Source organism: Urocampus carinirostris, chromosome 3, assembly GCF_059441175.1.
Source record: "Urocampus carinirostris isolate Australia breed hairy pipefish chromosome 3, RoL_Ucar_1.0, whole genome shotgun sequence".
Lineage (NCBI taxonomy): Eukaryota > Metazoa > Chordata > Actinopteri > Syngnathiformes > Syngnathidae > Urocampus > Urocampus carinirostris.
This window is the reverse complement of record NC_142351.1, coordinates 56279889-56351977: the sequence shown is the minus strand read 5'-3', so window position 1 is coordinate 56351977 and position 72089 is coordinate 56279889. Positions and strand designations below refer to the sequence as shown.

At 38.6% G+C, this 72089-nt stretch overlaps 1 protein-coding gene and 1 long non-coding RNA gene across 2 annotated transcripts; one reads left to right on the top strand and one right to left on the bottom strand.

Annotated features, from left to right (window-relative positions):
* Positions 1-25311: 25311 nt before the first annotated feature.
* Positions 25312-46678, bottom strand: LOC148370201 (uncharacterized). The gene is made up of 2 exons (XR_015850096.1): positions 46543-46678; positions 25312-27847 (listed from the first exon to the last, which is right to left on the bottom strand). It is a non-coding gene; the product is annotated as an uncharacterized LOC148370201 (long non-coding RNA).
* Positions 46679-50494: 3816 nt separating this feature from the next.
* On the top strand, positions 50495-53460 carry pou3f3b (POU class 3 homeobox 3b). Its single transcript, XM_088332602.1, has 2 exons — positions 50495-52221; positions 52526-53460. Exons 1-2 carry the CDS (start codon positions 51034-51036, stop codon positions 52622-52624), a joined length of 1287 nt encoding a protein of 428 aa, XP_088188728.1. The 5' UTR covers positions 50495-51033; the 3' UTR covers positions 52625-53460.
* Positions 53461-72089: the final 18629 nt, after the last annotated feature.

The following is a 72089-nucleotide window of genomic DNA, read 5'->3' as shown; positions in this document are numbered from 1 at the left end:
ACCCAATCGGTCATTCTAGTTACATATTAAGTGTACTGTTTTCTTACTGTCAAATCAAAACTCCAAAGCTGAGTCTTGACCCTCAAAAACTGGTCTAGAGTATTGAGGACAGGCAAAAACGTCCTCAAATATCCTAATTCTCTTCACAAAACCAACAAGAACAAACTTAATCTCAAAGCTCCGGAGATGTTGCAAAGCTCCGATAGATAAGACCCTATCAACTGATATCCGACTATCTCCTGTCAAATTAGCCCAGCGCGAGCAGCAGTGTGTCAAGCGATTTGTTTCCGTGCTAAAATAGGCGAGATAACGCGTGTTTTTGTGGTACAGTATCGCAGGGGCCAGTGATTGAATTAGCCGAAGTCCCTCAGTGGCTAAGAGGCAGTAATTATGGCGGGATTCTCGATTACATTATTAGCCAGCTGACTTCATTACAATGTAACGTCACCTCTGCCGTCAGTTACAAGCTTATCGGGAGGAGAGAGATGATTAAAGGAACTTGGAAATGGATGAAAATTGCGCTTCGGTAAAAAGCCGCTTGTCTGCCTCATTAGTGAAGCAGTGCGGAGATTCCTGCTCTCGATTCGTGTAAAAGCTGTCCTAGTGATTTGAAAGATTGTATGTGGTCAGAGTGGACTCTCTGTTTTTTTGCCTCGTTTTGCTTTATTTAATCTACCCTTATTCGTCTTTCCTTGATTGTTCAGATGCTTTTCTTCATTTAGGTTTTTGTTTTTATTTTTCCTTATTGTTCCTTGGGTTTGTTTGTTTTTTATTTGGTTTATTTTGCCTTTTGGGGTTTTTTTTTGTTTTTACTTGTTGTTTTGTTTTTCTTTTTGTTGTTTTGTTTTGAATAAATAGACACAAGAGTTAGTTTAACAGTTATTTAATGTTGGGCTTGCATTATAACAAAAGGTGAACCATAGCACGCATGAAAATTAGCTTTATGACAATATATTGGGATGCAACATTCTACATAAAATGTGACATATTGAAGTTTTTTTTTTTTAATGTTCCAGACTGTTTTCTGTTTTTTTTTATTTCGGCTGTACAATTCTCCAAACTACATTAGGGACCATAGCTCTCAATTTGTTCATTTTCCTCAGGCTGCCACGTACCTGAACCAAGCAATTATTACAACACAATCAAGGGTCTCACACAGGACACTAAATTCATATTGGAGACAACTGAGGTTAGCGTGGCATTGCCCTGAACAACCGTTGCGGTTTCTCACATAGCCCCTTTGAAAAATTAATTGTCTACCCCTGACCCTGCTGACAAAACAACGGCAACCGGATCACATACACGTGTGAGGCGCACTTGTAGAAAGCTTTGTTGGGTAGATTTGGTGGAAGGAGGGACGGAGGGCATTGGTTCACCGTGGTTGAAGCTCAACCCGGCATTAACTATTACTTTGAATAGCACTGTGTATTGCCTGTTGATTACCTTGCAACATCTATTGCAGCCTGGTCATCCTGGAGGGGTTTTGCATCATATACGGCCCCTTCTCAAAAGTTTCTTAATTGTCCTTATGCTGAACACCCTATTATGTGCCTGATCCTTGCAATATAGTGGCTTTGGTAGGTTGTCGAAATGACAATACCCCGAACCAGCACCAAACCCATACATTAAGTGAGGAAACTGGGCTCAGCTATTAAATACTTTTAATTCCTGATTATCCATAAGAAATAGTTTCTGAAAGTTGAACCATTTTATACCAAAAATATTATTTTTTTGTCTGCTAGGTATCAGAGATCTTGGATTAGTTTGGGCTGTTGACTGACCAGTTTTGGACAAAAGGAATGCATTACATGATACAGAGAGAGCAAGCCATACACAATTCACACATTTTAGATGTTTTATTGCTCTTATCCCGAAGAGCCTGTAATTATTCCATATTTGTCCATTAAAACAAAAGCTTTTCAAATTTGGGTGCAACATTTAGATGTAAAATCTCAAAAGCATGACTTATCCGTTCAGAATCGCCTAGTCAATAAAACACTTTACTAATACCTGTGTGATTTCTGTGAGAGTCAGTTAAAATGACCCAAACCATTGCAGGCTCCAGTCACCCCCATTCTGTGGGAACTGAAGCCCACTCCTCTGGCTGGGACAAAAGACCACTCGGCCCCAACCCCAGCCACAAATGCCTCAGCCCACCTCACAACAAAAGGGGCCACGACGCCTTAATTCCCAGGCAACGATATAAATGGCGGCCCCGATTCCCGAAGACAAGCTAGGAACGAATGAGCCTGAAAACCCAGTAACGTGGGGGGGTGGCATAGAAGTCATAAAAGAGGTACCCCCCACAACACCTCACCATTGCCCCTCCCTTACCCAAAAGGTTCTTTTGTTGGTGGGTCAGAAGGGACAGGGTCTGTGGGTTTGGGGGCGGTCCTGGGTGAGGAATGACAAAGGGTAGGTCGGAAAGAGTGACAGGGGTCACCCCCCCTAACGCTCTATATGTCCACCTCACGTCATCCCGATCAAACGAAGATGCAACAAACACATTTGCATATTTTCAGACATCTTCATATTATTTGTGATCCTTCTGACAGACATGGGGACTTGAGACTTAGTGACTTGGACTCGAGTCGACTCGAGTCGCTGTTTTTATGACTTGTGACTTGACTTGGACTTGGCAATCTAAGACTCGGGACTTGACTTGTGACTTGACTTGCCCAAGAAAAAAATACTTGGGACTTACTTGGGACTTGAAGGTGAAGACTTGAGACTTACTTGAGACTTGCACATGTGTGACTTGGTCCCATGTCTGCGGCTTCTGAGCTTTTACTCTTGAAATTTTAGGAAACATTGTTGGCCTTTTTCTGCAAAGCATTCTCCATCAAAACCTTTTCTGTATTTATCCTTTTCTAAATCTTGATTCTGTGTCTCTAGGATTTACTTTTTTGGCCACACCTGAACTTTCCACAAGATCAGTGGCTCAACAGTTATCAATAATTTCAAACCCCATCTTGTAGAAGCAAGATCCATCAAAGGTCTAAAGACAACGGCAGTTTTTTGAACTGTCGATTGTGTGTGTTTATGTGTCCATGTAAAGCCTTACTTTACACGCCCTGGAAAATTATATAAGATTTTTTTTTTTCTTCAAAAAGATCACTATTTTATCCCACAAACAAACCACAAAACAAAACTAAAAAACAAAAAACCCAGAATAAACCCAAAAAGCAAAACAAAACAAACGAAAATGTAAAGCAAAACAAGCACACCCATAAAGCATGAAAAAAATGAAAAAATACAAAGTAAAGCATAGCAAAAAAAGAAAGACAAACAACCCCACTCCCATAAAAAAATGACAAACCCATTATAAAACCAAATGTCCCGGAGGGCAAACAAAACCAAACAAAACTAAACAAAGACTAAAAGCAAAACAAACCAAAACCTAAAATAATAATAATAATAAAAATACCAAAAAGCAAACAAAACCAAAAAACGCAAAACAAAAACAAGGCTAAAAAAAATATCTTAAACTGCAACTTAAGTCATAAAGCAAACAACTCCTCAACAAAAACTCAAAATAATCCCAGATAGGAAATAAACCAATAACAAACAAAACAAAAACAAACCAACTCAGAAAGCCAAACAAAAACAACAAGCAAAATAAACCCAAAAAGCAAAGCAAATCAGGCAAAATACAAAACCACAAACGCAAACCTAAAGATAAAAAGATATCAAAAAGTAAAACAAACCAAAAGAGACCAGAAGTGCAAAATAAAAGAAAGGTCAAACAAACAAACAATAAAAAAACAAATACACCCATAGAGCAAATCAACCCCCTAAAACAACAAAAACAAACCCAAGTAGCAAAAGAAAACATAAAGGTAAAAAAAGTGAACCTGACCAAAAAGCAAAAATAAGCAAGAAAAAAAAACAGTTACCAATCATTTCAGACCCCATCTAATGGAGGCAAGCTCCCTCAAAGGTCCAAAGCCAGCAGCACTTCAGAAGGACAGTCGATTGTGTGTGTATATCCAGGGAGGGAATCACTTTTTACACTTTTTACACTGTAAAATGATTATTTTTTTTCAAGAAAAAATTAAATATCTTATCACACTTTTCCAATACTTTCATGCTATTCTCCTCAAAATCTAAGGATTTACTGAGGAGTTAGCCCCAACCTGCACCAAAAACTGCCCCCCTCCCTTAAAACACCCAAACTTCCTCTCTTTGCAATACAATGTGGCTACAGATTGTGAAAAAATGCAATTAGAGTGACTAAATGAAGTAGTATTGGATGAGCAGGACTCCGTAACAGTGTTGCCGTGGCAACAAAAACTCACAACACCGCCTCTAGTAGTTTTGGTACTTTATCTGCAAAATGCACAATTGAGCTTTAAACCAACCGTATGTCTGCAGGAACCAATGGGTTGGGTGGAGGGCGGGAGGGAGGGGCAAAATGGAGGGAAGCAGTAATTGGGGAGGGGGGTATCGTTGGGGGCGGTTGGGTTCTTGAACAGCTGCTTGCTCTGAGGTTCCTCTGTGTCTTGTGATATTGCCGTCCGTCAAATATTTATCCTGCAAACGGCTTAATGCGGCACGATGCGCTTCTATGCACGAATAAGGGGTAGGGGGGGATTTCAAAGACCCCTCAAAGGATGACGCACATTCGGCGTGCTTTGATTGCAAGCTACCCTCCAGTCGTAGCGCGCCGTGACAGAAAGGGGGCAGTGGGGAGGGATGGCTTCGGTAAACAGCCCTCAGTCGTGCGGCCTTGTTGACTAAAATGATAAAAGCTTTGCACGTTGAAGACATGAGGTGAATTTACATCAGGGAAAGCAGATATTCCAGGAAACGGAATTACCATTACACCTGAAGACTTTGGTTAGGATTTTACAGGGAATGTTGACTTTGTGTTTAGATGTTTGGCTACCCTACATTCGAAACTACAAAGCAAAACAGATTAAAAGTCTCATGCAGAAATTCAAGAACGAAACTCAATTTTGTCTTCGTACAAGCCGCCCTGGATCTTAAGCTACACATTTACACAGCCATAAAAATGGACTAATTCATGTCCATGGTGCCAACCACGTGGGAAATTTTGTCGTTTTCTGTTCTGCTCCAAGTTGTTTGCGTCTCAGCGCCTGGGTGATTAGCGCACAGCCCCACGGTGCAGAGGTTCAGGGTTCAAATCCAGCTACTGCAGCCTCCCCATGTGGAGTTGGCATGTTCTCCCGTGCCTGCGTGTATGTGTGTATTTTCCTGGATAGTTTTGCTTTGTAATTTTGTTAAAAAACAACTTGTGTGACAAGTACGTCACGTGAATTGTTTTTGTGACCTGTTATAGACTCTACTGTGTTATAAAACAGGAGGAAATTGATAGAATGTTAAAACACTTGTATATTTTATAGTATGCACTGCGGTATTTGTGATGACATCCCCACAAAAGTATTGAGTGAAAAGAAGCGGGCTACGTGAAAATGCAGGATGTCCCACGTCTTTCCATTGCGACCCATCGGCAAAAAAAACTGTTCCTTTGCATTTTTGCACCCCAGCTGTTCTCATTTCAAGATGACCAGGTGTCCACGTCTTTCGAATTTGGATTCTCACTCTCAAGCCTGCAGGTGTTGAGTAAACGACTGGTTGACTGTAGCAGTGCCAAACAGACAAGCCTATGGCCCACACATGTTGCTTGTGCGGAAACCAAATTGATTGGAAATAAATCAGTGTGTGCATGAGACGGAAACTACGTCTTTCTTTTTTAGTGAGAGTATATTGCTTTATGAGACTAGTTGAAACGAAGATTACCCTGCTACTCGACAACAGACAGGTCTCAAATTGTGGTTGGCTAACATCAGCATTTGCAACATTTATTTAAGGTGAGCAGAAAAGATGTCCCGGGCCAGACATGCTGCAGTGGCATGAATGAACTGACGAAAGGATACAACAGAGAGTACAGTAAGACAATAGCTACTTGGGCCAAATCCCATTACTTACCTTTTTACCTACCAAGTTTCTGTAGTCAGCAGGGATTTAGGTATGTGGATAACTGGCCTGCTTTCTGGAGGCCGACCTGACCTGCTGAGGAGGGACGGCCTTCACCCTAACTGGGAAGGCGCTGTCACTCTTTCTAAAAATATAGATTTTTAGACCTTATTGGCCTTTGTGAGACCTGGTTAAAACCAAATGAGTTTGTAGTGTTAAATGAGACTTCTCCCCCTAACTTTGTGAGTTCGCACTGAACCAAACACAAAATAAGTGGAAGTGGTTACAACAACAAACAGTTTAACTTGCAAAACAAACAGCTATGCCCCCAGAAAAGTTTTGCACTTCACTGTTGTTCATTCTTCTCTGCAACCACCTCTCACTCCTGCTACTATGTGTCTCCTGCCCTTGCAGCACACCTTTTGGGAATTTAAGGTCCATAATCCAACACAACATAACCATGTATTATTGGCTCACTTCCTCGGCTTGTAGCTTCCAGCTTGATATTAATGCCACCGGGGCAAGACTAGGGATAAGCTAGGACGGCCCCAATGTATCTTTGTGAAAGGAAGGTTGTTCCCCCTATTCTTCCCACTCCACCTAATCTTTGCAGAAAAATGGGACCGTCTTTGTCTCCTTTTAGCGCGCCTTGCTAAAGTAAAGAGCAAGGTTGAGAAGAAGGGGAAGAAATGCGACTGCCTCTTGTTGTGATTGTTCTGCTAAAAATATGCTCCTTGATTAGAAAAAAAAGGAAAATCTTGAGGTTTGGCTGCTCTAAGCTCCGCAAACAGGAAAGGTGCTTTGGTCTACTAGTGTATAAATCGCACCTGTATATTGGTGTCAGCATCACCCTGAAAGACCGTGCGAAAAAAAGTTGCCCTTGCCAAGACATTTGGCTAGCCAAGTCCTAATCAAGTGAGTAAGTGTTACTGATTAGGTGAGAGACCCAAGTTTCTCTAAATAGTGCATTTGGATTCTTCCTGATTCATGGCAGAGCATTCCACCATCTTGCATTGGAATGAAAAGCAACCTCTTCTCACACATGACATCGTGAATAAAAGAAGTTTTAACTTGAGAAGCGTATTTTTTAGAAATTGTTGATCTCGTTCCAAACTGCGGAGTTAATGTTCTCGATGAGGCCAAAATTTTCAAGCAGTTGCTCAGGATAATTGCTTATTAAATGGTGATCTCTGTGCACTTTCATAAATCTCCACAGCCTACGCAGGTCCAGCACAGGCTGGTAAAGGAAGAGGTAGTTCATTCTGTGGCTTGATAGAGCTACCTTCAAAGAAATTGTGTGTTCAAGTTTTTGAAGGGATTTATGAATAACTTTAAAAAGTGTTGAATTTGAGGGCACAATTTATGGTAAACGGTGGTCATCGTCATTATTTCATAATGATTAGGGAGACAATAACTACATATATAATATGCACTATACATCCATAAAACAATGACCCCCACACAAATGTTCCCTCTGAGCTTCCTCCATGGGTTTAAGCATTCTTGTACAGTTTTTGAGGGTTTCTTGAAACCATGAAGAGCAAGATTATGCATGAGCGAGACAACCAAACCATTGTCACACATGACTGAAACCTGAGATCTGATCAAGATACATCATCTATTTTTTTCCTGTTTTGATGAATTGGCTATTGCACAGTTGGCAAGCATAAGCTGTTTTTCAACACTTTTTACATAACATTTCCAAGGTTACTTGGCGGCATTTTCTATTTTGGTGTAAGTACAGCAGAGACATATCATACATTTCCATCCAAAAAAGGATTCACTTAACATATATTTGCAAAACAAATGTGAACGATCATTTTACAGTGGTTTAAAAGCAGATGCTGCCAAACTGGTCAGTTTTTTTAAAAACAGTCATGTTTATTTGTGACCAAAAAATCAAGCAGAAAGAAACCTGTTTAACACTTTACTCAAAGGCATAAACTCACTGAAAGTTACATGCGAAGTGACTTCCCTTACGGAGGTAGAACACTTCTCACACTTGCTGCGTGAATTTTCACTTCTTCAGTTTCTTGTGCTATAGCTTGATCATGTTTTTTTAACAGCATCCAATAACCACAGAAAATGTCCAAAGTATATAGAGCAAACAACACGTACCGAAACAACCAGCTTTGGAAAGATTCAACTATGGCTTGAAAGAAGTCATTAAAGAATTGAGAGCATTCCAAATGATGGAGGACAGAATGGAGAAATTGCGCAGTGGATGTGAAACATATGCCAACATATGCTTTTGCTACGAGATTCAAACCCATTGGAGAAGCTTGCCGTTTTGAAACAAGGCCCTAAATTAAAGGGGCAAAAAGTCAACATAATCAAAACTCTCCGAAAATGAATGCTAAAATCACCCAAAAGGTTAAATGGATGTGAATAAAATGATAGACAGCATCAGAATGGCAAAGACTGAGATTTGCATTCAGTTATTTACAAATTTGTCCGGGTCCTAAATCCTGTCGATCTACCTTGTTTTCATTTGATCTGGGAAACTTCTGTTAGTTTTAACAAAAGCTTTACAATTTGTTATCCAGGGGCTGTCTACCAGTCCGGCTTTTTATTGTTGTTGTTGTTTTTTTCATTTGAAGTTTCTTCCGGGAGATATCAGTATTCATTTTGGTGAGATTTTCGTTGATGTAGACCATTGGGCCCTTTAATTTAGGACTTTGCTTTAAAATAACACTCTTCTCCAATGAGTTGAAAACCCTGAACAAAAAAAGGGTTTATTTCCTCCTGATGTGTTGAATTATTTTAATCTTCTCTTCTATTTCTTTGTGTAATTGTTAATTTATTTGATACTCCGTCAATAAGGCTCGATTTGATTTTCTCATGTTCGCTCTCAATTTTCACCATGTCGTTCTCGAGTCCCTAAAATTATTTTTTATTTCTGTCATTTATTTCCTCACAACCTTCTTCCAGCATTTTTTCAGCATTTTCCTCAGTTTTGTAATGCATCATATCAAAGGGATCTTGGCTCTTTTCAAATCCGTCTTTTATAGCTGATTTTATCGAGTCTGTTTTGTTTTCTGTTAAATGGATGTTTGTAAGAAAGAAGGAAAAAACAGCAGCAGTAGAGACAGCAAAAAAATAGAAAGCGATAAATTTACTGATGAGTAGAAATAAATTCCGGGGAAGAATTAAAAAGCGACCGTCCTCACGAGACTCCGGAAAAAGAAAATAGGGAAAATAGAATGAAGAAGAAAATGTTTTTTTTCATTCTTGAAAAGAAAAAAAGTGAGAACTACAAAAAAAACTCAAAAACTTTGAAATTGTGTCTGGGGGAATTCCTGCCTACTCATCACAGAACCTTTGTAAAGCCTGACAAGAGACTTGACTCACAGTTATCAATTAAAATGAGCTGTTAAATGAGCAGTTCATAGTGTCATTATTTGCAGGTCTATATCAAACTCAATACTAGTAGGTCATGTGCTGTAGAAGGGAATTTTCTGTTGTTGAAGAGTAAGGGGAGGTTTTAAAATGGAGTTTGGTAACTAAAGTTGCAGTTAGATGTGTGCTACCTGGCAAGGCTGTGCCAGCCCTCGCTTCTTTGGCCAGAGGCTGCTAAATAATGGATGCGTTGGAGGGAGCACAGGCAGTTTGAAATGTAAATGTGATGGATGGAGAGTAGAGTATGTGTGAGAATGTTGGAGGCCGTCACTCGTGGATGGAGCTGGTTATGTGTCTAGAATCTGTGAGTGGACATAGGCAGGGAGGGAATGCAATTAAGGTTTACCGTTATTATTTCAAGTGTTGTGTTATTGGTCAGAGGCTTCACCCGACTTTGAATGGGCTTTCCTCAGCTAATTTGATTTATACTAATTGTCTACAGATTACATTGACTAATAACTGATTTTAACTAATGTAATTTATTTAAATTTTTTTGTACTGATTTAAAGTAGACTGTGTCATTAAGTCATTGTAATTGGAGTTTTTAGCCTTAAATGAATGCTTTTCTGTTTGTTTGAAGTGTCATTACGTTATGATTTTCACCTAATTATGTCATTTAAACTTTTTGGGGAATGGTTACTCAACCTGAGTTATTCACGTTAATCCAGTTGTCCCTAACTATTAAAAGTAATTCACGATGTAAGTGCATGTGGTTATCCTTGCCATTTCAGTTCAGTGCTTGTGACTGTTATTCTGTTCCATTATATAGAATTGTTCTTTGTCAAGAGTTATTGAATGGCACTTTAGGAGATTTATTCTGCTCATGTTTAGTTGGCAACTAAAAATGTATTAGTCAAGTACTTTGTGTCATCGTTTTTCTTTTTGTACACAGTTCTTTCTGCATTTGTGTTCAAATTCCACATCTTGCGTGACGGACTGACTGTTATGTGCAAATATAATCATTACAGTGATCCTTCAATTATCAAGGCCTGAACATAACTCTTGACATGGGAAATCTGTAAAGTAGCAACCTATTTTTCTGCAATTACTCCACAATACACTCAAATTAAAAATACAAAATATTTGTATAGGCCAGGGCATTTGTTTTACAGAAAGTATTGTATACTGTACCTGTGAAAATATATGTATTTATTGATGAATAATACGTATTATTTTCAAATCTTTGATGCAGGGAGAGCTTGAAAGGTGACCCACCTTATAGCAATGGATAACTATGTACCCAAATGAAGTTCATGTATGTACGCAGGTAGCATCAATAAGCTACATAACTTTCATGCATCCTGCCGGTTATGAGTTTGAACTTGAAAAACAGTTAATGTATGGAGGGAATGATGCCAGCATGGAGGAACAATGGAATATTGAATAGCGATGATGGAGGAACAGGCATCTGTTGCCTTCCCAACTCGTTTCAACAACCATCCTTTGATGCCTTCACTGTGCATGTGTTTGTATGCGAGTGTGAGCCATGAAAGCAGCAGAGGGCCAGGCCGACAGCCACTTTTCACTCTCCCCCCTGACCATCTGGACCTCTGCCTTATACCCCAATGGCCACACTCACACAGGCTGCTCTTGGACCTCAACCTCCTGCAGGACAAATTGTATCCGTTTGCAAAGTACTCCACTGAGGAAAACAATACAGATATAGAAATTTTACTACAAGTGTTTTTATTTTATAAAAAAAAAATAAGATCATCACAGGCCAATTTTCAAATACTTTTATTTAGCTTTATTTTCACTCAAGACATTTTCTGAAGCACCTCTTTATAATGTTATACAAAATGTATTTTTTTACATAGATAACAAACAGTGAGTGTTACATTGCATATGTATTCATTCTAAAAGACTTTGTGCAATGAAGCACAACACCAAATATAAAATACTAAGTAAGAATGCCAAAGACAACACACAGCAGTTGTCTGTATTGAGCCTTGCAATCTTCAGCATTTGCTACAGTCGGGTCTAGATTTGTCGTACTTAGACACAGCTTTCTGTGTCAAATGTTCATCTTAAGCATGCTTGAGCCCCACTTATGGCATCCCAACTCTCCAATCAGAATATTTGACCAACGGTCCTGTCACCATTTAAAAAAAAAAAAAAAGCAGAACTGACTTAAGATCTCCCTTGGTTGTACAACTAGCGTCTGGCCCACTTTAGTGTTTTAACAGCTCATGTGAGTGAATGTACTCGGGAATCATGGTGGGATTGTGACAGCCAGTGCAAATGTGTAGAATCTGTCATGTACTGAACATGAGACTCTTTTTGAGTCCACGTTCTGTTTTGTATCACTATTCCAAAAATGTAAATGTGCATTAACTCCTACCTTATTTATTAAATTTTGGATGGATAAGCGGTCGCCGTAAATGTTCTTGATCCTGTAGTTCTTGGCTTTCTCTACATGTGAATTTACACTCCTTCTGGTATAGGATAGAACTTTCCGGAGAGTGAGGCCGTGGCCCATGTGGTCTCGCAGCAGGGTTGGCTGTGATTTAGCCACGCCATTGGACGTGGGAACAACATTGTTGAAGCCTTTCAGAGAAGGATGGCATGAATGTGTCTGCATTTGTAGAGAGAAAAGAGCAAAAATTGGCCTTTTTTGAAAGCGCAGAAGGGGAGAGAGAGTCTGTCATCTAGGGAAAAGAGCAAGTGTATGCAGCATGAGCGAGGGACAGTTCGTCCTTCAGGCTCACCTCGGCCCCCCTCAGGGATTGACTTCTCGACACAAGCTGCAGCCTTTCACTGGTCCCGGGTGACTGCCATGAAATGGAAAGAAATTTACTGCTTTGGAGCTCATGGACTTGGCTGCCATCCCTCATTTAGCCCGGTCCACATTCTCCTTATACAGATTATTTACTCAACAACATACATTCTTCCTGTGGTTTCGCTCAACTTTCATCTTCCATCTTTTGAGTAAGTTATGACTTAAAGGTGCAGTCTGAGACATTTTTAATGTTCTAATTACAAGTTGATGGAAAACTGAATCATTATTTATTTTTTATTTTTTATTTTTTTATTTTTGGGGGGTGAGACAGCCCCAAATGCAAACACACGAGCTGATTGATGACAGTTTATTTAGGGTCAAACGGATTAATAAACGTGCTTCACACATGGTTAGGGGTAGAGAACAAGTAACAAAAAACACTATATGGAAAACCCTCCCAGCTGGTAAACTTCAGGAAGTCTAGGATGGATCAACTGCAGGTATAATCAGGCAGGAGATCAAGAACATTAAGACAAACAACGATCCAGCAGTGTCAGCTGCCGGATAGTTGCTCAGCCCCGTCCTTAAATAAAGGAATCTCGATAAGAGTAAGGTGCCCGTCACGAGGAAGAGGTGTGAGGTCCTCTGGAACGTCTACCAGTGACTGGTACATCTTTTGGGGACATGTGGTCGTCCAGTTGCCATTGTTATCACTTCTGGTTTGCTTGGCTAGCTCAATGACACCTGCTTTGAATGCTAAAAAACAAATGTTCATTAGTCAGGTACCATGAATGTGAAATAAATTTGCCTGAGCCATGTAAACATTCAGGTTTTTCTGAAGAGGATTAAAAAATGAATAATGCAGTTGTTAATGTGAAATCAGCCATTACCGCCTGACAAGCGTTTTGTTTTTGTATCCATCCCACCTTGGCTACTCCAACTGCATTCTTCAGCTGTGCTACTAGCATATTTTGGTATTGGTAACAGAGACGCAGTGAACGTCAGCAGTGACAACACTAATTGGTCTATTGCAGGGTTGGGCAACATTGTTCTTTAATGGCTGCATGTTTTGGGAGCTTCTTCTCTCCCAGACTGACTAGGATCTTTATCGAGGTTCTGCAGAGCACCAATGAGCTAATTGATATCATCTTTGTGGTGAAAGAATAACCTACAAAACATGCAGGACATGCAGCCCTCAAGGACCAAGTTTGCCTAACATTGGATCAAATATAAACCGCCATTCTTATCCATACAACAACAAAAAAGTTCAAGCTTTTAACAGTGCCAAAAACTTAATTAGTTGTGGTCTCGAGATCTTACAATCAGAAAAGCTTGTTGTTTCCTTCCCTGCTTGTTTTATTTCCTGATTTTAAGAGCATAACAACGCAACATAATATTGTGGTCCCAAACCTGCAAAAGTTACACCCTGCTTGAATATTTTTTCAACTGTAAGATCCTAAGACCGTAACAATGTAACATTGTGACACTGCAAGACTATTAGAACCTTAAACCTTCGACCGATTTGTTATGTAACGTTAAGTTGTTACGATCTTAAGATCTTACAGTCAGAAAAGTATTCAAGCAGTGCATGGAGCAGCAATACTTTATAGTCTGCAAAGTATCTGACTATTATGAATGCCGTAATTTCTATCCATGCAACAAGAAAAAAGTTCAGGCTTTTAATGGTCTTTTAGTTTCATAGTCTTACATTGTTATGATTTTAGGATCTTACAGTCAGGAAACAATACAAGCAGGCTGAAGAGCATAAGCCTGTAACAATGTATGACCGTGACACCTTAAGACCATTATAATTTAGAAGGTTTTGGAACCACTTCTTGAAAGGACTACATTCTAATTTTGATTCCAGCAAGTTTGATTACAATGTTCAAACACAACAGCCTATGCCTTTGATGTCATTGCTGGCTGTTGGAAGGAAGGTAAAGCTAGGAAAGTAAGTTGCCATAACTCACATATTAAAAGGCGAAAAAGTGCTTCAATATAGTGTCATTGCTGATCTGCAGCCAGTCGGTTATTGATAGCAGTATGAGAGGTGAGGTGCTAAAGGGTTGCAGTCTTCATGCACCCGGCAAGGCTCCGCCATGCATGTTGAACTTCAGCTGTTATTCCATCGTTCCAGCTGACCTTCTGCCTCCCCTTTTGTTTCTTCCATCCACCGTAGTGGATCCCGTAGCAGGGATAAGGATGAGGATGAGGTGGGTGGGTCGGTGGGGCTGGCGTCGTCCTGTCAGGCAAGAAGTAAAAAGTGTGTTTGTGTGTACAGCTGAGGGAGGCGTCGATATGATGAGGCTTCAGTGTTGTCGGGATGGATTAGCCGCATGACTTTGAGGGGTTTGTTCTCTTGTCTTTGAGTGCACTGCCAACTCGCTTTCCTCTCCCTCCTCAACCCAATGGAAAATCCCCACCGTATCTTTCTCAAAATCTCGTGTTGATCTGCTGTCATTGGTTTGCGCGAATCTCCTCTACTTCAAACCCTTCATCCTCGAGACATGCACTGAAGCATCTTGACCAAGTAGTGTGACATTTTTGTCTTGTATTCTCGCCTAAAATGAACTGCAGTCCAGTATTGCTGTGGGCAGGGACCGCCAGTAAACACTTTTGGTGGGAAGCCTGCCGTTTGGCTACTTATAACGAAATACACGATCCATTATCACTAATTGACTATTGCTGACGGCTGAGCATTATTTATTATTATATTTAATCATTTATTTATTAGAATTCTAATAACTGTTTTTTTTATAACCAAAATTGTTCAGTTTCAAATCATTGGCAATAAAAATTCAGATCAATTTCGTATTGCACACACCCCAGACTGTTGATAAACAAAGTTACGCCTTCACGATGTTCCTAGTCACTGAAATACATCAGGCCACATATAATTTAAAAGATTAACCCTTGGAATACAGGATATGATGACCATTTTGAAATATTCTTATGGATAGATAGAGATAGAGATAGAGAGATAGAGAGATAGAGAGATAGAGAGATAGAGAGATAGATAGATAGATAGATAGATAGATAGATAGATAGATAGATAGATAGATAGATAGATAGATAGATAGATAGATAGATAGATAGATAGATAGATAGATAGATAGATAGATAGATAGATAGATAGATAGATAGATAGATAGATAGATAGATAGATAGATAGATAGATAGATAGATAGATAGATAGATAGATAGATAGATAGATAGATACTTTATTCATCTCTGTAGGGAAATTCAGAAACTTCATGATTAGTCTGACACCCAAACCGGCAGTGATTATTTTAGTTTGGGACAGAACTTCAATGTGTTGCTTCTCAAAATCGTGCACATTCTCCAAACGATTCAAGAACAGCATTCAATTTATTTGGATTTTCTGCAAATTTTACTGGAATGTTAAGCGGTTAACAATTGATGACATAAGTGTCACTTAAACATTTCAAAATGTATTTTTCAAGACACGTGGCCCACTTTCATTTAAGTGTACATCTGAAATTGCAAGAATGCACCTTCCTTGTTCCGTTACCAGCACCTTATTTCTTTGCAGAGTAGCCAAATTAGCTGATTTAAGCAAAACTGAGAGTGAGCTAGCGTGTTTTGTTTGGTTTTTTTTCTTGATATTTGTAGTGTACATTTGCATGCAACCAAACAATGCCAGTCTGGCCCCATAGGAATCGGGCATCACTGGAGCCGGCTGTATCTGCAGGCAAAAACAACAAGGCTTTTAAATGCATGCTGTCAAAGAAGAAACACCCTCAGTCTCTCGCCGTGCCTTGAAATCGTGCGCTTCCCGTCTTTGCTGCCTTTTGTGTACGTGCGTGATTCCTTCACCGCCGGTGCGGTGCAATGCTGCCAGGGAACTTTCTGCCTCTGCTCATCGGGAATCAAGAGCACGGGGATGCTTGGACGAAGGAATTAGCAGTTATCGCACATCTGCAAGTGCACTTAAAATAAATCTGGCACAAACGTGTTCAGATGCGTTTCCAGGTGATAGTGGCAAATATGTAACATTTTGTGTGCTTCAGTCTTTCCAGTAGAAGAGCTTTCAAAAGGTTTCAGATTTATTTACAGGCCCTCACAACGGAATGGTTCTAACTACAAAGCGCTGCACATCTGTGAACACACAAACACGCTCACTCAAACACTTTGACTAGCTATCAATAATCTGATGCTTCTTTGAAAATAGAAAAACTCCTGTCCCGCAAATTTACTCAACATAAAATAGAAAAGTTTGATCCTCATGAAGTCTTGGTAGTGTTTTTTTTTTTAAATATGACAACACAGAGCAATACTTAACCAAGTGTGTCTTCTAAAATGGGCTTGGTGATTATGAAAGTTAAATGTGCACTCACTGATTAGCACTTGAATTGCAAGTGAGACATGTAATATTGGTATAGCCAATATTGAGTCTTCAATTAAATGGGCAGTAAAGATGTCGCTCTACTGTGTCAAACAACTTTAAACATGTGCTAAAAAGCATAATAAAGAATATAAACTATGGAGACTCAAAGTGACTAATCTGCACCATGTTCCTCTATTTTTTTTGCCAAGCCTTTCACAAGGTTTTGGGATTCTGGGGGTACTCTGAGCAGCAAAATAATGGACTATTATATCAGCTACCTCCATGTGAGCCTGATTTTTTCTCAAATATCATTTACATCTCTTGACCTACAACAAGTACTTTTAGAATTGCATGTTGCTGTGATAGGTCATGTTACTCACATCAATACTGTTATTTTTTTACCACTAAGAATGTTAAGCTATGCCCGGACCGAGATCCATGTCCTCCTTTTCATTCCTGGGCCAGCCTCCAGCCTCGACCAACACAGGGGGGAGAACTCCATCATTTGGGGGGTTTTGGTTGGCATTTGGATTGCATTTGAAACAATCATTTTCTTACTTTGACAATTTTCGTCCGACAATAAAAATAAAAAAACTCAAACACACGTGTGAAATCACTATCCTCCCTCCAATGCCCCTGACTCCATTCCTCCAGCTCAATGCAGTTCGTGGCTGTAACAACTAATCAAAATAAGGAAAAAGAAGCTCGGACAAAAGACATAAAAGCTCTTTGAACACAGTTGGGCATTGTCAACACATGCTAAATAGGGAAAATACTTTATTTTAAACTTTAAAGGACACCTCACACTATGTAGCCCACCCTTTAAGTTCTCAAAAATCAAGATGAAGCCAGGGCACCCGCAGAAAGATCAGGTAGAAAAGAGCGTAGGGACTGTTAATCCAATCCGAATACAGACCATAATGCACGATAAAAATTTGCAAAATAGCGAAACCATTAAAAGTCAACCATAATAGAACGAGGAATTATTGTACAGAAAAAGAAAAAAAAAACGTTTAAATTCACACTCACTTTTTAAATGTTGTCTCTTTCGACCTTTTGCCTCGAAGGCAGACAAAGAATCTCCAATTCCGAGGCTTTGTATGTCCACACTCCCTGCCAAGCGACAGCAGTCCATCTCACAGCACAGATTGGCCCCGACAGCAGCGTTATTTCAAGTTGGGACTTTGAGCTAAATTGGACCGAGCATTACCACCTGTGCTCGACAGAGAAGCGTACCAACCCGAGAGTAGGTTGCGGTATTAACCTCCGCAGGGCGGAGCTCAAAGCTTTTCCCCTGCCGCATCTTCACTTCTCTTCTCCGCTGGTGCATTTTCTCCCATCATACATCTGTCCTCAATAAATAAAGCTTTGAAGAGAGGAATACTTTCAAATAGGTGTGGGCGATACCAGGATTTTTGGTACCGTTATAAGTAAATACAGATAAATGTAATGATCATTAAAATTAAAATAACTGAACATTTCCCTACTTATATTAGTTCATATTCACGATAAAAGCATCATAAAGATTTTAACCAATAAAATTATTCTGTTTCTAATAAATTACTACAACACAACTTTAACAATGTAAATACAATGAATACAAATATTTATATTACAATTTTCACAGTCCTGCATTCGTGTTTAGCTTCCTCCAATTAGCCCTCCCACCCCTAAACCCACCCCCTGCTTGCCCTAACATTTTTTAATCATTCACTTCCTGGCTGCAATTTCACCCCCAAACTGGGTGTCACTTGTCCTGATTATCCTCCAATCACACCTATCCCTCATCACCATTCAACACCCTGTTTCCTTGGCTCGTTGCTAGATCATTGCATATCTTCTACTAAATTCTCTCTTTATAGCTATGTTGTTCTCAGTGTACCAAAACTTTGCCTCCCCTTCCAGATTACGAGTACCACCTGCGGGGATGAATAAAGTATCTATCTATCTATCTATCTATCTGAACCCTTGGACTGCCGCCGTTGTTAAGTAAGTTAACCGGACCACCAAATCCTTGCCTGCACTTTGGACCATGATTGTTGCGTCGTCCAGTGACTTCCTGAATACCAAACGTAGTCTAAATTAAAACATCCATTACTGTACTAATTTCTGTATCTCAGCTCTGCTTCCGCACCAACAACAGTAGGTCCCTGACAACATCTGTTTCAGAACAAAAGTCCAGTGGGTCAAAAGGAACCAAAATAAAGAAGCAATGTTACGAAAATACAAATATAAAGTCAACATAAGTCAAGTCAAGTCAAGTCATTTTTATTTGTATAGCCCTAAATCACGAAGAGTCTCAAAGGGCTTCACAGATTGTTACACTATATTACACAAACTATTTTCAACCGACAAGAGGAGTAGGTTATTCGTATGCAATGGAGTAGAAGTGAGTTTTAAGTTTAGATTTAAACATTTCCACTGAGGTTGCAGATCGAATCTCAGGGGGAAGAGCATTCCACAGCACCGGTGCCCGGATGGAGAACGCTCTCGAACCAGCAGAAGACTTCTTTGCTCTCGGGATCATCAGAAGACCAGCACTCTCAGATCGTAGGCTTCGGACCGGGACATAGTGGCAGATCAGATCTGAAAGATAAGAGGGAGCAACATAACAGCTTATCTTCCACTTATCAATGAAAATAAAGTGAAAATTTGAAAACAAAATCTATGGTGTATGCTGTCAGTCTAACAACCAGGCAGGTGCACAGGTCAATGTGTCCAGTGTATCGATACGCTTACCCTTACTTTCTAATCTCACCTACAAAGTGAAAGTAAAGACGGATCGTGTGAGTGTTCCCTGGCCTTGTTTACAAGTACAACTTTGACACTAGTGGTGCCAACGTTGTCACAAATGAACAGTCGAAATGTCCCTCCGAGTCAGATCTAGCACTTCTTTGCCTCCCCAGACTGGCGTGCGACTTCACCACGGGAGGAGGTCTGAGGCCGAGCATGCAAGCATCCCCCACCCCAGCCGTGTGCAGGAAACAGTAGGCACCACGTGGCGAAGAGGGTGCCGAAGCGGCATAGGGTCAGTCGTGAGGTCGCCACACTTACTGCACAACCGAGCTCATTTCCAGCTCCGTGGCCAAGGCTCCCCCCAGGAGAAGAGCAGCCTGTGAAACGGCTCATTCACTCTCTGATCACACTAACCACACTTAAACACACACAAACCGCATTCAAACACACACATACCAGGCTGTTTTCAACGCCCCCCCTCCCCATGCCCGTCCCCCCCACGCCCATCCTCGGTGTCATGAAATATTTCCTCAGCTCTGACAGCTCACATTGTGTTCTCCGTCACTTACCAGACTAGCCAGATTTATTCTTCTTCTTCTACATAATAAAAGCATGGGTTTTCTTTTCTCAGTTTTAAACATGCTCGATTATATATTTATTTATTGTTAAACTAAATTTGTTCTGAAAATTTTACAATGATGAGCGTCTGTAGCTGTCCCATGTTATTGACCCTTTTGGAGAAATAAACATACCTATGACTAAATTGACTAAATTCGTACAGGTCAAGCTGAAATAAAATCTGATTTTTCCCACCATTTTTTTTTTTTAGACAGGATTAAAAATACCCACTTTAGTACAGCACTGAGGGAGTTGTAAACTCCTTCACCTCTCTCATTGCCCCATCTCATGTCGAAGATCCTTTTATGGTTCTATTATTTCTGTCACACAGTTGAGTAAATTCAGCTTTACATCTAAACCAACTCACCCCAAACGTCACAAACATAAACCCTTCGTTTTCTGGTACTTAAAAGTTTGATATGATTGTAGTGCAGGAATTAAAGACATGTATTGTACGTCTTGTCACAGGCTGCTGACCATCAATGCCTAGGTGGCAAGTACTATTTCTTTCATGTTGGGGAGCAAATTTACGTTTTTTAACACAAAATACTGCTGTTTCTCCTAACGACTGTCAAGTTCCTCTTTTTTACCAAAACAATTGTTAACATTGGTAAATCGAGAACTGTGCATTGTCTTTTTTGTCATTTATAACAACGTAGTGATCTTTTCTTACATGATTTGATGTGGAAATGCAAAGTAAACATATAAGGGCATGAAAAAAGAAAAAAAGACTTTAAAAAAAGAAAGTTAGCCTCAATGGGCAGAAATATTGACAAGTTATAGTGCTTGGGGACTACCTCTGGTTGTTAGTGCATCAGAACAATAATAGTACAATGAAAAGGAGTGCAATTACATTATTGGGCACATCTCTGCAAAAATCAAGTCAAGAAGGAAACATTTGAGGATCATTCTAGTTTACATTGGCAAGATATTTATTTTCCAAATTTGTCTTGCGTGGTTTAGGGTGGTGATGGCTAAGGGTAGGAAACTGTCTCTGAGTCATTAAGTATCTTAAAGCCTCCCATTCGGACTCCCACAGGGAAGTAGCTCAAAGAGGTGGGTGAGAGATGTCCTCTATAATGTTGTCAACTGCTGTGGTATAGCGAGTCCGCGATGTTCTTTAGACTGGGCAGAGAGCAGCCGATAATTTTCTGGGCTGTCTTGAAGATTCTCACCACATATCTAAAGTGACAGTAATCAAGGGGTATTATTTTAAGTACGGTTGCAATTTATTTGAATGTAATGTGGTTTTGCATCACGAACATGTGAACTGCCTACACTCAAAACAGTGAACTTGTCCATGATACTCTTCCCCTGAGCGGGCCCACAGATCAATATCATGACACGCCACACAGGCTCTGGCATGGAGCCAAGGGATGGCAAGCAGCCGGCAGGTCAATGTTGGATCCATCTTGGCCAGCGCCGTGTTAACAATGTCAGTGCTCCCTGGTGACTGGCGCACTCTCCTAACGACCAGCCAGTCGATAGCCCACTGCACTTGATAGCGAACAATCAAAGTGGGATGTCGATCCCAAACGTCAACAGACTTAATGAGTCGATGTCTACATAACAGGATCACATTTATTTCACTGGCTTTGTGTTTTTTTGTAATGCGCTTAGAATATTTGAGTAGTATCTATTATTTGTATTAAAGAACACGAATGATGTAACTATACTTGTGCACGTCCAGATCTTCAGATGTTTGATTGAACGATTATTGTTCTTTTGTTGTTGAATGGGTTATTTGTATTGTGTTCAGACTATTTAATAATTGCATAGAAGAACAAGAACGATGTAATATACTTGTACACGTCCAGTCCTAAAGATTTTGGATTAAACAATGTCTATATGTATTTTTTTCTTTTTTCCCAAACTAACCACAAAAATACAATACAAAGATAGGTAGGTAAGAAAGTAGTTATATGTATGAATTGTATGTATATCTAACGATAATATTTTATGTATGTAAATCTATTTATCTAATAGATCTATTGATAGATCCATCTGATAGATCTTTCTGTCTGTCTGTCTGTCTGTCTGTCTCTCTGTCTGTCTTTTGTACCATAAGATTTATCTGATAGATCTATCAGAGATATGTATTTCTGTCTGCCATACAATCTCATCTCATCTCATCTCATCAGCCGTACCGCTTATCCTCATCAGGGTCGCGGGGGGGCTGGAGCCCATCCCAGCCATCTCCGGGCAGTGGGCAGGGGACACCCTGAACTGGTTGCCAGCCAATCGCAAAACATGACAAAATGGTCGCCTCCCCGCCATTTTTTTTTTTACAAAAAAAAAAAAACATAAATATCCTTGTTTTGCCCCTCAAGGGCACACAGGGACAGACAACTCATTCGCTCATTCACACCTAGGGACAATTTGGACCGGCCAATTCACCTGAAATGCATGTTTTTGGAACGTGGGAGGAAACCGGAGTGCCCGGAGGAAACCCACGCAAGCACGGGGAGAACATACAAACTCCGCGCAGGAAGTCTGGAGCTGGATTTGAACCCACGACAGGTTCCCATGACATGAACTGTGCCGCACAAGCGCTAACCACTGCGCCGCCGTGCTGCCCCTGCCATACAATAAGATATGTCAATCCCTCTCTCTTGTACCGTCAAATCTCACAAAAATAAAATCTCGCTCTTCTTGACTTTTAAAAAAAAAATGTTGATAGTCTGTCTATGTAGTTGTATCCACTGCATGCAGAATAACTCAGTCAGTTGGTTTGTACATTTCATCATTATTCATTTCATTATTCACTATGGCGTCATATTGTTAATGAGCATTTTACCTGCTCAGCACGTTCTAGCTTATGTTTGCATCTTTCCATTTTTTTGGGAGGAGGACTTGCACATTTGATATAGTTATCTCAAGCATGTGGTTTCCTATTTAGTAACCAACACAGAATAACAAACCTTGTAAGAATGTTTTTTAAGCACCAAAAGATAAAATGTTTGACTTTTTTGTCGGGTTTGTTTTCTGTGTTTATTTATCTTTGTATGCCCAATTCTCCAACAGATTCTGGTGCTGGAGCACAAGTCACCTGAAAAGGAACTCGGCTTCCCCTTTTCGAGATATTTTTACCTGCTCCTTAGGGCTTCTCAGACTCTAATCTTTCTGTCAGCCGTCTTCTTCCCCGCTTTTGTCAATTTTTGTGTTCCTATCAACACAACCAAATGTTATTTACCATTAAACAAGGACAACAGCTGCTGAGTGTGAGCGCAATCTCCCTCCTTTCCCCGAATGCTGCATCACCAGTTCAATGATGGGACAGGAAAACAGCATGCGGACGAAAGGCTGTGCATGCCCACGACGGCGGCGGTGGCAGAGACGGAAACACTGCGTCCTCAGTTTTCTGTGTCTGTCGCCGCCTTGTCCCATCACTTCATCTGCCCCCCTGCTCCCTCAAAGAAAAGCTTATGCCACCCGAGCGGTTGCTTCCGAACTTGCACCCTTGTCCGACGTGACCTCTGGTGAGTGAGCCACTTGAAGTGAGATTTTATTTTTTAAATCATAACTGATATAGTTCTTAATATAAAGTATATACAGTGCCTTGGAAAAGTGCACAATATTTTCAAATATTTCCACAAATGCTTTGTCGGATTGAGGTCTAGTTTTATCCTTTTTCCATCCCATTCCTTCTTTGAACTTTTCCACAAAACTGCCTGGTGTTTTCTCTGGTCTTCATAAGACTTGTCTGATCTCCTGGGGCCCTTTCTTAAACCTCTGAGCCAATCACAGACCATGTGGTTCCAGGTGACGCGTAGGTGGGTTATTGAAATAAAAGCTGGGACGAGGAGCAAATGTTTCAAAGGTTTTATTCACAGAAAATTCTAGGCATGAATGAGTATATAACTGCAGACGGTTCACAAGTGTAAGGGGGAAAAGGGTTTAGCACGTGCTTATACTAACAGAAAGACCGTGACAGAGAGACAAAGCTGAAAAGATGGAAGATTCTAACTAAACCAAACTGAAAGTATATGTACAGTAAGCCTTTGTCTAAACTGGTTATAGAAGGTGCTAATATGGTGATGCTCAAGGCCACGCCCCCCCCAACCAAAATAAAGCACATCTTAAATGATCAAAAGGTTGTACTGTATAGAAATTACTAAATGAATTAGGTTATGTAATAACGACTATATAAATTAGGAAATTGTAAACGAAATTATTATTCAATCATGATTAAATATAGCCAGTGACACAGTTTATTATTAAATCGTGACCATTTATGACCCAAATCCTCTCAATCTGTTTGGGTTATTTTATAGTATATAAGTTATTACTATTTGACAAAATGTAAAAAAATAAAAGTTTTACAGTATTTATATAACTTGGTCAACTTGCGAAGATGAAAAAAACACCAAACTTAAATCATTTAAAAAGAATAATAATAATCGCTTACTCACATGATGGATAAGAACCAAATCATTCTCAAATGTTTACTTTATAGTCAATTACAGGGCAAAAGGCCAGCAAAAACTAGGAAATAAAAAGGAAAGAACCCAGTTGTGGCAAAATCTTATGATGGCAGTTTTTTTTTTATTCGTCCATCTATACAGTGACACCTCGGCATTAGAGCATAATTTCTTTGGGACCGTTGTTCGAACACTGAATTTGTTGAGTTCCAAAATATTTTTCCCACGTGAATTAAAGTAATTTTATTTGAACAAGTTCTTGTTTCAAAATACCCCAAATCTTAATAAAACTAAATAACCATAAAAGAAAAAATATCAACACCATTTGTACCATTGTACAACTATTTTGCACAAATTATTTTTGGGGGGGAAAAGTCTTGTTAAACGCACTAAGTCAAGGTACATTTTCAAGACATGTTGTCTTGCGGGAAATCTCTTTAAGATAGGTAGGTAGGAAAGTAGTTCTATGTATGCATTGTATGCATATCTAACTATATCATGTATTTAAGGAGCTAAGATGGCTGCTCTTCTTCTACTCACCCGGACATGTCCGGTTGTGATCGGGTTTGATCTGGTGTGACGTGGTTTGTTCAATCTTTCCTTTGAACACGTATGCAAAAAAAAATCACATATTTGTTTGAGAAATCAATGTACTAGTATTTTCATAAATTAGCAGCCAATCAAAAAATATTAAAGAGACATTGTTTATTACTTTGTGCTTGTGAGTGGTAAAATAATATCACATTAATCAAAAATAAAAATAAAAAAATATTTTCATAATGAGCAAAAACACATGAACAGTTATATAAAGGTGCATTTTCTTGATTACATGTTACAGACATTTGTATTCATTTCAGATAACTTGAGTCTGAATTTTGATAGTTTCAAAGGTGTCTCCAGAATTATATATTCAAGATTGTCTTAGTTGTCATTGACCTATAAATGCCAATTATATTTTCTCAGGAAACCCTATGTAGAATTTTGAAAAGAGTAGTTCAAAACTAATATGCAATAAATATAACAACATACATGTACATATAATAAGGGAAAAATATATATAAATATATTCTGTCCCGTAATTTGGACACGAGTGTAGTTGGATGAAAACACAAGCAAATCAAACCATCCAGTAAAGTGACTTAATCCTGGTTTATTTACATTTCCGGTGCCAAATATATCAGCCAAGGTTCAAATCATTAACAAAACAGAGATGTATTTCGATTCATACTCAAAAGTATTTGGTTCCGAGCGTCCATTTTTCATTTTGTTGGTTATAGATCCAAGAGGTGAGGAGAATTTCGAAATGTGTCAACTTTTGAGTTGAGAGAGTGGGTGAAAAAGAAGACTGCTAGAAAAAAACTTTATCTCCATCCCTAAGCCACAGTGACAAAAATGTCTTTAGGTGGTAAGGATTATGGATTAATCTATAATGACTAGTGAAGGAAGGGAGAAACACTGCAAACGCAATACTTCCCCATCATCTCACATTGCTGCTAATATTCCCTAATGATCTCGTTTAGACCTGCGCTTGCTACGGCTAATTAATTTCTCCCTCGCTGCTCACCCCCGACGTTTCATTAAATAAGCCAAATACAAGTTGTTGTTTCCCCCCCAGTTTATCCATTTTGGTCCCTTTTACCCGAAGCCACCATTCCATCCCTTCATAATCTGTTTATCCGTAAGTGTCGCATTACATTTGCAAAAAAGCTGTGGGGTTGGATAGGGGGGGACGTGTCAGCGTGCGCTGCCATCTTGTATGGAGGGGTTCCAGTGTGATTAACCGTCTCATATTTGGTGCACACTTGTCAAATGCTTTGATCTTAACCATCTCTATGATCACTTCTAAAGTCTTGCTGAGAACCTTACTTTTGCAGAGGCTAGATCAGGGGGGCATCCTTCCTTTTTTTTCACCACAGTGGCCCATTTGTATGTTTCCTTAGGCATTGTAACATTGTCATTCATTCTCCAAAAGGGGTGCTGGCGATCATCCGAGCTGACATCATGCAGGAGACAGACAGGTGTTTTCCCTGCTGCCTTCATGAAAAAGAGCAGTTTAGACTCCTGAATTTAAAAAAAACATTTTGTTAGTGGTTTAGTTTTCACTAGTTAGTTTGTTACTTTATTCCTTGCATTTTCCATTTCCGGTTTTGGTCTTCGTTTCTGGTTTGGACTTTGGCAGGTTTTGTTTTGTTTGGGCATTTGGTTGTTTTGTGAACCCTTGTTTGTTTGTCACTTTGTACCTCTTTTTGAAAATACTATCTGACTTATTGAGGACCCCTGCCTTCAGTTCCTGCTTCCCCCAAACGGGGCCATTACCCTGCAAAAACCCAATATTGAATTGAAGCACTACCTTGCTATGACAAAACCGCCATTCATCCTTGCCAAGCGTGTGACCTTTCCCTGGAAGTCCCTGCGTTAAAGCAACTTCCTGTTGTTAGATGAAAATTCATCGAGTGATCGGATTGATTAATTGCCACAATACAGACTCACAGATAGCAATCAATTACTCTTTACTCTCGTTTTTTTAAGAATCCCTTTAGTTTGTTTGATGTAGGTTTTCTTTAAAAAAAAAAATGCATGATTTTTTGTGTTAGCATTTATATTGCAGTTATTCAAAACTCCAATTTTCTTCACTCTTCTCTCTCACTTTTCTCCTCGCTCTCTGTCTCTATATTTCTTTCATTTTTTACCTGTTCTCTCCATCTTTCCCTTTTACAATCTCCTCTCTCTGTCCTGACAGGTCTTAATTTACCTGCTCTCGCTCTCTTTCTCGCTCTCTCCTTTTATCACCTCTCTTTTTCCTACCCTTTTCTCTCTTTTCTTTATTTTGCTCATCTTCTTTTTTCCACATTTATACTTCTCTTCCGTTCTTTCATCTCTCCTAACTCTTTCTCTCCCCCTCTTTTCTTTCTCTTATCGTCTCACTTCTTACCCCTTCACTCCCCTTTTTCTCTATTTTTTCCATCCTTTCGCTTGCTTTCAGTCATCTCCTTTCTTCTACCGTTATCTTTCTTTCCTGTTTTCTTTTCTCTCCTCTCCTTGTCTTTCTCTCTTACTCTCTTTTCTTTCTTACTAACTTTTCTCACCTCACCTTCTTTTCTTTCTTCTCTCTCCTTCATCAAACTTCTCCGTCTCTCTTTTCTTTTTTTACACCCGTTTTCTTTCTACTGTCTTCTCTTTTCTCCCATTTAGCTTTCACTCCTCTCCTCTTTTCCACCTTTATCTTTCTTTCTGGTTATTTTATCTCTCATCTCTCTCTCTCTTTTCACCCTCTCTCAAATCACACTCATCATTCTCTCTCTTTCTCACTCTCACACTTTCTCTAGATGAAGGTGACAGGGTATAACAGGAGAACCCAAGCACCACCTTTTCTCCTTTTATATTTTGCGCTCTGACAATAGTATTTGCATATTTTTTGACTCCCTCTCAAAGAAAACAGCCCGAAGCGTGAATACTCCAGCAGTCATCGCACGGATGGAAGCGGATGCCAGGGAGACGGAGCGTCCGCTTTGACTCTGGGTTGGTTTGGGGTGCGTTGGTGTGTATTGCATGGATTCACACTCACTTGGGCCCTTCTTACCGCCATAAGTCGTTCAATGTGTGTGCGTGTGTTTTTTGTGTGTGGTTGCGTGTTTGTGTAGAAGGGCGGGGGTTGGCGTGGCTCTCCTGGAAGAGGAAGAGACAAAGAGATATTAATGTCACATGGGCAGGCTAGTCAGATCGCAACAGGAAGTCCACATGGCCGCGGGCAGCATCTTTTCGTGCAACGGGCGCGGTTAAATAATGCAGACCAGAGCCAACAGACGTTTATCGAATATTGCTTTGTAATACATTCGTATTGCATATGACATATCTTCACTTATTGTGCTGTAAACTGGGTCCAGTCTGTTGCAGGGCACAAGTCACAAACATACTTTTACAATTTGATTCCACTTAGAGAACAGTTTCTTTGGAAAGTCATATCTGGAAAGCTTGAAAGCAACCCACTGCAAAAAAATCTTCAATTTGCAAAAAAAAAGATGATCATGTTTTAAGGTTCGCTTTTCCGATTTTACAATATTTTTTCTATGAAATTAAAAAAATACATTTAAAGCATATCAACAGTGCCTTACTCTTCTCAATGGAACATGGTTTCAATTTGCTTATGCTGGAAGGAAGTAATTTTGATATGAGGGAAGAGGACCTACCAGTTGCAATATCAGATCATTTTCCTTATCTTAAGAATGAGTTCTCTTTTTAATTACATATCATAATGTATTAAGATTACAAAATATGCTTCATAATTATAATGTATAATTAACGTTTTTCTGAAAGAGGTTTTAGGGCAGGAGTCTTGAACGATCTTAAACAATATAAATTTGTCTACAAAAAAACGACCATGTCTGTTTTCATGTGGCAAGACTACACAATATTACCCTTCGATAAATAAAATTTGGACTCAAATCACTATGCATTTTTGCCAACTAATAGAGAGGGATTGAATTCCAGCTACCACATAATCTCCGAGCGGAGTTTGCATGTTTTCCGCGTGCCTTTGTTGGTTTCTGCTGGGCACTCTGGTTTCCGCCCACATTCCAAAAACATGCTTGTCAGGTTAATTGGCCAGTTCAAACTGTCCCCAGTTGTGAATGAACGTGTAAATTGTTGTCTGTCTCTGTGTGCCCTACAACTGACTGGCAACCAGTTCAGAATGTCCCCTGCCCACTGCCCGAAGATAGCTGGGATGGGCTCCAGCATCCCTGCGTCCCCGCTGAGGATAAGCAGCGTAGAAAAAGAATGGAGTGATATAGAAGTAGCAAAAGTGAAGTGTAGTTCACTAAACAAAGAATGGAATAAAAGCCATCTGCATTTTCGTTTATGAATAAAACATCGCGTCTTCTTCTTCTCTTTGAATCCACCACTGTCAAAACGGCCATCCCGGAATTAATTCTTTAACATAATTTTCTTTGAAAATATTGAACAGGTAAAATTACGTAATTTAAAATGAAATTTAATTGTTAATATTAGCTGCTGACAATAGTTTAAGACTGGAAAATGACAGTACTGACTAAAATTAGGCTAACATTTTCTTTAGTTTTGATCGACTAAAATGCTCAAAGTAAATTGACAAAGTCAAGAATAAAATGCTAGGCCTACGGTCTACTAAATATTGTCTAAATAAAAAGGGACGAGATTGGCTGTATTTAATAAAACTAACCGGGTTGCCTTAAAGGGAACTGCAACAAAGACAAAATTTTAAATGCCATAAAAAGGTACTGTTCTAACAGTTGTTAAAATGCATATATGCCAGTTTTAGACTGCAAAATGCAAAAAAAACATCAGTTGCAGTTGCAAAGTTACAATTTTTTAGGCTTAAAATGGTGAACCTTATCAGTAAAACTAATTCAAATTGTATTTATTACTTTCTATAAAAGGGCAGTGTATATTATTTGACCCCTAGATGTCGCTACATTGGGACCATCATCTGAACAAACAATTCGAAACTAATGACTCAAAGTAACAAAACTGCGCCTATTTTTCTTTACGTTTTTGCCCAGCCTTTCACGAAGTTTTGGGGTAGCAGCAAGACGTTAGATAATTATGTTAGCCCCCTCTTATGATGCTTAAGTTGTGTTATTTTAGCTCATTCTTTTAATAAATAGTAAATGAAGGTTTTTAACCACGCTAAATAATGTACACTGTCCCTCGGCCTCTAAGTTAGGTTAATTTTATGTTAAATAAATGCAAATACCTTGACCTAAAAGTATATGGAGAACACACTTTAATATAATATTTCATGTATTTTTTGCTTATTATTTAAATCACTAATGTTTATTTTTAATTAATAAAGATTTGTTAATACTAAAAGGTACTAAATGACAAACACTAGTCCTTTAAATTATTTATCACCAACCTTTTTGAAGCTATGTCTTCTTACTGATTGGCTCCAAAGGCTACCATTTCAATAAGTATATCCCGACGATAACAACTTATAATATGACCATGTTGTTAGTACATTATTACCAACAATTAGAAGTAAAGCCCACCACTAATACATGATGTGAGTTAGAAATGAAAATTACTCCAAAATCGCAATGACCCATCACTGGTGACCTATCTTTAGAACTCGCCTGCGGGCTACCTGGGTGTTTTTAGGGGGCTACCCGAAGCCCGTGGGTACCACGTTGGAGAAGTCTTCTTCAAATAGTTTTTTAATATATATATTTTATTTTTCTCTGAAACTCCACAATAGGACCAACTATTGTCTGTCAAATTTGGAGATGGCATTTTCAAAATATTCGTCCGGTAACAAGGCTTTTGATTTTGACCAGCTGATAAATATCTCAAAATGCCACAGACCGGAGTTGAGCGTGCGTGACAAAATGTTACATCAACAGCTGGATAGAAACGTAACATCCTCATTTGAGTGACAGAAGAGGGCTAGCGTGACTAACTGCGGGATCCACACTCTCCCACGCATCCGTCCTTATTTGCGTACAAGATTGGAACATGAGCCGATGACTCGCAGAACTGTGCAGCGTTATGTAATGCAAAAGGATGGGTTGGGGGGGGCTATGACATGCACTGTGCATTTTCGGGGTAAAATCTTAATCCTACGGGGCCTCCAGAGTCAGACTCGTCAATGGTGCTGAAGAACCTGCTCGTCTAAGTTCTGCAGGAGGAGAATGGTTTCGTTTTACATAACGTTGAATCATCTGCGCTTCATTCCCACAAAGGAGGCACGTTTCATGCAGCGATAACAATTGCAAAATGACGTATTTTCATAAGTGCATCAACAGGACCGGAGTATTTGTGCTGTCCAATGTATTACCGTCACCAGTGTTAATTTGAAGTTGCCAGAAGCGTGTAGCAACCAGCAAGATTTACACACATTAAATGTAGTTATGGAACATTTTGATTAAAATCTACTTCTAAGATTAATTTTACAGGACTTTTGCTTACTTTTCTTGAGTCAATCTGTAAAAAAGAAACAATAGTCTAAACTAGCTACATTGGGCCATGCTACACTCAGTTGGGATATCTTTACTTTGGGTTGAAAGGACCCAACGTATGTGTTGTAATTTTCCCCCACTAAAATTGTGTTATATTTTGAGGCTTTTTTAATAATCCTGCAAAAGGGGAATGTTTACTTCAAAACGAAACTTCTTAAATTTGCTTCGTTTTATACTAAACACTCTGGGTAATTTTGTTTGGAGAAGAAAACAAACAAGATGGTTCTTTTGTGTGAAAAATGGGTCAAATTGACCCAAGTATTGGGTTGGTCCCATTTTAGACCCAACTGTTTTTAGAGTGCAGAGGAGTTCGTTTCATGCCATTTATAATATTGTATATTGGATAGGATATCAGTTTATTTTTATGTCATTCATTTTTTTTTTACCTTTATTTGATTTATTTTAATTGTATAATCGTTATCAATAAGGTATACATATAAGTTAAATTAAAAAATAAGTGTAAATTATTCATTTGTTTTAGTCTTAAATGTTTTCATGTATTTAATTAATATTATTTATGTACTTTTTTTTTGTGTATATTATTTAATTGGTTTTCCTGTGACCTATGTACGATAGTTCAATTCACATATTAGAACTTGGGTTCCATGTTTTACTCAAAATAGCAATTATAGCAGGGATGTCAAACCCATTTTAACTCGGGGGCCACACGATAGAACAAGCATTCTCTCAGGGGGCGGGCTAGTATATTACAGAGAAAGAAATTAAGAGAGAAAGAAATAAGAGAAAGACAGGGACAAGTCAAGTCAAGTCAAGTCAAATTTATTTATATAGCCCTTAATCACAAAAATGTCTCAAAGGACTGCACAGGATTACAGTTACAAAATTACACAATTACCTGATCTTAAACCAGCATGCGGGCAAGGAAACGTATTGAGGCTGAGGCAAAGGAAGAGAGAAAGGGAGAAAAAGAGAGAGGGGGGGAACAAAAGAGATAAAAATAGAAATAGTGAGAGAGTGGGAAAGAAAAAAAAAATCTAAAGAGAAATAGAAAGAAAGAGAGGAGATAAAGAGAGAAAACAAAGAGAAAAGGAAAAGAGGATGAGAGAATAAAAGAAGGTAAAAAGACACAGACAGAGAGAAAAAATAAAGAGAAAAAGAGAGAGAGATAGTGAAAGAGAGAGAAAGAGAGGGGGAAAGAGAAAGAGAGAGAGAAAGAAATACAATTATAGCATTTGTGAAAGGAACCTGGCTTTGGCAACATCAAGTGGATATATTTCAACCTGCAGCTCGTTTTTCTCTTGCGCTACTCTGAGCGTTGTACATTGTTTTTAATCACAACCCCCCTCCCACCTCAAATAAAAAAGACTAAAAAAAGTGAGTTTACACATGACATTGAAAATGTATTCATTTAACAGATTTGAACTAAAAACTACAGAAGTCTATTTGTTTTGCCAAAGGGATTTGTTCAGCGATTGCAAATCACAGTATTTTCAGTGTACAGGAAAATTTGACACATTTATAAACAAATCCTCCTCCAACCTCATTTCGCAAAATGAACTAGCAGTTGCTTCCTCACCAGTAAACTCAGATCCGGAAATTAGACCGAAATTCTAATTGTGTACCTGATTTCATTTGCTTTTGACATCAGTGTGTCAGTAATTTGTGGAAAGTGATTTAGAAAGGATAATTATAACAGGGGATGGTTGGAGTCCATTCTTAGACGAGATTGAACAAAGTTGTATACAGATTTCTTGCACCTACAAACTGGAGCGTCTCCTTCTTGCGGAGCCCAACCACCGACTGGCTTTAGCTCCGTCTCGAGCGATGGTGAGTCACGAGTGTCGGGGACTCTTTCCAAGGTTCTGCAACCCCCCTGGCCCCACCCCTGCCTCAAAGGCGCTTTTGTGTCATTGAAACTCACAGACTTGGAATAAAATGAAGCTTGGGGTAAACGGGCTAGCAACTGCACCACAAACCACCGAGCTTACCTGTACGTATCTCTGTATGTGCAGCAGTTTTTTGAAAAATGTAAATTAAGCCAAAACGCCCAGTAGATTGAATTAACAAAACAGTCTTGCATTAACTAGGTTCTGGAGTTTATTTTCTTTGCTTCAGGCCTTTTTAAGAGATGGACCCTTTCAAATATTGAAATCCCTCGTTTATCACGGTTAATAGGGACGACAAACCCCTAGTGAAATGCAAAAATCCGTGAAGTAGCCCACCCTATTTTTAACATATGCTCCCGTTGTCAGCAATAGTCGACCGGGGATAATGGATCGCAGTCGCATGGATGCTTTTTATTTTAGGTGAGAAGAAAGGGAAAAAGGAGTCGCCTCGCATGACGCAAATCTTCTCTCTTGTCTTCTGCTCTGAGCAATAGTTGACTGGGGATAACAAATTGCAGCAAAATTGCGCAGTAATTTTAGGCAAGCCACGCTTCAGCTGTCCAAACTAAAAATCATCTGCTCAACCAGCCTTTACCATCAGCAGTAGTCGATCAGGGGTATTGGATCACGGCTATACTCGCGCATTTCATCTTAGGCAGGCTAGAACGGCACGCCTCCCGACAAAAATGCCCTCTGCTGGTCCTCACTGGCATCAATATGCATGAGGGGATAATGGATCGTGGCCGTTCAAGTGCATTTCACCTTTGGTGGACAGAACGGCATGAAAGACCCGCCTGACCGGAAAATAATGGGCCTCGCGGCTCCTACTCTCAGCAAAATTCGACCGGGAATAACGGACTGCAGGTTAAACCGAACATTTCATTTTAGGCTGGCAAGAACGGCACGCCTCCCAAAAAAGTGCCTTCTGCTGGGCCCCGCTGGCTCAATATGCAATAGGGAGAAAATGGATCACCGCCGCACAAGTGCATTTCACTTTTTGGTGTACAGAACAGCAAAAAAGAGACACTTGGCTGACAAAAAAGCGCTCCTCCAGCCCCTGCTCGGAGGAATATGCGATCAAGAATAATGAATCGTGGAATATTTTTCAACCGGCAAGGCAGCAAAGTGCTAAGTATCGAGGGATTACAGTCACATAATTTCACCAAAACTATCTACAGAAACAGAACATTCAGAATTGGCTAATGGATATATTCGACACCTATAGCCGTCAATAGCACTCAATGTGTCAGGGGTGGCAAACTTTGGTTTTTGATAGACCACTGTACGGCTTGTTTTAACAATTGCCTCCACACCTTTAGCTGTTTGTGTTGATCATACTGATAAGCCAATCATTTAAGTCAAGTATATATAAAAGGCGAAGTAGCTCAAGAATGAGAACTCTTTATTTCTCAGATATTTTAGAAGATATTTTAATGAATTTCAGTGAATTTCTGAGTATGTAGTTTTTCTCAGTCATTTAGGGATATTTTTAACATACAATATTACATTATATTTTGGAGTTCACAATTACAGGACAAGATAGAGAAATGTTATAATAGCAAGTTAACAGGGTTGGGTAGGGTTACTTTAACTTGATTACTTTCAATTACTTTTGGATTACTCCAATGCCAAATATGCTAATAAAAGACAAAAGAAACTAAATATGAATAAAATTATGACTCACAACACATGATAAGCTTTCTCTCCTGGCTTTGATCGCCAGCAAAACTAACATAAAATGCGACAGAAACAAAATGAAAATAAATCCAAACAGCTTGCCAACATCATTTTTGCCGTTCCATGTATTCCATTACTCCCCAAGCCTGCACAAAATTTAGTAATTTCATTCTTATTTAGTTTCTTTTGTCTTTTATTAGCATATTTGTTATTGGAGTGTTTATTTTACACAGTGGTAGCCACACTTAGGTCGCCATCATGTTTACCTGACATCCAGCAGCCACGCTGTGCTCTGTGGCACTAACCTTTGCTCGCACCAGACAACCCAGTGCTATCTGGTGGTCAAATATTACACACTGGGGTTTTAAATGGTATAAATTACCGTCTTATTGCGACCATAAGGCGCACTTAAAGGTCTCCGTTTTTCTTCAAGTTGTGGCGTGCTCTGTCGTGCAGTGCCTTATGTGTCCTGTAAAGCGGACAGCTTGGTGGCCTTAATGTTGGCCGGCCGCCCCCAAGACTAGGAGGTCACAGGTTTGAGCCTCGGCCGAGTCAAAGTTTACATTTTTGGTGAAATCTGATGTTTTTGTGAGATTGTCACATTTCCAACTAAATGTGACATGTATGCAATCTCCTGTGCCTTTTATGCCTTCTCCCGTGTGAACGCAGCAAGTTCCTCCTAGCAGAATAGGACACGTGACGTTAAACGCAATGCATTGTTTATAAAAGCACTCATATATTTAAAGCATATCCAGCCAATTGAATATTATTGTTATCTCTTGGTGCTTTCGTTTAATGAAACGTGCCATATTTCCACCCACACCAGGACTACCCTGGCGCAGCAATTTCCAGCGGATTATAATAAAAATAATAGATTGTCGACTCTTGGGCTAACGTGACTGCTGGGACTGTTGTGCGAGCTTTCGGAAAATGACTGTGAAAGTGAAAACAGTAAACCTTTTAACGGAGATTTAGTTACGCTTTTCTGGTCTGATACAGGGACAAGGATTTTGATGGTTATACTACGGGATCCCGGTAAAAAATTGTTAGCGCCAAACTGTTTTTCACCAGCTCTTTTTTAAAAATGTTGTTTTATTCATGTTTTTTACTTTGTAATCAATACTTAATTAAACCACAACGAAAATCAGCTGTATTTTTACATACACACACTTGTAAGCTTCTGTGTTGTGGTAACACGGCCACAAGCAGAGGGCTCCCGCACCTTATCGTGCAGTGCGCCCAGTCTAGTGTTAAATATAGAAGTAGAACCAGCTACAGACACTGTGCCTTTTCACACGGTCCACCCAATGGTTGTTAAAATACAGTACAAGAAACTTGACAATATATTGTTGGTGCAGGAGTAGTTCATTAGGAGATCCCGAACCTTTCTTTTTTTTCTCAAGTAAGTGTTTACAAAAACTTTTTTCTACTTCCACTATGAACTCAGTTTAACCGCAGGAGGCTGAAAATGTTAGCAGAAGATGTATGAAAAGCCATTTCCAAGCAAATGGGCCTGACTGCACAGCAACAGCAAGAGGTGCCATAAGAGTCCGGCATGCATAATGAATGCATGAATCAAGTCTCCCCTCGGCTGTTTGAACATGACCACACAAGCTCGCGTGTGAATAGCTGCTGTGCTTCAGATGGTCTGAGCTAACTCGCCCTGAGTAGAGTTTCTAACTGTACAAACTGGGGACCCTGATTCAGAACATAGCTAGCATGCTAACACATGTCAGAGGAGAGATGTTAGTGGACAACAAGCTTGCGAAGAATGGACAAAATTTAAATGTGGTCCATGTCATACCAAGCTCTCATCGTTGACCAAAAACATATAGGGGTAAGCCTCTGGTCTTTGTTGAGACATGCCTTCCATCAAAAGTGCTTAAATATTAGTAATATGTGTGTTTTTATAAGCTTAAATTATCATGTAGTCTGAATTGATGGTATAAAGTTTCATCATTTGTTGTCAGATGGTTCGGGAGGTAATATTAGTTATTCATTTTGTTTATTTCTGTTGTAATTTTATTGCAATTTGAACCTGTTTTACTAAATATTAAAGAGACATGGTGTATTATTTGGGGCCTCTTGGTGGTAAAAAAAAGTTTATCCGTTTAAAAAAAACAATACTGATTTTAACAATAAGCAAATATTTCTGAACTATCATATAAATGTGGGTTTTTTTTTTTAAATACTTATAGTTCAAGATATATATGTGTATTTTACATAACATTAGGCTAACCTAGAGTGAGCTGACATAATTATCCGCCATCTTGCTGCCACGGGTACAACAGAAAACCAAAAACCTTGTGAAAGCTTGGGACAAACAAACAAAAAGAATAATTGTAAGATATGGTCACTTTGATTCTCCCTAGTTTGTATTCTTCGTTGTGCTTTGTAGCATTATTTTTGAAACCACACAATACAGCAACATTTAGTGGTCAAATGATACACACTGTCCATTTAAATGCAGTAATATCAACAATTTGAATCAGTATGACAGTTATGGTTTTATTCTAATCTTAAAAATGTAGCGTGTTGGTTACTTTAAACCTCCGTAGTTTGTATTCTTCCTCGTGCTTTGTAGCACGATTTTTTGTAGCACTACACAATACCAACATCTAGAAGTCAAATATTACACAGTGTCTCTTTAAAAATACTGCATGCACTTAAAATTAGCAAAAAATATATGCCGGTAAAACAATTTTTTACTCCTTTTTTTTAAAAGAAAAATAATTAGAATCAACAAAGGTCCTTACTTTATTCGATATATTGTATTATTTTTTACAGTGCAATATTAAAGGGACAGTGATTATTATTTGCCCACTACATGTCCTGCTGTTTTGTGGAGTGCTACCGACAACAAGTGCTCAAAAGCACAAGGAAGAGCATAAACTACGGAGATGCAAAGTGGCCCTTTTTTCTCCTCGATTTTTTGGCTGATCCTTTCGTGAGGTTTTTGTGGTATTCAGGTACTTCTAGAGCACAATTGTGGATTTTGTATACTGATGAATGAAGTTTTTTTCTTACGCAACATGAGGTAAAAAAATAAAACACATTATGTCTTTAAAAATAAATGTCTCAAACTAGTACTTTTAAAAACACAAGTTTATGTAATAGTTTGTCCGTCTTTGCTTTTCTTTGAAAATAAACATTGTTTTTTTTTAATGATTTAAGTTTTTCAACACTATCCATCCATTCATTTTCCAGCCACTTATCAGTAAGGTCGTGGGGTTGCTGGAGCCCATCCCAGCTATCTTCGGGCAGAAGGCAGGGGAGACCCTGAACTGGTTGCCAACCAATCACTGGGCACACTGAGACAGACAACTCACTCACGACCAATTCACCTGACATGCATGTTTTTGAAATGTGGGAGCAAACTGGAGTGCCTGGAGGAAACTTAAGCAGGCACGGGGAGAACATGCAAGTCGCTGGAGTGTTTTACCACTAGGAGGCGCAAAATCAAATACAATGTCCCTTTTTAGAATTTCATCATACAAAATAAGTTATTAAACATACTGTACTACCACATGAGTAGATAATAAGTACATAAAAAATAGAAAAACATTAATCTGCTGCAACCAACTTGTATCGACAAATGTTTCAGTAACTCTATTAATTCTTGGAATAAAATAACAAAATTGAGCAATGACATGTTTTTTTCTTAAAGATTGGGCAATTTCCTGCGGCAATTTCCTCATGGTGCACTAGTGTGCCCCCACAAAAACACAAGGCCATAGCTTTTTTATTATTGATAGTAATTTGTGAGTAAGTATTACATTAGTTGAAAAGGACTGCAATTTTTTTCATGTTATCTTTCTTTTTGGCGGCACAGCCGATGAGTGATTAGCGCGTCTGGGGCACACTTCTGAGGTCACAGGATCAAATCCAGCTACCAACCTTCCTGTGCAGAGTTTGCATGTTCTCCCGTGCTTGCGTGTGTTTCTGCACTCCGGTTTCCTTTCACATTCCAAAAACATGCATGTCAGGTTAATTGGCCGGTCTAAATTGTCCCTATGTATGAATGGGAGAGTGAGTTGTCTGTCTCTGTGTGCCCTGCGACTGGCTGGCAACCAGTACACGGTGTCACCTGCCCACTGCCTGGAGACAGCTGGGATGGGCTCCAGCACCCCACCGAGGATAAGCGGTGCAGATAATATATGGATTGATGGATGTCTCCTTTTGACCAGGCCAACAGTCACGAACAACAACTTATTTGTACAGCTCCACATCCGCCACACTCGCTTCTATCGCGTTAGCCTTGTTTTTCCTCCACCTGAGCTCCCGTTTCCCTCCAATTATGTTGTTTGTCTTCTCCGGGGCCTCCATACTTCTCTCGGCTTGCTATAGCGGGTAAGGTAGAACTAGATCTATTGAGTTGGTGAAATGGAAAAAAATATAAAGAAATCCAAAACACAACAACAAAGTGTACGAGAGGTTTAGCAGGGGCACCGACTCTTCTGTTATCCAATTTTACTGGGATTTGGAGTGATTTAAGCCTGGCTCCCCGAGGGAAATAAACACTTTGATTAATGTAATCCTGCTCGGGGAGGTGCCGCAAACGGTCGGACTATATCCTCAGGGACCGGCGCTGTTTAACAAACAAAAACAAAAAGCTGCCACTATCACCATACATACATATAGTGGCAAACAAGCAGTAGGAGATTTCCTGCGGGTGTGTTTTATTTATTAAAAACGTTGCTTGATAAGCAAATAGAATTCTTGATTAGCTTGTGCTGCACACGAGCACGGAAAACGACCGTTGTGTCCGTTTGCTGATTTGCATTCTGGAGTAACACAGATTTTTTTTTTTGAAGGGACTTTGTGTCAATGTGCATGTGTGTTTCTGGGAAATGGGGGGGTAGTTGAGGCACCGCACACAAGAGCTACACAGAGTTAAGGGTAGGGGTGCTCACACTCTTGCAGCATGCAAGCTACCTACGAAATAAAAAAGGTAAAATGATACACCTGCCACAAAAAAAATTGGGATTCGAGCGCATTCTAGCATTTAAAAAAGTATCCTAATTACAGTACTGGAATTGAATGCGCTCCATATTTCTCAATGCACACTTTAATAAATAAATTCCATTTAATTAGAGTACCAATATCTAACATGATAGTAAAAACTATGACTCAATTCAAGTCAGTCTTTTTTTTAATTAACAATGTTTTTGCTCTTGCAAGAATTAAGTAACACTGTACTGCTGTCGTGAAGTTTAATTAATCTGAAATAATTAGATATCCTACACTCAAACTAGGAAAATAACTAACATTGTGGTTAATAATCTAAATTACAACATATCCCTAAATTGTAATATAGTCAGGAGTACTCTTGCTTCATTTATTTGTAAGGATTATTGATAAAGTCCAACATCATACATATTACGATACATTGATGTAAATGCAAATATCACACATCATGTGGTCTCTTATTTCTTTATGATCAAAAATTAAGAACAAACATTTGTAATAAATGACATCTTGACAAAATTTGCGTTTCTCAATTTTTCTACTGCTGCTAAGCAACATTGAAGACTATGCTGAAACTCTGCATTTGACTGCTAGATTGCAGCATGTCCCAACAAACACAATGCTTGAATACATTTACCTGATCAACCAGTAAAACCTCAGTGATCCACAAGTAGATCTCAATCTCTTTAATAAAAAGCCCTGGTTTAGAGGCTGTAATTGAAACACTCACCAGCCCAGACAGCTTTACCTGAGCTATCTCTGCCCATCGGTCTCCAATAAGTCACTTGTGTGTGCAGCTATATAATTCTTCTACCCCACTTTAAAGGGACAGTGTGTATTATTTAGCACATCCAGTTAAATAATACTTCATTTGTTTAAAAAAAGCACTGTTATTTAAATTGCAAGCAAAAACCCAGGAGCTATTGTATCTAAACTTCAAATACTCGTAGGGCAAAACATTTGAATTTATTTTACTTAACATTAAGAGGGAACAGATACATTTGTTTTTAATTAAAAAAAACTCTCGAAAGGCTGGTGGGGAAAAACAAGAAGAAGAATGGTGCGATTTGATCATTTAGAGTTTCTGTAGTTTGAAGTGGTGGGCCATGAGGGCCTGCAAGGCCTTCTCCACAAGCCTAAAAAATGTCTAAATCATGTTGCGTTAATTGTATTTTGTCCATCAATACTTGTTAATTAATGATTGATGCTGTTTTTTGAGCTGTGCCTAAATAAAGCTACAAATGATCAACAGCCCAAATTATCGGGCAGATTTCTTTCATTGCGTGTTTGTTCATATATGTTTTTAACCAATCAGGTTTCAGGATTTCTTGCTGCTAGGCTTGGGAATCTGCCCTGACGTCTTCAATATTTTATGTGCGGGTGTCCAGCAGCACAGCATAGCTGTAATATTGCTGTGGGTTCAGCCAATTAAATTTCAAATTGGTTTAAATCAGCCTGCATTAAGGCCTGGAAAAGGTTACCGCTTTCACAAAACTAGGTGGCGGTAATACACTAAAATAACCACGCCAACAGACCACCGTTTAAGCCCTGCACGAGCAAATGCAGTATATTGCGTTGATTTATTAGTATTTTTGTCAACCCACAATCCCTGAAGGAGAAAAATTAATGTATTTGGCTGCAGATATACTGTCAAAGCCATTTTCAACAGACCTATAAAAAATGCTTGGCATCACAACAGTTAAGAGATAACGACAGGGAAAATGTTTGTCCGCCACTTTCAGCCCACTATGGGTGGGAAATCAAACAAAGGGAATGGTGTGGAGCTTTTTTCCCTCATTACATTACCACTAACAAAGTTTTTAGTGGGGTGTCGGGCAAAATAAAAAACAATATGATCACTATTACTAAAGTGATGGGGGAAGAGATCAGCAGGAAAGTTATTAAAAGACAAGTTTGTCTCCATTATGGTGGATGAGAGGTCGTACTTGAGTAACGGAGCAAAACTTACGCCGGTTGTGCGTTACATGAAGGACACAGTTGTCAGTCAAGGAGTGTTTCAATTTAAAAATGTTACCTGTGAGAAACGAGCTGATGAGGTTGCTGGTCTTATACATTGATTCTTTGTGAAAAAGGAATGTCTGGGTAAAGTTGTGGCACAGTGTTATGACAATGCAGCTATCATGTCTTCTGGATTCAATGGGGCGCAAGATAAAGTTAAGAGGAGTACATCGCTGGCTTTCTGTGTTTTGTTTTTTGTTTTTTGCTCCATACATTTAATTTAATGGCATTTTAAATTCAACAAATTTAAAATCAACAACACAGAATCCCTGAAAAAAATGTGTCTTTCGCAAACGAAGCGGCTCATCACTAATTCAGACTGGAGTCAAGGCCCAAGGGTCAAATTCACGGCACACCACTGGTAGTTTGTATTCTTCCTTAGATTTCGAGTTCTCATTTTCAGTTGCAAGAAATAATTCAGCCACATTCAGTGAATAAATATTATAGTTTTCCCATTATATAATTTATGGATTTATTTTGAAAAAGTTATAATTAGTAATTATGTTTTAAAATATACATAATCTATTTTTGTTTCATTTGAACGTGTCTTATATCATACAGAGGCAAGATTCAGCGACATCTATTGGTCATATAATACGTACTGTTTCTTCAAATCTTTCAAATGTTCTGGATTTATTTTAACATCCATCCATCCATCCATTATCTGCACCGCTTATCCTCAGTAGGGTCGTGGGGGTTGCTGGAGCCCATCCCAGCTGCCTTCAGGCAGTGGGCAGGTGACACCGTGTACTGGTTGCCAGCCAGTCGCTGAACACACAGGAACAGGCAACTCACTATCTCATTCACACATAGGGACAATTTGGACAGGCCAATTAACCTGACATGCATGTTTTTGGAATGTGGGAGGAAACCGGAGTTCCCGGAGGAAACCCACGCAAACACGGGGAGGACATGCAAACTCCACACAGGAAGGTTCGATTTCATGACCTCAGAACTGTGCCACACACACGCTAACCACTGCGCCGCTGTGTTGCCCTTATTTTAACATAGTTGTCATTAAAAGACAGATTTAAAAAATAAGTTGAATCATGTTTCCTTTGGTTAGAATGTATGTTAAAAAAAAACTTAAAATACAACTACTGTCACGGGGTGGGTGACCGGACCAGAACGGAGGCAGGAGGCAGGAAGGGAGAACTCAATTGCGTGACGATCAAAACCTTTATTTACCAAAATAAAAGTTGTCCAAAAACTCCGGGACAAAACAGAACAAAAATATTCTTACACTCAGAATGGTCAGGTACAGGTTTCCTCCGACTCAAACTAAACAGGACAGGGCATAACAGAACAGAAAAGGTGTAATGAGCCAACACCCGCAATACCCACAACCCAACCTTAAGTAGCAGCCACGCAATTAGCTGATCTGCTTCAGCTGGTGCCCAGGGGGCGGGGCAGACCGGTCGCCACGGCGACCATGACAACTACAGTAATAACATAATGCGAAAATACTACTACACAAATATTATGAAAAAAATCCTGCAAAAATACTAATAAAGTAACATTACAAAAATACTAAAGAAATACTGCAAAACAACTAGTATGGAAATACTACAAAAATGCTACAGAAATAATTTAAAAAAACATATTACAATGGAAAAACTTTATGAAAACTTCTACAGAAATACTACAAAAATAACACTACAGTAATAGTATAACAAAAAAATACCAATACAGTAATACTACAAAAATACTACAGATAAACTCCAAAAGTTCCATTATGGAAATACAACAAATATACCACAGAAATAGTACAAAAAACACAAAAATACATCTATGGAAAAACTACAAAAATACTACAACAGAGATACTACAAAAGTAGAGCAACCAAAATACTACAAAAATCTGACCACAGATATTCTAAAAAAATACAAGTGCAGTAACACTACAAAACTAAATATCAAATTTAGTGCCTAAAACAGGGATCTGATATATTATTTTATTTTAATTTTGAATGTTTCAATTCGATTAAACTAATTTATTTAAAAAAATATTTAAAAATGTAACTTTTAGATGTCTGAATGTATATTCATGAATGAGAAAAATTGGAAGGGTCTCCAGGATCGGCCCTTTGGCCACATTTTGGAACCCAATGCGACCCCCGACTCCAAATAGTTGTCTACCACTGCTCTATGCAAACCACTGCTCTCATCAATGGAGGCAATGCAGTGATGCTTCTGCACCTATTGGTGCAAATTCATGATACGAATATTGATTTTCACTTTGAAATCGATTGATGAGGAACTGAAAACAAACATTTCAACCTATATCATATCGTAGATGAAACATTTAGGTGCAATAATGAATGTGAAAGGAGGGGGAAAAATGATATCAGGTAGCTGGAATTGAAGTCCATTTAAACGCCCGCTCTCATATCGCGCTTACGCCATTTAATTAACAGGACAGGGGCCACATTAGCGTCTAAGTGCTTCCAAGTTGAATTCGGCTGTAAATCAACGTTTGGCCTGACGTGAGACACACTCAGTGTATGTCGTTTCACATTGCACCGGAGGGGCGGGAAATAAATTATGCAGCCCATAGGCAACTAAAGTGGGCCATAATTAAAACGGCACCAATTCAATCTAAATATTGTAACCTGGGGTGCGCTGATGCAATTTGTCACCTTTTGAGGCTTGGATAAATCTGTCAATTGCACGTTTATGACAGAATTGAGAATAAGGAGACGTTTTTGTTTTTTGTTTTTTTTCATATTCTGACTAAATTGATTTTTGCTTCATGAGGTTTTACTGTATCAGGGAACTATCCTTTAAACCAGGGGGTCTCAAACTCTCCCCCTGAGGGCCAATTGCGGCCCTCGGGGTGATTGTTTGAGGCCCCCGTCTTAATGAGAAAGTTAAACGGACAGCGTGCGTTATATAACCACTAAATGCCGCGGCATTGTGTAGTGCAACCGATAACGAGAGCTACAATGCAGAAGGAAGATTGCAGACTACGGACATTCAGTGACCAAAAAGCACAATTTTTCTTCTAAATTTTTGGCCTAGGCTTTTGCGAGGTTTTTGGCTAATTGTAGCCGCAATATGGCTCAAGGTGAAGCTAATTTAATGTGTAAATACAGAAAACAAATAATAATAAAGAAAAAATAGAGTGAAAGGAAAAAAAAAATAAAAAAGTGAAAATGAATAGAAAGAAAGTCACAAAATAAAAAAAGGGTAAAAAAGAAAAGATATCAATGTATTTTTTTTAATGAATTACATTTTTACCACTACAGGGCACTGAATAATACACACTGTTCCTGATTATGCATTAGTTTATTACTAATTAATTAAACAGTTTTCATATGAAATATTATTATTATTATAATTATTATTATTATTATTTTAGATCTTATCGTGTCTAGGGAATCAAAAAAAAATCAGTGGAACTGGGACTTGGCAAGAACTTGCAGCATGTTTACAATGACCCGAGATTGTTGCGGAAGTGCTGCAGGAACACAGTGCAGCAAAGTACACGTCGGTGCGTGGAGACAAATTGCCAAATTGCGACTCACTAATTTCCGGGATGATTCATGAGTGCTGTTCGGGTCTGGCTTGCCACCCATTCTTAAAGTCAACGTATGCTTGTACGAAGAGCTGTTGGCTGCAGATGGCGCACAGGAGCAAACAGGGCCAATATAATGACTGAACATTTGCATTTATTGTGTATGTGTGTAAGCGATAAAGCTGATACAGTTGCTGAAGTTGAACCTACAGATGACAGGCAAGCTCTAAAAAATGATTGGGTGGTAAGAAATTTTTAATAGATGTAAGTACCGGTATTAAAGCTAAACCAATATCCAAATTATATATATATATATATATATATATATATATATATATATATATATATATATATATATATATATATATATATATATATATATATATATATATATATATATATATATATATACACGCATCCTCATAATATGCACTGTCAAATGTTGATTGCTCAACTTAATTTTAAACATGTTTTGTTATTTTCACTTTTGCTCAATGACGTAATACAAGGCAGCGCGCCTCCTGGTGGCAGATAGTGTTTTACATATAACATTAGTCCTGTTTTTTATTTTACATCCATCTATAAATAGCTCGCAGACGTGCTTTAAGTTTTTGTCGGAATAGTTAACGACAAAACTGCTTGTCTTAACAAAAAAAAAGAGATTAAAAAAAATCCTAAATAAAGTTTCCAGTTGTCTTAAAGTTTATAGTTTAAAAATTTCCTTCAAAATGGTAATGATTGATTATCTCACCTCAACGATAACCCGCTTGCTTTACGTGACGAATTCTAGGTACGTCGGGGAATTTGATTTTTTTTTTCTCAATTATACAATTTAAGCTAGCCCTGCACCCTATCCCTACTTTTTTTCCCTTTGACTCACCATGGTAACCGAGCAGGGGGCTCGGAAATGCGCCCCTGCATCAATGGTGCAAAGACAAGAAGAGAAAACTCGAGGAGCCGAGACTTGTGTCCAACGAATCAGACAAAGTTGACTCAAAAATCGGGTACACGTGAACAAAAAGCTTCACAGAAAAGAGAAAAAAAGAAAATAAATTGATATATAAAAATAAAACTTAAGACAAACTGCACTTCCCTGAACTGCGCCTGCTCCGGGTCGCGTCCCTCTCACACCCTTCTTTGTTTAGAAAACAATTGATGGCCGGGTTCGTCACAAAAACTTCAAAACTCATCTTTCAGTCAGCTCATAAAAGCTACACGCTAAAGCTATCAAATAAAATAGAGACGCCCCCTGCAGCAAAAAAAGGGTTCTAAAATGGGCTCAAATGGGCTTCGAAATCTAACAAAGAACTTGGTCAAAATCTCCCCGGCTCGCTGTGCTTACCTCAAACCCAAAAAATGGAGATTTGATCGTGGACTTGTGCAAAATCTCCTTTCCCTCTTTCTTCTGTTTCTGCTCGTGCTGCTGCCGGAGATTTTCTTTCCTCTGCCTCAACTGAGCAGCAGCTCTCCTCTGCTGCCGCTGTTATTTTCGCTAAAATATATGAAAATTTATGCAAATGAAAATCAGCACTAACTGTTCGTCTCTTGTTATACTTGGGGATGATTTTTTTTCTCCCCCTCTACTCTGCCTTTCTTTTTTTATGCATAATAAAACCCTGTGCCCCAGCACGTTCCTAGGGGTGCTTTTATAATAAACAAACAAATGCACACATCATCAACACTGTATGAGAGTGGCCATCTGACTCTTATTTTATATTGGTGATTGCACGTTGGCTTTAAAAAATCATGTAGATCAGGGGTCTCAAAATCAACTTTTTTGAGGGCCGATGAAGCTAGGGTCTGAGGGAGGTGGGGCCAAATTGGCGTTCCAAAAGAAAATCTCTGACAAAACGTGTCACTGTTGTCAAATACGGTGATCCTTCGTTTCTCCTTGGGAAATATTTGCTCTAAATGATTTTTGTACAATTACAATAATATAAAATGTATTAAATTCAAAGAATAAAACCGACAGTATTCGTTTAACAAATGAATATATCCGTCTATGTATTTTTTCCTGTTATTCAAATCTATATTGTTTCTTTTAAGGAATGACGTTATAATTCTTCCACTAGGAGGTGCTAAATATTACACACAGTCCCTTGTAACAGCTCAATTTAACAAAATAAGTCATTAAATATGATAGTATACTTCCTCATGAGCAAAAAAAGACATAGCAATCTTCTGCCAACTACTGTAATGGATGGACATTATTTTTTTTTACAATTAGCATACAATTAAATATTCCACAATGGGAATTACAATCAAACCCTTTTACAGGTACAGTAAGTACTCGTTAAACAAGGAAAGGTACTGTATACTCTAAACTTGTCTTTATTCATAACCAATATCTACTATTTTCGCTTAGCCAATCAGAATGCAGAACACAATGAGCGATGCAAATCCGTTAAGTGGTGAAACCTCAGAACTAAATGAAATGAAATGATGAAATGATGTGCATTTATATAGCGCTTTTCAAGTCAAAGACGCTTAAAGAGGTTTATCGTGACGGGTGACTGTATCTTTCTGTCCAACACAAATTAGGTTATGAAAACAAAGTAAACAGTATTATAGTTAGTTAAAAAAAGGTCAGTCATTAAATAAGTAAGTTATTAGGTACATTTTTAACATAAAATAAGATCTAGAAATACAAGAACGTAAGGATTGATGTGACTATACAACTATCAGTGAAAATGGGCTTGTATTACTTCAAAATTTCGTATTAAGGCTATTAAGGCAAATTATCATCCCGAGGATCACAAATGGCCCGTAAACTGCAAGTTTGAGACCCCCAAGTATGGATGGAACATCTGTAGTCTGGAAATGAATCCTCAGTGTATTTCAATGAATCGTGACCCCACCCCCCATCCCCTATTTTTTCCTGCCTATTCACTGTAAAAATGCACAAGGCACGTTTTTTGAGTGGTATCCAAATGAAATCTACTGGGATAAGGGGTGGGGGTGCTGGCATGGAGGCCCTTCCGGTCTTATATTTGTCCCTTAAATCCCTTTAGCAAGCTTTGTTGTGTCATCTTTGATTTGGAGCAAATTCGGGGTAATGCTCGTCAAGTTCCACAAATCCGGTGCTTGGGGGCCCGCTGGACGTTACCCGGCAGGTGGGCAAAGTGGGCAGAATGGGATGAAGATGCCTACCCTGATGGGTGGAAAGGGAATTTGGGGTCATTCAGCATGTATTTCAGGGTGACTTTGAAAGAAAGATGCAAACGTTTTTTAAATAGGTGTCCAAATCTTGGCTCAGGGCCATTTGTGGCTCTTTTTGGAGGGTCTGTGTTTCTTTCGTGATGTGTGACCAAACTAATTGCTTTAAAGCTTGAAATCTTTTGGCACGGAAAAAAATCATAGGTTATATAGGGTATTTGTTGAAAGTACAGTAATCCCTCACTATTACGCTGTGTACTTTTCACGGTTTTGCTACTTCACGGATTTGCATCACGCCTTGTGTTTTCCTTTCTGATTGGCTTAAAAGTCTCCCTGTGTAATACTATTTGTCAGTGCAGTAGGCATTTGTAACATTAATGCAGCACGTTAAAAAAGCTTGAGCCTGTAAAAGGGGTTAGTTGTTTGGTTTCAGTAGAGTATTCAATTTTACAATAATTGCAAAAGAATAAAGGTTTCTACCTTACAGATTTTGCTTATCACATGTCGTTTTGGAATCCAAGATCAGTGATAAAAGGGGGATTGATGTATATTGATGGAATAACCCTTAATGCTTAAAGGAATTTGTTACATAAGTTAAAATGTGTAATTTGTAAGATTACCTGTGAATTTGTATTTATATTTTTCTCCGCATGATTGTTTAGACACAACATGAGGAACTACAAAGACTAATTTTTCCTGTCACCACATAAGTACTTATTTTATTTTTGGTTGATTTAATTCCTTTATTCATAAGAGCATTTTGCTCTGAGGTTCTTTTTTTTTAGTTGTCGGAGAAAAATATGTTCACAATGTTCTATTTGCAGTCTTTATGTTTACCTAGCAATAAAAATGTGTAAAACATATTTAAGAAATACCGTAACACAAGATAAACATGACATGTACATTAAGAAATATGCAAAAGTACACATTCACACAGTACATGCTATTTTCCAGAAGAGTGCACAGGATGCCATCACTCTTGTTTTGTATTGTATATGATGGTTTTGAAACAGTTGATCTTATCAAAAATATTGTGCACAAAATTTTAGAAATCTGCATTGTTTGTATTGTTTTATATTGCTAAATGGTTGATAGTTGTCTTTAATTGTTGTATGTTTTGTTGACAAAAAACAAATTGCAGTAAACACGTTAAAACGTTTTCTCTGTATTATGCATTGGAATTAAAATGACAATTGAAATAGTCTGTATTGTAATTTATGGCAACGTTGTGAATATTAACTCAAGACTCATTAGAATTCTAATTGTCTTCATTGTCACTAATAATTTAGTGAACACTGTTAAAACAAGATTGGATGCAGCAGTCCAGGATAAAAATGTAAAAAAAAAAGATAACGGGAAAAATTAGATCAAAAAAATAATGCCAGGGCATATAGGTAAAACATATTTACAAGATAGCAAAAGTATTTAGAAAGTAAAAATATTTACTGAGTATGATTAACTATAGGAAATAATCAGTGAATAAGTCATTTGAGCACAACAATTTCCTTACTGTAAAGCTTATTTTTGTCTTATCCACTGGGTAACAAATGTTTATTACTTCTATTATTACACAATCATTAGTGGTTTGAGTAAAGGCATCCTATTGATGTTGAAAATAAATGCCAAATGCTTAAGATTTATTTTAAATTGCTGAACTAAATAAATGAACACTATTTTAATAAATGCAGTGTGACAATTCCAATTACAAATTATATTGTATTTGATAAAATGCAAAACGTAAAAATGAAAAATTATTTTATTATTTGAGGTTACTTGTGAATTGTGTGTTTACAGGTTTATAGTGAGGCTGTAAAAGCTGATGTTTCAGAACGAGTATACTCCCAAACAAATATATTGTACACAGTGAGCTCCACTTTATTTACTACTGCGTTTTTGTTTAGGCTGCAATTAAGAATAAGCCAATCGGAACCGCCGGAAGCAGACCTCGTGAGCCTGAAGCGAAGCTGTCCGCGCCTGTCAATCATTCTGCGTGCAACCAATCAGCGAAGAGGAAGCAGATAACCATCCCACTCGTGGGTGGAAGAGAAGGGGGAGATGGGGTTCAGTGGGCGGGGCTTGACGACCTGTCAAGGAGAGAGAGGAGTAGAGGGAGAACAAGCGAATGAGAGAGGAGGATGCTGAGCAGCGCTTTCCACTCTTCCGACGGATTGTACTTCAACTGGAGTTTGCTGTTTGGCAGCTTTAAATATATCAAAACGGAACAAAGAGAAAGACTCCTCACTGCTTTAAAAGAAGAGAGAAAAGAATAAAGCGGGGGAGAATTACAAAAGGACTGCGCTTGTTTTTCTTAGCATCCAAAGGGAACATAAGGGAACATAGACCAGGACTGGACAATTTGCAAGCCTGTTACTTCTGTCTTTTTTTTCTTTTTTTTAAAAAGTTTGTCCGGGACCACACTTTTATTCCACAGTCTTATTCTTTTTAATGTCCACCAAACTTTCTTCACGGACTGCACGTTTTTAAAGGGACTTTTGCGAAGCGGGAGTTCGCACATGCAGCTGTAAATGCACGCGGATTTTATTCAGTTTCCCGAAACCATCTTTTTGGCGGGGTACGCATGTCGTGTGTACTTTTTGAAGTTTGAATAATTCATGAGAAATAATTGACTGTAGATAGGGAGGGGGCTATCTGCAAGCATATTCATAAGGTCGACGGAATGGCCACCGCGGCTTCCAATCCATATCTGGGCAGCAACAGCATCCTTTCGTCCGGCTCCATCGTGCACTCTGACTCGGGAGGGGGCGGCATGCAGCCGGGCAGCACTGCCGTCACCTCGGGCTCCGGTGGCTACCGAGGGGACCCCTCTATCAAGATGGTACAGAGTGACTTTATGCAAGGCGCCATGGCGGCAAGCAACGGGGGGCATATGCTGAGCCATGCCCATCAGTGGGTGACTTCCCTCCCGCATGCTGCAGCCGCGGCCGCCGCAGCCGCAGTAGCTGCGGCCGAGGCTGCCTCACCCTGGTCCACCAGTGCGCAACAACAAGACGTGAAAAGCGCGGTTAGGGACGACTTGCACACCGGCACCACGCTGCACCATCGGCCGCAGGTACCGCCTCATCTGGGGGGCCACCAGACGCATGGTGGCTCTTGGGGCGCCAGCATTAACTCCATCTCGGGTGCAGGGGGTCAACAACAACAACAGCAGTCCCTCATCTACTCACAACCAGGGGCGTTCACCGTAAACGGCATGTTAAGCCAGAGCCAGAGCTTGGTGCATCCAAGCCTAGTGAGGGGGGACACCCCGGATCTTGAGCACCACCATCATCATCATCACCAGCATCACCCGCACCACCAGCACCACGCCAGCGTCAACAACCACGAGCCACATTCGGACGATGATACGCCCACTTCGGACGACCTGGAGCAGTTTGCGAAACAGTTCAAGCAGCGCCGAATCAAGCTAGGTTTTACGCAAGCGGACGTGGGCTTGGCCCTGGGGACCCTGTACGGCAACGTCTTCTCGCAAACCACCATATGCAGGTTCGAGGCGCTGCAGCTCAGCTTCAAGAACATGTGCAAGCTCAAGCCGCTGCTGAACAAGTGGCTAGAGGAGGCGGACTCGACCACCGGTAGTCCTACCAGCATTGATAAGATCGCCGCGCAGGGTCGGAAGCGAAAGAAGCGAACCTCCATCGAGGTGAGCGTCAAAGGGGCCCTAGAGAGCCACTTTCTCAAGTGCCCAAAGCCTTCGGCCCAGGAAATCAGCACCCTGGCGGACAACCTGCAACTGGAGAAGGAGGTGGTCCGAGTGTGGTTTTGCAATCGGAGACAGAAGGAAAAGCGGATGACGCCCCCGGGAGTGGCGCAGACGCCGGAGGATGTGTACTCTCAGGTCGGCAATGTGAGTGCAGAAACGCCGCCCCCCTCCATGGACTGCAAACGAATGTTCAGTGAGACATAAAGCAGATTATTTTAGATGCAATTTGACTAAAACGAAAAAAAAAAACACACACACACACAGCAGCATTTTCGATACTGTGATTGTGAATGAGACTGCAAAAAATGTTCTATTTTTCAGCAAAACACAAAGAGAACCTTGAAGCGATTTTGCAAAACCCTTCCCCATTTTTCCCCAAACAAACGCATCTTCTACAGGGCCCTGAAATGTTTTATCCTAAAAGGTTCCTTCTGCTTGTTTCTTTCAGGGGCATTTTTTAGTAGATTACTTAAAAGATGCAAGTGAGGCGAGCGACCAGAGGGTGACAACCACAAGTTCATTCCACCAGGTAATTTTGGCGCATTGAGAACACACCGAGATCCTCTCACCTGACCCTATACCCCCTCCCACACCTCACATCACCATCACCAAGATTTGTTTTTATGCCCCCACCCCAACGACCACTGTCCTGTGTGATGGAGACAATTGGGCCAAGCTTTTTTTTCATTTATACGGATAACCCCCCGCTCCCAAATAGAAGAACGACACCCACAAAGCTTTCTTGTTGTATTTGTCACCCACTTTCGAAGGATCAGGGATTTTTTTTCCATGACAAAAAAGACCAGAAGTGGACTTCTCGTCAGATCTTAAAGATCTTTTTTTTTGTTTTCACGTGGCATTTAATTTCTGATTATTTAAAAGAAGCTGACGTCGCGATGGATTCTTCATTTGATAAAAGACTTCAGCTGCACTTATTCGCGAGGGGGAAAAATAATTCTCAACATGTTTTTGCCAAATGTGACTGAGCGGTGTGTTGTGGACATATTATTGATACTGCCCTTTCTAAGCAGTATTTTGGTAGGTTTTAATAAAGAACTCTGTAAAGCCGGCAATATAGAACACGAGATCAGAAACTGATCGGAGTTATTTACTTTATATTTTTCATCTGAATGATTTGTTTTATTATTTTATTCGGAATACCATAATTTATTTTTCCCAGTGGACTTGTGTCAGATGCTTTCTTGTCATATTTCTCTTTTTTTATTATTTTTTTATTTTTAATTATTACTATGGAGGAGCACAAATCATCACGAAGCTGCCGTTGTTGGTATATTTGATGTGATCATTTGATTGTAATTTAATTTCAGTAGTTGTTCCGTACGAGCTGATTGAGACACAATAAATTTGTTAGAATGAAACGCAGACATCGTGTGTGTTAAATTGAAGGGATTGACAGTGTACTCGTTTCTTGAGTGCACACACTTAACAAAAGAGAATATTTTGGAGTAAAAAAAACATTTTGATTATGTCAACTCTCTAAAAAATAACACCAGCATGTGCATTACAGTTGTTTGTTTACATTTGCAGCAGGCCAAACATCCATTCTTGTCCGTTTCAAATTTGCACGGGGAAATTCAGAATGCATGTGCACGCATTATGATTTTTCATTATCTATATTTTTAAAGGATTAAAAAGTGTTATTGGTAATTTAATGCACTACTAAAAATTGAATTAAACTAGAGATGTAGCGTCTACATTCAAACGACGTCTACGTAAAAAAGGTTTGAAAAAGAAAAATAATATAAAATAATGTCAAGATAAAAAGGAAAACCTATTTAGAAGGTAATGCTTATATAGACCTGAATTTCTTATCCATCAAATTAGTCCAAAAATGGACACGAGAACTGAAGTTAAAAGAATTTTTCAAATTGCTGTATTTTTTTTTGCGTGTGTTTTTTAATATTTTGACCCTCCTCTTTTGACCCTCGCCAGAACTTACGGCAAGTGTCCTTGCTTCTTAAGGTTTGAATTTCGCGGATGGATTCCCGCACTATAGTTGCTTAGCAACCAAATTCAATGATCACAAAGCAGCACTTCTTTGTCTCTGTTCCTTGGAATTGCCACTCGGGTAAAAGTCAAGCAAAACTTTATTTCATCAGCCACTCGGGATCTTCATTTTGAAATTATATATATATATATATATATATATATATATATATATATATATATATATATATATATATATATATATAAAATGTGAAAGAATGGCCATTAACCATCTATATATATATATATATATATATATATATATATATATATATATATATATATATATATATATATATATATATATATATATATATATATATATATATATATATATATATATATATATATATATATATATATATATATATATAGTTTTTTTGTTTTTGTTTATTTATTTAATTATTTTTTAATATAATATATAATATATAAATTATGTATCATCTAATATAATATTTAATAATGATTTTTTTTTTTATTTGAGAAATGTCACTGACACGTTCTCCGCGCGCAAACTTGTGTACAAATAGCCCAGACTGCCGAGAGATTCAAGCGGGTTCTACATAAGACCGGCTTTGAAATGTCACAATGGGTTTTTATCCGCATATTTTGCAAGAGCTTTAGCTTTTTCATTGATCCTCTCGCGTTTATTGGCAGCGTTAGCGAGCTTCATGTGTTTTTTGCGTGTGTGCGTGCTGGTAAGGCCCTGGGAGCCCAATAATCAAACCATTCTACTAAAACGACTTTGGCCGTAATCTTTGGGGTTGGGGAATTGTAGAGGATTTTCCCTTGCTATGTAAACTTTAATATTTAATTGTTGCCAATATATTTGGACCAATTTCAGACAGGAAGTATGTGCCGTAAGAAATAATGACCATTATTAATATTTTATCTATATGCTCTTAAGTAAGAGCATGCCCACGACGCAACGTGAATGTTAAATAGGGGTAATTACAGTAATTGCTTTTTCCTAATAAGGTTGATTCTTACCAACTAATATTTAAAACAATTAAACATGGGCCACTCTACAGTATGGGTTCCACGACATTTGTTTATTTCAGAAATGCAGCAAACAGGCCTGTGTTTGTATTTATACAACACATTTTCTATATTAAAACAAGAAAAATGCATAAAAAGTGCTGATATTATAATTAATTTATGTTCTCTTAAGAAATTGTAATCTTGGAACCGTATACATGTACACTTCCTGCAAACTGGTTTCACATGAATCCAACAATAAAACCAAATATTTGAATGACCAGTGATTCTTAACCCCTTACAGTTTATGATGGCATAAAATATATATCTAAATATTAGACACACTTTGCATTTAATTACCACGCATTAAAAATAACATTGTAAATTTTTTGCTTCATAAAACATCTTGAATTCAAACAGAAGGACTAGCGAACATCTTCTCAGGTAAAAAACTTCTGCAGTGGCGTCGGGATGTTGTTTAAAATGACACCATTCTCGCGGGTTCCTCTCCATAAATTTGAAAGGTCACGGAACAAGCAGACAGAATAGGATGGCCCTCGTCTTATTTTGGTTCCCTCTCATCATTTCTCATATTTTTTTCTTTGCAAGCTTGGATGCACTTGTAGGTGAGGAAGGGGCTTGCACGAAGTGTTAAACACTGTTTATCATCAATAAAAACACGCGATCTATCTATCTATCTATCTATCTATCTATCTATCTATCTATCTATCTATCTATCTATCTATCTATCTATCTATCTATCTATCTATCTATCTATCTATCTATCTATCTATCTATCTATCTATCTATCTATCTATCTATCTATCTATCTCTTTCTCTCTCTCTCTCTCTCTCTCTCTCTCTCTCTCTCTCTCTATCTATCTATCTATCTATCTATCTATCTATCTATCTATCTATCTATCTATCTATCTATCTATCCATCTATCTATCTATCTATCTATCAAAAAGATGTGCCATTTTTCTCAATAATAATAGGCATGTATTTATTTATTTATTAGATAAATCCGTTTCTATCATATTCTGAATGCGTACTTGAATATTTCGTATAAGTTGAGTGTTCTACTTCGTTTACAATCTTTAAATTATATGTCGGCATGTTAAGCCAGAGCCAGATCTTGGTGCATCCAAGCCTAGTGAGGGGGGACACCCTGGATCTTGAGCAGCACCATCACCATTATCACCATCATCACCCGCACCACCAGCACCACGCCAGCGTCAACAACCACGAGCCACATTCGGACGACGATACACCCACTTCGGACGACCTGGAGCAGTTTATTGTATTTAGTAAATAAAAATAAAGAATAATTATAGAAATGTAATGTCTCAGTGTAAGTAAGATAATGTAAGACTTTACAGTAAATGCATATCCATTAAGAACAATTTAATGGGGAAAAAAAAACCAAAAACAAAAAACATAGAATATGAAATAGGTGTCCCTGTAGCGCCACACTGTGGCCACTTGGCCGACTCTTAAAACTTAGAAACTTTCACGTAGTCCTTGTCCGGTGCCACTTTAAATTACATGAGCAAAATGAAAGTGATTTTTGCGTGCAAAATGATTTTCAAGATTGTTTTGAGTAAAATTCGTACAATTTCAGAAACGTTTCCCTCTTAGTCGATTAAAAAGAGAGTAAATAAATTCCTGCTGAGCCCGACATTAGATTATCGACAGGGTTTTGTGACAGTCCGTGCCAAGGAAACCAGGAAGCTACAGTTACCAATGTCTGCACATTTTGGAGGTAAGATTTAATCAATTTTGCTTTAACTGCTTAGCTTGCACATTACGCCGTGTTAATATGCACATTCGTGAAATCCTCCATGAGTAATCAATATCTGTTCATCTGTTTAAGTTTTGGAAATGATGAAATGTGATAAAAACAACAATTATTTCTCACATTAACAGATATCACGAAATTATTGAGAGTCCATAGAATAATAAATTATATAGCATCATCCCTCAACAGTTTGGTGTTACCGGTAATACAATCATTCTGAGTTAAAGTATGAGAGTAATAGACGGAATAGGCAAAATGTTGTGGCATGATTGTTGTTTTACACTAAATCTTGAAATATTTGACCCACGCTACAGGGCCAGGGTTGGGTCGTTGTGCTGAAAGTCAACCATTGTTTTCAGTCAAGGCGGGGAATACATGATAAAACAATAATAAAACGACTATTGGAAAAAAAACAACAACAAAAAAACAAAGAAATCACAAGGAAAGTTATGTGAGAGTTTACAGTACAATACGAAGATTTAGAAACCTAAGAAAAGGCATTCCGTCAAGAGCTTTAAATTCAAACTAGAGGAAGAAAACAAACGAAGAAAAGAAAAACGTGAGCTAGGATTGAGTTAATACTTAAGCTACAGTTTATAAGTTGGAAAAATGTACTTTGTGTCAATAACATGTTCAATTCATACCTTATAAATTAATTTATTTTTTTACTTATTAATGTATTATTTGTGTATTTATGTATCTCTACTTTTGTTTCTGTTTATTTGTTTAACATTATATCATTAAAAAGTAAGTTCAAAATGATCTCCTCTCTGGAACTAGGTTATAGTAATATGTGGGTATTTGGGCAATTGACCTTTTTCATAATTAATGTGGTTTTTTTTGTATATTTTGGATGATTTCAGATTATTTAGAGAACGATCTTTCATCCTAGAACTGTTGCTGATGTTGACAGTGAAATACAAATATTCCACCTGGCATCCATAGTTTTACACTGCACAAGAAAAACAAGGCTTACTCCATTGGCAAAACATTGTTTTAGTCTCGTAATTTGTATTTGTTATTTAAGCAATATAAGAAAATATATACTAGATTCATAAAGAATACCGTACCTTGCAACTACTAGGTCGTTTTGCTTAGTTTAATTTTTTTTGTGACAAATGCCAACATAAAATAATATAATTTGGCTTATTTTATTATTTTATTCAAGAAATTCAATAATATACTTTCAAATAAGAACATATATTTAAAAGAAGTGAAAAAAAATGCTTTGTTTATTTTTTTGCACTTGGTCCTTCTCTGGTTTATTTACACAAAGAAAACAAATACTTTAGTGTAAAAAAAAAACCAAATAAAAAAATATTCATTTGAACCTGTGATAGGCAAAATCTGTAAAGTAGAAACATGTTTTTAATATAATTAATAAGTATTCATTCAACAAAAAAGTACTGTATACATTACTTGTAAACTATTTATCTATTTATTTTTACCAAAAACCCCTGTTTTTGGGACTGTTTAGTCAATCAGAATGCAGAACACAGTACATTTTACAAATTATATGTATGTATAATATGTATATAAATATCCATCCATCTATCCATTATCTGCACCTCTTATCTTCAGTAGGGTCAAGGGGGTCTTGGAACCCATCACAGTTGTCAGCCAGTCACAGGGCACACAGAGACAGACAACCATTTACACGCTCATTCACACCTAGGGACAATTTGGACAGGCCGAATTAACTTGACATTTTTGGAATGTGGGAGGAAACCGGAGTGCACGGAGGAAGCCTAAGCAAACACGGGGAGAACATGCAAACTCTGCACAGGAGGATTCAATCCCATGACCTCAGAACTGTGCCGAGGACGTGCAGACCATTCAGCTGCCGTGCCGCCCTGTCATACAGAGACAGACAACTCACCTGCTCATTCACCTCTAGACAATTTGGACCGGGCCATTAAACTGAAATGCATGTCTTTAGAATTTCGGCGGAAACTCACGCATGCACAGGCAGAACATGCAAACTCAGCACAAGAAGGCTGGTCGCTGGAATCGAACCCATAACCTCAGCTCTGTGCCACGGATGGAGAAAGTGACTCGTATGCTACAGCTGTCTCTGTGGCCCCGCTAGCGGTTACCACGGTGACATGGGATGGGAGGTTGAGTCACTGGGGATGATGGGGGGGATATCTATCACCAGTTCTGATGGTTTTGTCAATACCGCTTAGATCAGGAAGCAAACCAACCTGCCGCGACACCCCCTTCCCTCCTCACCACACAGCCCCCTTGACATCGTAAGACAAAATATGTCCATTAGTTTCCTGGTTTGCTTGTACTTAATGTATTCATGCTGACGTTGGTCATGAGGTGACGATGCTTCTTTCAGGCAAGAAAATCTCTTGAGGAGAAATTGTTGAGATACATTGCTTTAAAAAAAATTAAGGAGATATTCAGTTTTAAAATGAAAAAGTGTGATCTACGTGAATCGTATTGATCTGAGGAGAATATGTTTTGAGTTGAGGGTGGGGTAGGGGCTATTGTGAGATTTACCATTTGAGGCTGTGTGTTTGAATCAAAATCAGTTTATTTTGCGCAGACAAGAATACTAAGTGTATTCGTGTTTAACGTGCATCAGATTTGATCCAATTACCAGACTATTTTTATTTACGGTACCAGAGATGAAGAGGAAGTCGTCCTAAGAGATTCAAATAAATACAATTCAGCATGACGAGGGAAAAAAAACTCTTCGGCGAATCTAATGATAAATCAGACTTTGAAGGACATCAACCAAATACATAGGAAGTTTTATATCAGCATTGTGTTCATGGTTGTCAGTAAATGGTTTTAATCATGGCCGCATGTACCATAGTCAACGTTTGTCGGGTTCAAAGCTTAGTTTGAAGTGAGAAGAAGTAAGACAAAAATGTATACTGATTTTTAATGAAAAAGTAGGTGTGCACGGTACACACAAATAAATACGGTATTTTCTCCACACCCTTCTTACCTTTTTTGGCCAATTTCCATGCATGTTCTTGGATTGATTGCATTTGGTCACACATTTTGATAATTAGTTACACATTCATCGAACAGCATGTCGTTTATCTTTTATTTATCAGGGTCTTTGGCTTTTGTTTTTATTTTGCCAATGATGTCATGGTCAATATCATGGTAGTTTTTTCGTTGTTTTGATGTTATTGCAACAACTAAATAGTCTTTTATTTTAACTATTATATCTGTCAAGACCAGAACAGAGACAGGACCCACTCGCGAAACGTTACTCACAGTTCATTGGGAAGAAGGGAAAGGAACGCACACACAATCCTGAGATCGCTGGTCGCGGGGACTAGGTTGCTCAGACGCGGAAGTGGGACTTCCGTGAGAAGCGATGGCGTTGTCAGGAACAGAAAAAAGTCGAAAGCCAGGAGAGGAGAGAAGACGTGGTCGAGATTAAGAAAAAAAGGATCATTATTCGGGGTGGGAGAACAGACGAGATCGAGATCAAAACAGGTCGTAATTTGGGACAGGAGAGCAGCTTAAAACCGATTGTAGCGGGAGAAAAATAGGAGCAAAAACACAGGACAGGCGAAAAAGGGCATGCCATGTAAAAATGGAGATTCGCAGACGGACCGATAAAAGGGGACTGACAGGACAGAGTTTAAATACTGACAGGGAGCCAATCTGTCAACAAGCAACAGATGGCACCGCACGGGCGGGGCCAATTGGGCGCCATGGCAACCGTGACAACATCACTGTCACTATTGGCCAATCCTGCTTCTGCTCATTGAATTCCACACCCTTTAGGGAGGATCTGCTTTTCCAATCTAGGATATTTATAAATAGAGATGGCTCAGGGGAGGGCTTTCAGAACAGGTCACTCTCTCTTATTTTAAGGCTTCTTTCCCTGTCCTCTCTGCAAGTTGAAAATCAATTGATATTTTCTCTCTTTATTTTGAGTGTCTACTGACATTTAAACTTACCAGGCGCCATGATGTAAAAAAACAAAGTGTCTGTTCCAAGATGCAATCCTTAAAGTGCATTCTTAGCGCCACCTAGCGGTAAAAAAACAGAATTGATAAAAAACACACAAAAAAAAACAACAAAAACAATCATTTGAATAGCAATCAAAATAATAATAATAATAATTTCCTTTGTATTGTCATTCTTTGTAACAATGTACACAGAACGAAATGTCGATACACCTGACCCGTTGTAGCGAGCCGATGCAGCCGCAGCCAACAGAGGGCGCCGCCATTTTACCAATTAGGTATGACAAGAACAGTCATGTGAACATGATTTTTTTATACATTCGATAGATCTGTATTTATTTGACATAACATGAAACTCACCTAGTGGGAGCTGATATAATTGTGGACATCTTGCTGCTACAGGTACCCCCAAAAAACAAAAAACCTTGTGAAAGGCTGGGGAAAAATATAGCGGTTTGGTTACTTTGAGTCTCCATTTGTGATTTGTAACAGTAGATTTCAGCACACAATGTAGCGACATCTATTAATCAAATATTACACAGTGTCCCTTTTACATACCCCTATTTTAATTTCCCACTAGCCCAAACAAGAAGTTATAGCTCAAGTATAATAGCATTAGGGATTTGTGAACATATCATTATTGGTAATCATTATGTGTCAAACCATTAAATGCCTTTTTCTCAAAGCAAAAAATTACAACATGACAACATTCTAACATTCCGACATTTTGGGCAAACACCCATGTTCTATCATTTGTCTTAAAGGGAAGTGAAAGTATGTATTTTTTAGTGTGTTATAGTGGTAAAAAAACTTTAATAAATAAAGACTGATTATTATTGAAATATTACATAAGAAACATTTAATCCGCCATTTTTTAATATTTATAGGTGGATAAATGTACATATATTTTGCATAACATGAGTCCCACCTAAAGGAAGACGACATAATTGTCCACCATCTTACTGCTACGTCCAACCAAAAAACTCAAACAGGTTAAAAAAAAAGATCACTTTGAGTCTCCGTAGTTTGTATTATTCGTCGTGAATTGTAGCACTTGTTTTTGGTTGCACTACATCATACAGCGACAATGACCAGTGTTCTCGTTTGCCCGCGTCCTTGCGTCCTAGACGCATCATTTTTGCTGGGGACGCATAGTCTCAAATCAATGTGCGTCCCCGGGACGCAATTTTTTGACACAAAATTGTCATTAATACCCGATTACATTTTTTTAAACAAAGATTTACCGCACTCCAAACTTTTCGTCAGGCAGATCCGGCAGATGTTGTTTTGGTCTCGCGGTTCGAGTTTTTGTCTGCACGCCGAACTCGAGTTGTGTGGTGAAAAGTCCGTCTCTGTTTAGAGAACCGGCTTTTTCGGCTCAACTCATTCAAGGGAGCCGGCTCTCAAACGGCTCATTTGCTTTGATGCATTATATTACGAATTATTATGTTGTATAAAGAAGTTGAGAAAAAAAGGAAGTCTAAAAGGAGAAAATGAAAAAAAGACAGGTTTGTGGTTATCCCTTTAACCGGTATATTACCAACAATAATTTGATGCAGAAAATGAATTAATAATTTGACGATTAAAACTGAATTCATATATAGATTTTTATTATATATTTGTCACCGATTTACAATTTCAACCTCGATAACACTAAATTTTGGGGACCCATAGATCTCTGTTGGGACCCATAGATTTTTGAACATGCGAGTCCCCTGGACTCATCACTTTTCAGAGGTAAAATGAACACTGCAATGACTGGTCAAATAGTATACACTGTTCCTTTAAAAGTCTATAATAATGAAATTAATATTAGATAAATTATACTTCATACTTCTGCTTGAAGTACCTTTTTCTGGATGCTGTTGAGAATATAAAACTAAAATTAATGGAAAAAGTTGCAAAATTCCTTCCACAAAATAAAATATGTTTCTTGGGCGTCGTTGTTTTGTTGTTGTTGTGCAAACAAAAACAAGTGCTAAAAACCAAAAGGAAGAATACAAACTACAAAGACTCAAAAAGTGACCAAAACGCTCCATTTTCTCATTTCTGCCCTGCTTTTTTGAGGTTTTTGGGTACTCCGAGGAGCAAGATGTCATCTCCCTTTGGGTGAGTTTTGTGTTACATAGAATAAATAAGGATTCACACGGGTGCTTGAAATCCTTGATAATGCTTGAATTTTAATGTCTTGATTTCATAGATTGGAAGGAGCTTAAATTTGGGCTTAATTGCTTTTAAATGCTTGAAATTGTTGTCTCGTTTTACAACATTGTTGCTTAAAAAGGACAATGACACTGCTTTCTGGTTGCTTCGCTTTACCTATGCATGTTATCTTACCTCATGGTTAACAGTGCTGGCATTAGTTTGATTGGAATTGAAGCGTCACGCCCAAGAGGACAGTTGCATGTCACACCCAAACAGAGCACTATGAAACGTGTCTTAGCGCAAAGATTTTGTATCTATTTTGGACATTTGTTATGGGCCATGCAAAAAATTAAGGTAGTGTTTCTCCAGTGATAACTTCCTTCAACTGAAAATGTAAGCTACATGTTACCGTCATTTTACCCAACACCTATATGGGGAGAAATTTGTCTAAAAAATATTTACACAGGCATTCTTCAGATCCACAAATATATTCACAATTTACTTAAGAACTAAGAGCGTTATGTTTTGATAAAATAAATGCATATTTAAAACGCAGATATATTTGTGGATCTACAAAATACATTAATTACACCAGCTTTTAATGATACTGGAGAAATTAAAACATTTGCTTTGAAAGTGCTTGAATTTGTCCATGAAAAAGGTGTAGGAACCCTGGAAAATGTAAATCTCTTGACCTATGAAGTAAGTTTAAAAAAAATGCGCGTTCATATAAAAGTGGGTGTATTTTTGCTTATTATTCTGATCAGTATTTTTTTTTCTTTTATGAATTAAGTTTTTTACCACAATTAAATGGAAGAAAGCACCATCTCACACAGTTTTTCATTAACCAAACAGGCAATGGCCCTTGTTTGGTGCTCTGACCATTTCATGCCGCTGGATTTAATAGATTACTCATGATGGGCTGCAGGTACTGGTGGGTTACACATTACAGAACCGTGCCATAAATGAATGCGACAATCCTCACAGTTTCAAACCGGTGCGGTGAGGCGGAACGAGTTTTCTAGGTAATCTGGGCCCAGTGAGGAGCGAGTGAGTGCAAAAAGTGTGAGGATGAAGCTCACGATTCCTCCAATCTGACCAATCCTCTTAGCGAGACGCCGCGCTCCTCTCGAGCGTCGACGTTTCTCGCTTAAGAGGAGCTGAAGAGACGCCGTTTACCAACAAAACGCGCCAACATCTGTTAAATGGGCACACATAAAAAAATTGTACAAAAGCAAACAGTGATGTTGCTTGCAGTCAAACACTAGGCTTTGGCTGCCTTTTAAAGGCTTTACTCATTGAAATAAAAGTAATTAATTGGTGCTATACACCCAGGACGTAATTATCTTTTTACAGTAACTGTCACATATTTAATTACCAGTAATTGTTCCCCGAGCTTCTTTCAAAGGTGTTGGGTGCCAGACGATTCCGATATAGTCTATCCTAATTCGGCAGTTTTTATTTGTGTGCAACAGATTTGTGATTTAGACAATACTCACATCATCAAACAGGCCGTTATCATACACATACACACAAACACACATCTAAACTCCAAAATAAAACACATATTTAGATAAAATGATTCTGTTTTTTCCCAAAGCCTGAACGTCACTGCTAATGCTATGCTAATCCGAAGCATCAAATTCCAACACTTGTGTCATTACTTTCATTTGCCAGAGTTTGTTTTCCGGTTGTCGTTGTTTTTTCTTTCAAGTCATACCACAAGGGGGCACTGTTATCATTTACTATTATTATAAAATATTTAGTGACAAGATTGGATTGATTGAGAAACTATATTGTGAGAGAAGGAACTGGAGTAGTAGTGGAACTGAGCAAGCGTGTGGCTAAGAGCGTAATCGGTTGGTTTGGACACATGGAGAGGATAGATGAGGAGCGAATGTTGAAGAGAATCTACAGAGCAGAAGTAAATGTAAGAAGACCAAGAGGAAGGCAGCAATTGACGTGGATGGATGGTGTTATGAGTGCATTGCAGGAAAGAGGTCTAAATATAGTGGAAGCTAGAGCTCTTGTTGGTGATAGGAATGAGTGAAGCGGTGTTGTGAAAAGATAGTGGGATGTTTAAACATGTTCTAAGGGATGGGCAAGGCACTTGTATGATGCGGCAGGGGTAAATCAGTGAAAGCTGTCGGGCCCTGCTGTTGAACAGAAGTGTGTGTTGTGTCACCCTGACCCGAGTGACATGGCCGTTTCCTTATGTCCTGTTTCATCTGGAGGGACGAAAGCATGACCAACTTGGGTGCCGAGGTGCTTAACTTGTTTGAGTGTTTGAGCATTTGGGTTGTCCATGGTCCAATTTTTTTTTGGCGTGTGTTTTTGTCACTATTTCCCATTTTTAATTTTCTTTATTTCTGTATGTGTTTGTCTTGCTGTAGGTCAGCCCTCTAAAGGGATATGACATGGGTAGATATAGATAGAGAAAATATTGAAATTAACATTGTGTATTAGTAGACCACCAGATGTCGCTGTATTGTGCAGTGTTACCGAAAACGAGTGTAAAGCATAAGGAAGAATATGAACTATGGACACTCAAAAAGACCAAAGAAGCAAAACTTTTCTTCTTGTTTTGTTGCCCCAGCCTTTCCCGAGGTCATTGTTTTATAGGGTACCCTTGGCAGCAATTATGATAGCTCCCTCTAGGAGAGGTTTTTGCTAAGTGAAATAACATAAATAGATATCTCAACATACAAGTGTTTTTTTTTATGCATGCTTGCAATGCAAGACGACAAGCAGGGTAAAGCATTACCTGAAGAGGAGCTATGTCGAGGTCTTTATCACGGATTGTTCCAAGTCAGGTGCAGAACAATGGCTATAAAATTTACAAGTGCACAGTCAAAATGCCTGAAAATTACTTTTATACTAAGAGGGCGGTTCATGGATAAAAATATAAACTACACTTTGAGGAAAAAGAAACATAAAGTAGAGTGGTAAATGTCCTTTTGTTTTAACTAGTTCTAATAAGTACTAAAATTCATAAGACCATGTTCTCAGTGCGCAATTAAAACAATAGGGAAGCTGACTAATAGCGACTGAATAAAAGAATAAATTAAGAAGTCAAATAATCATGACTAAATAAAATAATGTATGAATAAGTTAATTAATAACAACTGAATAAATGAAAAATGTTATAAATAGCTGAAATAATAAATACGTTATGAAAAAAATCATATAATCATGACTTTATATGTGCATGCAGTAGGGGGTTTCTTTGGACTTCACAAATTGACCACTAACTTTACTATCACATGATAAATTGGTTCTGTTTTAATATAGGAAGCTTGCAAAGGGGATTGCATAGAATGCCAGTTCATTGTTGTTGCACACTGCTGTTCATTGTTTTAACTGCTATGAAGTGTTCATAACATTGTCACTATTGGCCAATCATGTTGCTGTTCTTTGATAACCACATTCTTAAGGGCATTTCTGCGTTTGTACCCGAGGATATTTGATATGAAAAAAGGACTCTCGAGAGGGCCTTTAGAGTAGGTTGGAATTTCTTATCTGAAGTTGCTCTCTCCCGTGATCACCTTGGATGTTTAAAATCCCTTGATGTCCTTTGTTTGAGTGTCTACTACTTTTGAACCTATCAATGCAATATCCCAACATTGCACTTATCATTACAATCTTGGTCACCACTAAGCCAAATGGAACGTTGTCATTTTTAAATTGTAAGAAAGACAAGATCAGATACTTTAATCAAAATAGCAAGGGGTACAATGTAAAATAAAACACTAATTGCTGAAATGAAAGTATAGATCCACTAAAAACTACAAAAGTAGAGTAATAACATACACACACACACACACACACACACGCAAACTCACACACACTCACAGATACTTTTTTATTAGCACCCGAGGGGCCAAATTCCTACCTATGCTTCCCGAGGTGTTAATGTCTGCCAGATTGGGGTGAATGTAATTTGAGATCACTTTGCAACAAAGGCCTCAGATACCGATTAACTCCACAGCCGCCATCTTGCCAGGCAGTGTGGTCCCCATTTAAAAGTAGCGTCAGGAGCTAAATGTTGCCTTGGGGCTCGCTGGGCCAGAGGCACCCTTTAACATGGGAACGAGGCTTAATAAGTAAACAGCGGAGGCGGAGAACAGCACTCAGATCAGGGTTTGCCAGGCCGAGCGAGACCCTGATACGCGCTATTAGCTGATTAGTCTGTGCCGATAGGACCTCGTAATTACGGCGACTCGACCCCCCCTCTGGGCAAATATTTAATTTTGGTGGTTTAACCTTTCTCCATTGTCAAATTGCATGGCCAGATGTTAAGGAACGCGGTGGTAATCCTTGGGCCTTCTGATCAGCGGGGAGAAAAAGCTTGCAGGTCTTCTCGTTATTATCGGTCCCGCTGATTTCTCGCAGCGGTTTCCCTTCCCGGAGAAGTTCCTGTCCCCGTCCCCCTGATGTCAAGTCACAAGAAGCGAGGCATATCATTTGGAATAGCCGCAATCATTCGCTGCGCTCAGAAGATCAATGGTGAGATCATCCTTGCATATTAACCCTGCAAACAGTCCCCTCACTCCAATAAGCAATGTCATTTGTCAACTGTTAGGGTGCAACGGCACTCCAATGTCTCTTCTCCTAATTGTGCTGATGGAAAAGGGATGTATAGATTTGATGATCTGCATCTCTGAATACAAATTTGTGAGCAAGCGAAAATCTGAATATGCTTGAGTCTACAATTTTTTCAGGTGGATACCAGTAGGATTACCTAATCACCGAGTCATCAATGATACACGTCCTTGTTACCATCACTAACACAGTATTACTAAAAACATAAGTGACATTATGTTAAAATTATACATGTCAACCTCAGCCGATAGCTCCCTTTTTAATTATTGCAATCTCCCTTATTAAGCGATAATCAACCTTACAAAAGCTACATGGCAGATACAGTATTAACTCACAGTGAGACAGACTATGTAGAACGAAAGCAAAGATAATTTGTGTAAGCATCTTTCTTAGTTTTATTTCCACTTGCAGTAAATTTAGTGTTGCTTGCTATAATTGTTACACTTGTTATAGTGTTGCTTGAGATACGTAGCAGTGATTTTACAGACTTCATTATCATTAGCAATCTACGATGACGTTGTCGTCTGCTATCAGTGACCGAGACTATACGGATTAAAGCCCCAAAAATGTTTTTCTTAATTTCCCTTTCAAAAATTGTTATACAGCATACACAATTTTAAATGATCAAAAAACATATTAAATGTGGGGAAAACGACAGGTAGTTTTAATTCCTAAACATAATATTCATTTTCCTATGTGAAACTGGAGGCGGTTAGAAAACCTTGTCTCCCTGACGGAAAAATATTTTTTCCTTGGCAGATAATTTTGCTCTTTTGAGATATTATTTTTGTTGGTAATCCCAATTTACAAATTGAATGTTAAAAACAATGTAATATTCTAAATATGTTAAATTACAAATTAGATATTCTTCCAAATAACAGTATTTTACTGTTTTTAATACACTTTCCCCATTTTTTTTTCTTATTTTTTTTTCATTTTTAAAAAGGTTTTTTAATTTCGACCTCTGACTGTAAAACACCCATAAATGGCAGTTGATACTGGTATTGGGATTTGTAGTCAACTATTGGATCAGTACAATACGGATTCCTGGTGTCAGCACTTGACCATCCAAATTTATAAGTTTACAGTTTAGTAGACACTTAAAATGAGGAGAGAAGACTTAATGGAGTTTTAACCTGCAAGGAGAACAGAGGAGAGCCAGACCTCAGATATTGAATTCCAACATGTTCTCAAATCCCGCCCATGAGCACTTTCTTTTTATTTAAGCTGCTAGGTTACAAAAGCACATCTGTCCTAAAGGGCGTGAAATTCATATAACCACAACATGATTGATAAAAGTTACATAGATGTAAACAGTGCATCATAGTCAAAATAATGGAAAACTTTGAGTTATTATAGTCAAGGAACCAAACTGACATCCTACGCAGGAGTCCAATGATAAAAATGGCTAGTTTTGCATTCTATTGAATTTCAAGCAATTTCTTAAACAGAAATACAGGCCTACTGTTTTGGTCACTGTCTTTTTCATTTCTTAAGTCATATCTTGTCCTTGGAAAACTTGCCGTGGAAAGAAAATTAGGTTGAAGGGTCTGGGAGTTAAAAAAATAATAGATATATTAATAGATATAATAATAGTATGTAAGTAATTAAAAATTAATAATTACTTAATTCACTTTAGCGTTGACAAAAATCCCTTTACTCAGCGCTGATACGTGTACATGTTTAGGGCTAATTGAAAGCTGTGTGGTGTTGAGCAATGGTACGGACTGTTACACCAGGTTTAAGACCCAAAGTATATCAGCCGATTGAGAGGAAAATATTGTTTTGGGGTCATCCATAATTGAACACAATTTTTAACCTTGTATAAACTAGAAAATAGAATCATATTAAATGAAGATCATATAATATCATTTCGTAATGGCTGGATATTGCCGAATTGATTCTTCACACACTAGAGTTTTATTAAACTTTTGATTGCTCTTGACTTTTTACAGTTTTTCTTCTTTAACCCTGGTTTTCTTTTATCAATAAATAGATAAGAATTAGTGCGAGTGTTTGGACCCTTAGGGGCCCTGCTTTCTAGCAGACTGGGCCCATTATAGTGAACGTTTCAGGGGATGAGGTGGGTACCGGAGTGCCGGATGTTTTTCTTCAGTCATTCCCAGACGTTTCTCCAAGTCTCAGGTTTCTCCCTGTCTCCCTTCCAAAGCAAATCCTCTTCCTCTCCAATGAACCAGGCCCCAGTTCACCCAATCTGAAATGGTTTCCTTCCTCTCCGGCATTCAAATGAACAAAACACTGTGAACGAAGAAGAGGAAGGAAAGTAGTCATGTCATCTCCTCAACCTGGAGACGGACTGAAGTAACCTTTCAGCTGCTGGGGGAAACTCAATACTTTGTGTGAGAGGGCATGGGGTGAGACGGGCAACAAAGTGGTTCCAGGTGAGAGGCGCATGTGAATGTTGGGAAACGTCTAGATCAGGGGTCGGGAACCTATGGCTCGCGAGCCATATATGGCTCTTTCTACGAGTATCTGTGGCTCAGAGACAGATTTGATTGCATGCAAAATTTCTCCATCTTGTCCATAACTTGATTCGTCTATCCTATTATGTTACATGCAAAGCCAAACCGAAACTTACTGGTTGACGATTACTTCGCAGTATATATATGGCACGTTTTTCACTACAATTTACAGTCAAGGTGTCACACAAAAAAAATGGGGGAAAAAAAAAAACTCATTTTAGCTGTACAACGCTAAAGAATCCTTTATATAAAAGTTCACTATGTAATCTGTGTTCAGTGTTCAGATACCTTATGATGAATCCACAGAACTGTAAATACGCCAAAACACCGGAAGAGAACTTAGTCATTTGATTGGGTGAGTGGGAGGGATGGGTGGAGCTATGCAAAAAGTACAAGCACTCCTTTCCATCTCTCGCCAAAGGTAAGCACATAAGGCTCCCTATTCTCAGAATGTTGTGACGTTTTTACAAAATAAATGCTTGCATCTGGTTTTGAAACCAATATGTATGATAAAAAAGGGTCAAAAGGAGTTTAACCGATCTTGAGTCATTGCAAGAAAGAGACAAGTTTAAAGTGGTATGTTTGTTGATTTTGGGACAGGGGCTCTGGCATTATTCTCTTTTCATAATTTTTATCAAATCATCAAAAATAAATGTGCTGAAGACTAAGCTTTTGTCTGGGGCGCGGGTTTAGCAATTTAGTAAATTTGTCTCATAATATATGGTGTGGCTCTTTCCCAAAATAAAATTAATATTTTTTGCTTTTATGGCTCTTTGAGTCAAAAAGGTTCCCGACAACTGGTCTACATTGAGCACATGGAATTGTTGTGGAGCTTCTTGTGTGTACACGCAAAGAATTCTGAGCCAAATAATTTCTCAATTATAACTAAAACCAAATTAAGAGAAATACAAGGATTCTTTTAACTACTACTAAATTATCATGTTTAGAATAAATAAACACCCCTTAAAAACAGGTAGCCACTGGCACTGGTGTCCAAACTATAGCCCAATGGATTTTTATGGACTGCCGTCAATTTTAAATGCACCACTGGCTATACTAAAACTTCTATTTATTACTAATAGGTGGTTCTATAGATTCTGATGAGTTATTATGTCAATGAGGGTTTTGAAACCAAACAAGTGATGAGATTGCTTTTTATATTTCTGGTGGAAGAATAAATGTATTTTTCTTTTAATATCTCTACGGGCCAAAATCCAAACAAACTAGTCTTACTAAAAGCTGCTCAAGTAGCACTTGAAAAACACACAGTATTATGTTAAGTTTGATTTTTTTATTAACTAAATACATGAACAAACAAGGGCAGAACAGCAGCACAATGGTTAGCGTGTGTGCAGCACAGTTCTGAGGTCATGAGATCGAACCTTCCTGTGCAGAGTTTGCATGTTCTCCCTGTGCTTACATGTTTTTCCTCCGGGCACTCCGGTTTCCTCCCACATTCCAAAAACGTGCATGTCAGGTTAATTGGCCGGTCCAAATTGCCCCTAGATGTGACTGAGCGAGTGAGTTGTCTGTCCCTGCGACTGGCTGGCAACCAGTTCAGGGTGTCCCCCTGCCCACTGCCTGAAGATAGCTGAGGATAAGCGGTGCATGTAATGGATGGATGAATGAACAAACCAATGAATAAATAATATAGATAAATAAATCCATGAAGCAACCCTTGCCCAACATTTTTTTCCAAAATGTTTTTTTTCAGGCTAAACATAAAGTCTTACCAAATTGTGCAGTCAAGTCAAGTCATTTTTATTTGTATAGAGACGGGGACCGCACATGTGGTATCCCCCTTTCAGGATTACCAGACAGCAAAGGATGTTGCAATTACAAATAATACAGAGATATTATCCACAAAAAGTATAGGTTATTCATATGCTATAGAGTAGAAGTGTGTTTTAAGCTTAGATTTAAACATTTCCACTGAGGTTGCAGATCGGATCTCAGGGTGAAGAGCATTCCACAGCACTGGTGCCCAGATGGAGAACGCTCTCGAACCTGCGGAACACTTCTTGGCTCTTGAGATCACCAGTAGACCGGCGCTT

Bases quoted from the DNA above. Each gene is read 5' to 3' on its own strand.
- pou3f3b (XM_088332602.1), top strand. From the start codon at position 51,034: ATGGCCACCGCGGCTTCCAATCCATATCTGGGCAGCAACAGCATCCTT. The intron at 52,222-52,525 runs GTGAGTGCAGAA...TGTTTCTTTCAG, and splicing joins TGTACTCTCAGGTCGGCAAT to GGGCATTTTTTAGTAGATTA.